This window comes from Cryptomeria japonica, chromosome 6 (assembly GCF_030272615.1).
Source record: "Cryptomeria japonica chromosome 6, Sugi_1.0, whole genome shotgun sequence".
Lineage (NCBI taxonomy): Eukaryota > Viridiplantae > Streptophyta > Pinopsida > Cupressales > Cupressaceae > Cryptomeria > Cryptomeria japonica.
Window position 1 is genome coordinate 658245268 of NC_081410.1, and position 72089 is coordinate 658317356.

Here is a 72089-nt window from a genome sequence, read left to right on the forward strand (position 1 = left end):
TTCCATCGCGAAAACCACAATAAAGAATCCTTTTGGCAGAAATTTGGTTATTTGGGGGTATGCTATGTATTTTCAATCCATTCGGTGATATTCTTTTGATCCAATCTAGGGCCAATAAATCTGCAAATAATCGCTAGATCCTTGAGTGATTCGATGTCATCCCCAACCTCTTATGTGACGTCGATTACTTGGAGAAGTTCTTCCTTTGTATTCAAATATGGTTCCTCGTAGGACTTTGTTGCTTCCTTCGCATCCCCGACTCGCCTGCTTTCTTTCGGCTTACTCTGCTTTTGAACCATGACGTAAGCACTACAGGCAAGAAGCCCCACTATTTCCCCAAGGTTCTCCCCAAGGTAAAGCATGCTCCATTGTTAACACGATAGAGACGAATCCGTGGGGTTTGAACCTAGGTTGTAGGCACTACAGGGAAGAAGCCCCACCATTTCACCAAAGGGTCATCCCCTTTCATTTATATTATGAATATAATTTAGATTATAATTAATTAGGTTAATAATATGGATAATATTAAATTATTTATTAAAACCTTAATCTCTATTTTTTTATATTTTAATAATTTAATATGTTTAACTTTACTAATATATTGTTATATATAATTTTATTATTCATTGATTATATATAATTAACATATTTTATTTTAATATCAAAAATATATTTAATCCTAATATAATAATTTTAATTATATTATTGTATATATAGGCTTAAATATATTAATAATATTAAAATTATTTATTTATTTTTTTATCTAATATTTAATTTAATTATATACTATATAGAGAATATATATTAATATATTTATCAAAGATATATTTTTATATTATTAAATTGCAAGAGGAAAATTTAGATATAGATTTTAAATAATTTGAAAAATAAAATAAAACATACTAATTATAATTTTAATGACTTAAAAATTTGGATCCGAAAATTCGGTAATAAGATGCAAATTATTTTAGCCAATTAGATTGAAGAAAAACAATTTCTATAATTTGAAAACAGAAAAATCATGCATCTTTAACTATTTAAAAATGAAAACAAAACATTGAAAAAAAAAATTGATCGATATAATTGGTGGAAAACCAATTGAATATTAACGAATTAATGAAAATTGGGTGCAACCCATTGCAATAGTACTTAACGACAAGTACTAATAATATAAAATTAAAAAATAAAAACAAAAACAAAAACAATAGACTTTTTTAGGGTATAAATTTATAATAATAATTTAAAAACCCTCTCGCTGGACTGTTTTAATTATTCTTAGTCTTATCTAATTAAACGTTGGGAATGATAGGCTAATGTAATTTGCTGTCCGTCCATTGCAAAATGAAAAGAGAGTCCACTGAATAAGTTTGTCTGGCTGAAAAGAGCTTGCACAACATTTGAATTTAACATCCGATGGCAGCTGCTTACGCCTTTGTATCTACCATTTCTTTTCATGCATCTTCGGCCTCGTCAAGGCTGTTGAGTACCAAATGTCTGTATATGTTTGCTTATCTATACTTTTCCCTTTCAAGCAATGGGGGAATTGCCTGATGATGAAGTGTCCTCATCTTTTTTTGCAGGTTGCAAGCAACTCACAAGGGACTGCAAAAACAGAAACACGCAGAGACTTCTTCCCCATATTGTAAGTAAGCCTGAAATCAATGATTTAGTGTTCAAGTTCTATCTGGGCCTAATTGTTTGTAATTTGTATCGATTGATAGCTTGATTTAATGGTAAACTATAACTTAACCAATGCAATAGTTGTACCCATCTTGAAAGAAAGGAACTTTAGGTAATGTAATTGGTTATTCATCATGAGATAAGATATATATTTTTTTTTTGATATAGAGCTGGGGATGCTCTGAGCTCAAATGCTCATTACATCAGGCCAATTTGTAGTATGATTAAAATAAAATAAAATAATGTGTAATGATGTCTGGGATGGAAAGGAATTAACATCCGCCAAACCCTAAGAAAGGGAAATTTTTTACCCAAGAAAACTATTCTATATTCAAAGAAGCACTAAAGCAAATGATACATAAAGACAAAAACAATACAAGGTTTCAAAAGCTAAGAGGAAATTAGAGAGATGTACAAACACAAAAAAAACAAACTGATCTCTAGCAAATACTTGGTTCGATGAGGATTGCAGAGCTGTAAAGAGAGCTCTTGAAGAGCGAGGTAAAGATGATGCACACAGAAATTAGTACAAGCAGGTTGTCAAATGAGAAAGTATTAAGATTAGGTGCCATCTACCATATAAATCATATGTTATTTTACATATTTCTAACATTGTTGGAAAGTGTCTCTAGGTACTTAGGGTGTTATTGAAAATTTGTTTGTAATGTTTAATTCCACCGATTGTTTGTAATAGACCCATAAGGAAGGATGGGTCTATTGGCAGTGGTTAAGATGACTCGTGAATGTTTGGGAAAAAGTAGATGACTTTTGAGTTTCTCTCTCTCTCTATATATATAGAGAGAGAGAGAGAGAGAGAGATGGGCTTGGCAGTGGTTAAGATGACTCGTGAATGTTTGGGAAAAAGTAGATGACTTTTGAGTTCCTCTCTCCTCTATATAGAGAGAGAGAGAGAGAGATGGGCTTGGCAGTGGTTAAGATGACTCGTGAATGTTTGGGAAAAAGTAGATGACTTTTGAGTTCCTCTCTCCTCTCTCTCTCTCTCTATATATATATAGAGAGAGAGAGAGAGAGAGAGAGAGAGAGAGAGAGGCTCTTGGAAGTTGGGTGCTTGGGAGACTGAGAACAAGACTATTGGGATGTATTTGTGATGACTTTTCACACTTTAGGAGGTAATCCAAAGGTTGGAAATGGGACAAAGCATTTTGAGTTCAATCTTTGGTCTTGGCTCTATAAATTGGAGCTTTGGATAGTGATACTAAGAGAGCCAAAAAAAAGAGGAATACAATAAATAGGTTGTGTTGGAGTTGATAGTGCAATCCACAACTCATAGAAATTACTTGTAACAAAAACCCCTTTCATAAATTGAGAGAAAAAGCAGTAGATTTGCCATGCAACCTGAGAATTGTTTTGATCATGAATAGTTTGAATGAATGATTACAAATCAGTGAATTCTTATGAAAAAAAGACAACCCTAGATCAAACCCTAGTTGAGGATGTCATTAGATTATGACAAGTATTCTTATCCTATATTATGAGACAAAAAAAAAGCACAATTTAATGACAAAAAAAAAGCACAATTTAATAATAAAAAAACATTTCTGAAGTTTAGCTTAAGTGTATAGAGTAAAAGGGGCCTAGTAATTAATTAATGATAATTAATTACTAGGGGATTTTCCTAATTACTGTAATGCCCCCCCTTAAGTACAACTTAGGCAGAAGCTAAAAACTAATGATGAATGTAATTATGGATATAGAATGGGTCTTGGCTACAAAGCTTAATGAGGTACCTGTGTACAAACTAACAAATCTCTCAAAATCAAAGAAAATGAGAAAATCTCATGGGTAAAAATTCCTCTCCAAAAGAGAGAAGAAAGAAATAAATGCAGACATGTGACAAAAGAAAGTAGGGCTCAACATGTCCCCCAAGTACTGCTCTAGTCACATAAGTACAACCAAGACCCCCCTATAGGAGAGAAAATAAGAGATGATGAATCCCCCCCACAAGGAAGTAGCTTCTCTGCCAAAAGTGAATGTTGAAGAAACATTGTTCCTCCCCTTGGGAAGAAACAAATTCAATGGTGAATATAGAAGAAACTCCCTTAGAAGAAAAAGTCTCAAGATGAGTGCCTTGAAAAAATGCTCAAGTGTCCACATGTCTGAATCAAACAATGCCAAATCAGATGAAGAAAATCTAAACAATTGTGAAGGTCCCTATAGAACAACCTTCACAAGCAATGATGAAGTGATGATAGGTGGGCTGTAGCTATCATCAAAGAGGAAGTGAATATCCTCAATCATGTCTCCAATATCTACAATGTGACTCAACAAATAACGCTGCAGTATCTGGCAAGAAGTCATCCTAGAAAGCTGAAACTGAAAGACAATTAATATCCTGCTGAACTGAAGTGATCTCTAAAGATGCAGGACATGGAAGAGGTGGAAGCTCGGGACAAGTCGCATGAACCAAGATGGATGATGAAAGTACACATATGTTCAAGTGGTCGAACTTCTCCTCAGATATCTCATCCACTCTAGATCGTGAGCGTAAACCAGTCAATGGTACTACAAAATCATTAGGAGAGAAGTGTGAGAAGGCATACAATCAAGATGTATGATCAACTATCCCAATTGCAATAATCTTTTTACTCTGCAAATCTGTTATAAGCACTAAATCAGGTGTGAACTAAATAGTCTTCCTTATCTCATTGTGTGTAATCTAATAGATGGAAAGGAGATTGGAGGATAGTGAAGGAACACAAAGTACATATTGAAATTTGCCATCATCAATAACAATGGATCATTTCCCACCAACACTCATATAAGTGTTGTTCTCCATCAGTATGTATGGTAATGTGCAAGGCTCATATGAAGAGAACATACTCAGAGATGAAGCCATGTGATGTGAGGATCTTGAATAAAGAAGCCACCAGCTTGACTGAGTATTTGTGGATGCAAAGAGTGCATGAATTTTCATCTTGTCTACTTCGATTGCCATGCTTGTTGACCTTGAGTGTGTAGGCGTTGATGTGGAAGAAGAGAATGTACCAAATGACATAGATGAAGGCAATTGAATCTGATTCTTTTGTAGAAGGTTTTTCAACTTATCAATTCGTTTTTCATAATATTGACACTCTTCATGTCTTGACTTTTTGCAATATGTACATTTCCTTAGAAGAGGAAGTGGAATTAGAGTTATCTTGTGAATGCGATTCCTTTGTGTGCTCGTTGTGCTTGGAATCCTTGTGTTTTTGTTTCTTTCCTTTGCTATTTGAAACCTTCTAGTCTTTGGTGCGTTGTGTGGCAATACGAGCTTGTGATTTGGAAGACTTGAATGTGCCCATGTGTACCAATTTTGCTTGCTCCCTAGTGAGTGATGTAGCAAAATCATCAAGGTAAAGCATAGTAAATCTAGTACTAAGTGCATCTCTACTAGCATAGAAGGTAGAAACAAATATGGAATAGTCAGGACCAAGCTTGGCAAGGATGGAAAGAATCAACTGAGAGTCTTGTTTTCCAATACCACACTATAAAGTATAAAGAAGATGGTCCTTCCCATGGTCAACATAGTAATAAAGTATTCACTTTATAGGAGATTAATGAAGGTATTAAGAAGGTGGGTTCAAGAAAGGCTTGTGACATGGTAGAGCTACAAGTCGGATACCTAAAATGGGGGATGAAAGTTCTTGCACGTCACGTTAAGAAAATACTCAACAACATCATTCAACATGGGTTTCCAAGAAATTGGACAACCAACTTAGTGATACTTCTTTTTAAGAGTGGAGATGTTAATAATTCTTTCAACCATAGGACCATTATAATCAATCCTTTGTTTGCAAAGTTGATTGGTAACATGGTTGAACACAAAATCGGCAAGTAGTTAGAAGGAAGAGATAAGAGGGCAAGAGAGCAAGCAAGTTTCAAACCAAAGCATTCAACTATAGGTTATGAAATTACTTTGAGACATATCATTGAAAATATTTGGGACAAAAACAAGCTTTTTTTTGTCGAATTTAAGAAGTCTTTTGACATGGTTTCTAGTTATAAGTTGTGGTGTAGAATGAAGCATCTTGGTGTCCACAAGCTCTATTAAGAAGTTTGAGTGAAAAACCTGAACTCAAACAAACTTTTCAAAAAGTTTTAGGAGTGACATTGGAGTTAACAAGGATGCCCATTATCTCATTGATAAACTTGAAGAATGCCTTAATTTGCAAGGTGGGGATGGTCTCTTGGGAGAGTATTTTGTGAGGCTTCTGACAACATCTCATTTGGATTGCTAGGTTTGCTCAAGGATTATTAGAGCACTTATATGCCCTTGGTACATTTCCTATTGAAGCCATTGCTATGGTGCATCTCTTGGGATATTTGAAAAAAAATGAATAGATGAAGGTAAATAAATGGCCCAAGGTTGTTCATCAAAGAAGTCTTGGATTAAACAAAACATTAAGTGGATGAGAAAATGGAACATCCACTTAAATGCTTGTCCTAATAATATTAAAGAAATAAAGACATTTGTTATAGATAAATTTTACATGTCTATGTGGGAAAGGGTGTTAGGAGGAAGAAGAAATATTACCTTGATGAATTTAACCCCATTTATGATCATTGAAAAAGGGCTATATAGGGGCAAATATTATTGTGGAGGGCAAAGAGTCTCGTAACTCAAATAAGTACTAACTTACATTTTCTTTGGTGTGAAATTGATGGTTGGAAGAGCCCAAAAGAAGAAAGGGAGAGAGTTTTTACCTTTTGCATAGTTGGGGCAGTTAAATCTAAAAACATTTTATTTTAGAGTGTAAAGTGTAAAATGGCATTTGGGCCTTTCACAAAACAACACAAAACAAAACAATGTGTAAGGATACACATCTCTTCAAATTTGGAGTGTAAACTCCTTGACATTTAAACTAAACCTAAATACTAAGCTAAATTGACCCTAAACATCAAATTATAGACAAGATAATAGATATATCAACATTATTTAGTATCTTCTTGGGGGTTTTGCATTAATGAAATGACTACTTGCCTTGTTTTTCCCTCAGATGCAAACAAAAAATTGGTAACAATTGTGTCTTATAATCGAGATATTATAGATTTATCATTTTATGAATGAAAACAATCTAATCTAAAGCAAAAACAACATCAACACTTTCTTTTTGGGTAAAATTAGAGACTAGCATTTTTGTGCATGCAATATTTGGAAATAACAACATAGATTATATTAATTCCAAAAATCAAACAATAAAGTTGTATGGAAAGTCACAAACTAGGTAGACAAATAAGCTCCTTACAAAGCTCGATGGCAAAATCTACTTTCATTTCAATTAATGAATTTATAAACACATTTTTAGCTATATTTTTTTGGATTTGACCATGTATATTTTTTATGCCAATGTTTTGGGTCAAGCTCCATGATCCATCATCAGGGTTTGAAAGCATGAGAAGGGAGAAGTGAGGATTTTAGCAATAAAAATATACATGACCAAATCCAGAAAAATATAGCTAAAAAATCATTATGGTCTGTGGACATTTCATGATTTTAATTATAAAATTGTTTTCAAGAATAGGAATAACAATTTGGGCAGCATAAATGTAGTGTCAATCATCATTCCTAGTTTATGTGCTCTACATCATTCCTAGCTTATGTGCCCCAAGCTCTTATTTATAGCTAACAAGGAATATAGATTTTAAGGATTTAAAATAATAACAAGTATCCTTAAAAATCTTTGTTTTAAAGTGTAGACACTTAAAGCTGCAAAAGAAAGGAAAGAAATAACTTTAAAACAAAACTGGTCTAAACAACTAATAAAACAAAGCAGCCAAAAATAGTCCTTCAACTCTTTTCTTGGAAATAGAACACAACTAGAATAGAAATCACCATGTATATCCTATCTTATTGGATCTGCCTACAGACCAGATGGATCCGAGTTTGATTCAAACCAGATTTGTGATTCAGTCCGATTTGCTTGTGACTTTGGACAAGATCCTTGCAATGTTGTTGGGTTCAATTGGGAAGAACTTGGGCCAATTTGTAACGAATTTAGGGAATTTGGGTGAATACGTTTGTCTTTGTGCCATTTTAATATATTTTTTGCTTTTACTTTGACTTGTGTGAAATCAGATTTGTGATCCAGTCTGGTTTGGTTGCGGATTTGGATTGGATACTTGGCAATGTTGTTGGGTTCAGTTGGGGCAAACTTGGGATGAATTGGAGGGAACTTGGGTGAATTTGTTTGTCCTTGCGCCATTTTTTAAAATTTTTTTTGCGTTGACTTTGACATGGGAACCCTAAAATGGATTTTAAACCCTAAAAGTAATTTCTAAAACATATCAAACACAAAAATAAGTTCACTTTAGTTCATTTTTATTGCAAAAAAAATACCATTCCTAGAGGCTGAACATTCATTTTTTCTTGTTGAATCAACTAAGAGGGTTGAAGATTTATCTTTGAAGGTTCTACAACAATTGCATTGTCATTCCTATTTATTTACAAGTGTCCATTGGATTCCAAGAAAATCATAGAAGAATATTTTTGCAAAGAGGTAAGTTTTTTTTATTTTTTTCCCTCCATTTTTGTTTTACAAACATGAAACAAACTCTTTTCTTTGTTTTTCTAAGTTTATTTTCTTCTTCTATGAATGTATCAAAAGAGCTAGGTTGCATATATCAATTTTTTGTTTTTAACTTTTTTCTGTTTTGAATGTGCTGTTTATAAAATTTCTTGCCATAGGAATCACATTGACAGCTAGTTCTAGCTCCATAGCTTGACCTAAATTCAAAACAAATCCGTGTTCTCCTCTATGGAAGTATGTTGATATGATGCAATTGATTCAAGTGGCGAGGGTTGTATTTGGGTTTGCCAGAGATGTGATGTTAGATATTTAAGTTCATATAGATGGGTGAAAGCCCATTTGTGTGTAATAGCTAGAAAAGGTATCAAAACTTGCCTTGGAAAGAATGGTGTACTTCTGCCATTGGAGTAAGTGATAGCATAAATCATGGAGCAAGAGCAAGCAGATGAACTAGCAAGTTGTAGATCAAATCACACTTAGTAGAAAGAAGATCAAATGGAATGAAGCCCCCAATGTCCCCATCTAATCCCAATGTTTTGGTAGAGCTCTTGAAAGTGAAGAACTCTCTATAAACAAAATACCTAAGGGATTTGTTGTGACCTAATCACACATCACCCCATTCAGAATGGGGACCCCCTGCTTTTTAGGCCATCTCGGTCTTTTGGTTTTCGTTTTTGGGGTCTTTTGCGACAATCTTGTCGGTCTCTCTGAGTTTGCAAGTGAGTGGGGTCATTTTGATCAAGCTTGCAGCTCGTTTGAGCAATTTTGGTTAAGTCTAGGGCTCGTTTTGTTAGTTTTACGGTTTTATCTTTAGTCCTAGATTTTAGGGGTTTCCTTTTAGGGTTTTCGAAAACTAAAAGTTGCAATGGAGTCAGGACCCTCTAAGGATCCGACACGTGAAATTTGAGCGAATTCTGAGCAACTTTCTATTTGTAGAAAGTTCCTATTTTTTAGGGATTTCACTACCTCTTGAAATGTCTTCATTTCACCAAAAATCAAACTTACTATTTTTAGTAATTTCTATGTTTAGTAAGTGTCTTTGTGTCCTATTTTGGTTCTAACTCTGAAAATTGAAGCACTTTTTATTTTTGGAAAGTCTATTTGTGGTAGGTTCCTCGCAGGCAGACACTGAAGACTGAGCTTTCACGAATATTTCTAAATCTGGAAAGTCAAGAAGCAGGCTACATGGATCAAAAAATGGCTGTGTGTGGGAATCATTCCAGGAATGGAAAACGTCGGGAAATCATCCAAGTCTGGAAAATCTAGTTCAATTCCTAAAATGGCATCCTAAATCTGGAAACGTCAAAATTCATTAAGTTTGGAAATGAACAAATGGTCAAATTCCATCACCAAGTCAGTTCAACACCCAAATGGAGTAGCAGGGCGCTAGATGAGAGAGGTCAAGGAAAATTCAAAAATGGTGGAATTCCTCCACCAAAGGCATTTAGCGCCCAGGTCTTGAGTGGGGCGCTAAATCAAGGCCTCCATGGAAAATGAAAAAAGTGTGAAATTCCCTCCCTTAGGCAAAACAATGCCCATGAATGAGCTAGGGTGCCACAATGAGGTCTTCATGGAAAAAGTAAAAAGGCTGAAATCCATGCCCTGGTAAAAAATGCGCCCATGAGGAGTGAAGGGCGCTAAAATGGTGTCTTCAAGGATAATTCTCAAATGGTAAAATTCCACCATGAAGTTTTTCTAGTGCCAAATCCATGTGGTTGTGGAAAGATGAAAATGAGCAAAATCCTTCATGAAGTGAAATTGGCGCCTAGGAGTCAGGTAGAGTGCTAAAATGATGTTTCCATGGAAAATGTGGAAAATGTTGAATTCCTTCATTAGCATGAAACAACACCCAACACGGATGAAGGGCACCAAAATAAGGCAGGCATGGAAAATGTTAAAGTCGTCAAATTCCTTGACCAAGGTAAATCAATGCCCATGCACAGGGAAGGGCGCCAAAATGAATTAGCTGTGGAAAACTCCAAAAACTTAAAATTCCATCATGAAGTGAAAATGCAGCCCATGTTGAAAGGAGGGCGCTAAAAGGAGGTTGTCATGGAAAATCCAAAACAAGTCAAATTTCCTCCTTGATAGTGATCTAGCGCCCATGCACAAGGAGAAAGTGGCTAAAATGGTTAGGGCATGGAGAATTGAAGAAAAATCAATTTCCTCCATCAAGGTCAAAATTCCACGCCCAATTCAGAAATTCAAGAAATTTTCCAAGGCAAAGGGCAAATTGAGGGTCAGGAATGGAATGAAAAAACAGAAAACCCCCTTGGAAAAAAATTAAAAAAATCCATTTTTAGACACCAAATCTTGTCCGAATTTCAAAATTTTTGCAGATTTGGATTCGTGAGAGAATTCTCTCTCCTGGACCTGAGACCTAAATTTTAGGAAAGTTCCTAAAAATTAGGATATGGTGGAAAATTGTTGAAAATCTCCTCCAGAGCAAGGAAAGTTGAATAAACTTCAAGAAAAGTCTTCCCGAATCAAAGATTCCTTACCCTGAAGTTTTTCTCTCTCCTAGGGTTTTGCGCCAAGTGTATGGATAAGAAAGGAAATCAAGTCAAACTTTCAAAAATCCCTCCAAAATTCAAAAAATGGAAGGTTGGTGAGTTGGCGAGAGAATATTCCAAGTCATGATGCACAACTCAATGCATTTAAAGAAAATTCCATTTTGAACTCAACTGCAAGGATGTGACCCGTTTGCATGGCGCCTTGGAAAGGAATGTATGACGCATAATTAAAACAACTGCCTAAATTGACCTTCACCAACTTAGTAGCATATTGGAAGAATTCTATATAAACGTATGAGTACAATTCATTCTTCATGTGCAAATTTGGAGAAAGAAAAGTTGGAGAGAAGGAGAAAAAAGTCAAACTTAGAAAATATTTTATTCTTTTTAGGAGGCTTTGTTCGCAGAAAGTGCTGACTCATTCCTGAAATGGCTAAATCAAGCAAGGCGACAACTGTTACCAGGAAGGCACAGATAAAGGCTGAGATGAAGGGATTCCTTCTGAAATCCAAGGTGGTGTCCAGATGGAAGGAGATCAGTGATACAAACCTGGGAACATTCAACATGGCTGCCTTCAAAATCAGGTTGTTTGGGACAGCAGGGCATAGTCCATCTCCTACCACTATCAAGATTGTCAGAAGTGGAATTGTTGTGGTAGCTGGTTTTCCTTCCTCTATCCAATGTCCAGCCTTGATCCTGGAATGTACAAAACACTATAATCCGGAGAGAAGAACAATTTCAACATCATGTGGTAAGCTCTTGGCCACCTTGACTTCGGAAACTATCGGGGAAGCCTTCAAAATTCCCTCTGATAATTCCATGACTTACAAGACCATGAATGGAGATAAGGCAGTGTATGAGGCGACTCCTGACATTATTACAAGAGTTGGCTGCAGAAACCTAGACCACACATCTCCAAAATGCTTAAGACGCTCATCATTTTCGAATTCAAGCAGGAGTATGTGGACTTGATAATGATGTTGAGTAGGATAATGGGGTGTTCACATGTCGTAAATTTCGATCCATGGATGTTTTTCTACATTGGCGAAGTCATGAATGCCAATGGTTGGTGGACTGGGCCAGATTAATCAGCCACTACATGCATGAGCAGCTGAAGGATTTGAAGGAAAAGAAGTCCCAATCCTTCTACATGAGCTCCTATGTAATTTATATGCTTGCAAGGATGGGTGGCTTCGATGGTTTGCTGGGAAAAGGAGTCATGGGTTGCGGGCTAGCACAGTTGAAAGTCCACGAATGTTATCCTCAGTTGCACCTCTACAATACTAATTTTTTCAAACTGGCGAATGACACTTTTACCATGTACCTCACCATACTTGTGTAGAATGAGCTCCACACAAGAGTGTCACCACAGGCTAGGGCTTTGGTTCAGAAATTTGGGGCCACATTCCTGGAGTTTCCAAAGTTCACCTATATTAGGACGCAGGGATTCTCGTACTAGTTGTATAAATTGCCAAGGTATCCATTCGACAAACTGGTGCTGTTGGAACTCATGAGACAGTTGACGGCCTATGATCAAATGCAGAAAAAGAAAAGAAAGCTGTCCATTGAATTCCTTGTCGTTCTAGGTGATTATGTGGAAGTGTGACCGAACCTAGCAGCAGTTGAGAAGGTAGTAGAGGAGTTGGCATACTATCGCTTGACATTTTGCACATATAGAGCTCATTACGATCCCTATCGTAAAATCAGGAAGGTTGCCAAATTAAAATTTGGGCACAAGTTTCACATAGAAGACTATTGGGTAGGTGCCAAGGATGACCTTGAAGTCAGGAAGAAAATGTATTCTAGGCTGCCCCTTGACACCATCAAGATAGGTGAAATAATCCAAGTACCGGATCAGGTGAAAGAGGATTCGGATTTAACACAACCAGAATTTGAAAAGGTGAGGGAACAACCCATTCAACTTCCAGATTGGTCAGAACCTGAAATTGATGATCTGGACATTTTGGCCAGACCTGTTTTGAAATTACCAGATATTGGGTTGATAGGCATGTCAAAAAATTGAAGGGAGGAAATGTCCGCCTGAGTTACCAGTTAATGGGAAATCTGGGTTCCCATAGGGAAGCCATTGAAGGATCTTCACAAGCCCAGGCTAAAGAGGGAGAAGTTCGACAGAAAAGAGTTGAGCTTGATAAAGGAAAGAGTGCTCCAAAGAGGTCGAGAACAACAAAGAAGAAGGAAGTCCTGTAGGAAGCTGTTGTGACCATTTCACACATCGCCCCATTTAAATGGGGACCCCCTCTTTTTGCTCATTTTTGCTCGCCTTTCGCTTTGCTTTTTAGGGTTTTGGTTTAGTTTGTTAGTTGTCTGGACCAGGGTCAAGCGTTAGGGTTTCTGTTACTGTGTTTTCAGGCCAGAGTCCAGTCCAATTTTGAGCTTTTGAGCTTCCTCTCGTAGGATGCAATTTTGAATAAAGGAAATTCGCCAGAGGCTAAGTGAGTTGGTCTAGTTTCAATTGGAATTTTGAATGCAGAGTCCAAATTTGTCTAAGTGTGAATGATGAGATTTTGATTTTTGTCCGATTGAGTAATTTTGACCAAATTTTGAAAATTTTGATAATCGATCCCGGGCATTAGAAATGACTTGTTTTTGCCTTGTGAAGTGATTAAACTCCCAAAATCTTGATATTTTGGCCTGTAGGAGCAAAATCGCTCCTGTCCCTCAGTGAAGGACCGGAGCTCGTTTCTCAAAATCTTACTGTCCTTGCACGATCCAAACGAATTTCAGAGTAGAAGTGGTAAAGGGAGGCATGATCTTTCCATTGAATATAATTTGAAGAATTTCGCAAAGACAAAAATGTGCCAGGAGTAAAAATCGCTCCTGTCCCTCAGTGGAGGACCAGAGCTCAAAATCAAACATTGCCTTGTCCTTGCAGGATTTAAACAATTTGGCGATTTGAGGAGAACCAAGGAGATATGTTTCATCAATTGAATATAAGTTGAAAGCGCAAACATGAGGAAAACATGACTTTGAAGCTAAATCGCTCCTGTCCCTCAGCCAGGGACCAGGGCGAAAATCAGTGGTAGCTCCCGTCCCTCTCCCAGGGACCAGAGCGAAATTCCTCATAAGGCAAAATTTGAGCAAAGATCAAGTGAACATTAATTTTGAAGCAAGAAAAGAGGATGAAATGAACCCGTTGAAGACAAATTGAAGATTACAAGACATCAATAGGAGACTCAAATTGGCCTAGGCGCTCCTGTCCCTCAGTCAGGGACTAGAGCGATTTTTGCCTTAGGTCAATGTCTCGCCAAGTTTGAACAAACTCCAAGGCAAAGATGAATGAAAGGGGGTACTACAAGACCATTGAAGATAATTCTGGAAGTTAGCGAAGTGTGATGGAGCCTACAAGTGAAAATTCGCTCCTGTCCCTCAGCCAGGGACCAGGGCGAAATGTTAGTTATCTTGCCTTCCACTCAAGTTTAAATCACTCCAAGTTAGGATACAGGGTGGTAAGGACGTTTTGAGATGTCTCGACGAAGAACGAAGTTGCAAGGACCACCAAGGATGAAGGATTTACACTCAAATACCCAAATTCGCTCCTGTCCCTCTCCAAGGGACCAGAGCGAAAATGTTCAAATGAGGCCAAATTTGGGTTTGCCATTAACATTTCAAGTGTTTGAAAGGAAGTAAGGAACATCATTTTGCGCCTTGAAGACAATTCCAAGTCAATGTGATGAAGATTTTGCACTAAATGCCAAAGTTCGCTCCTGTCCCTCAGTCAAGGACCAGAGCGAAATTTCTATGGAGGCTTAAGTTTTGAATGATAATCACATTTCCTACGTTCAGGAGGGATCAAATGACCTCATTCTACATTATGAAGGCAATTGCAAGTTGATAAGAACAGAGATGAGCCCAGGATACCAAGAATCGCTCCTGTCCTTCAGGCAAGGACCAGGGCGATATTCACTATACTAGCCAGTTCATTCAAAAATCATGCTAAGTCAAGGGCGTACAAGGTTGCAAAAGGTTAAAGTGTCCGTAAGAGGATGATGTGCAAAGAAACCAAACGTCAAATGATGATCAAGTTGAGTCAAGAAGCTAAATCGCTCCTGTCCTTCAGGCAAGGACCAGGGCAATTTTCATTAAATCTATCATTTTCCTTCGAAGATCAAGTCAAAGCCAGCGTACATAAGATCGAGCACGTCATTTGGAAGGCGATGAACAAGAAGCCAAGGTGTAAAACCGACAAATTTAGGCTAGAGCACAAAGTTCGCTCCTGTCCCTCACCAAGGGACCAGGGCGAAAATCCTTAAAGCATCAAAATGCCTTGTTAAGGACGAATAAGGTAAACTTGGAACGAAGGGATAACGTCATTGCTTGCCACATGATGAAGATTGGTGATCGAAGAAACAAAGAATCAAGGCTAAAATGCAAGTTCGCTCCTGTCCCTCAGTCAGGGACCAGAGCGATATGGTTTGCATCTTTCCACCCCTCCAAGTTTTGGCGCTAAAACATTTTTGAATTTTATTAAATGCTAAAAATCGATAAATTCAATTAAAAGTTAGCATTTAAAATTTGCGCGTGAGCATTTAATTAATTATTTCTTGCCTTTAAAAAATCGAAAAATTAATTGCAAAGGCATTAATTAATTAATTATTAATTTAAATAAAATCGAATTTGAGCGCTTGGATTTAAATTCTTACAAAGTCGGCCTTTAAATTTATTTTAAATTTGTTTTTAATTACCAAGTCGGCCTTGAGGTAGTTATAAGGGTAAGCGCATATAAAGGGAGGGTGATAATTTCGTTTTCAAATCATCATTTCACCTTCATTCATATGCGATTTTGAGAGGACAAAGAGGAGCAAATTTCATAAAGGGGAAGTGCAAGTTTCTATTCAAAGTGGTGTGAATATCATCAAAGGGGAATACGAACTTTGATTGGAGGTGAGGTGAATTTGCTATCATCAAGACATTGAAGACCCCTTCCAAAGGTGGCGAATTACTAAAGGGGACGTTCATTTGAAGAGAGATCACGTGGGAAAGCTTCAAATTAATTTTTTTGCCTAGGCGATTTTCTTCATTTTGCATTTAGAGTTAGCTCTCGAGCAAGGTATGGCGAAATCTTCCTTTCTCTCTTGTTTTGAATTTTGGTCGTCATAGCCTTAAGTTTTGAATTTTGAAATTTTGAATTTCAATAGCTCAATCGTTTTTTGGGAAATGATAACTCAAGGACTTATCATGAAGTTTCCTAAAATTAATCTAATCTATGTTATACATTGCAAAATCTAGTTTCTTATTATGAAATGTTGTGTAGGTATGGCGACCCCGAAGGCGGGAGCATCCACCAGTCGTCCAGCTCTCATGAAGGAAGATCAAAAGACCGAAGAAGTGGAGACCAAGATCGTGTCTAAGTGGAGCAACATTGGAGATACCAACTTGGGTAACTTCAGTACGAAGAAGTTTCGAGAGGTCCCTTACATTGGCAAGCCATCACCTGTCGCCAGGAGGATAATTGAAAGTGGCATCATTAAGGCGGCCGACTTCCCTCCAGCAGTACAGTGCCATGAGTTGATGATCGAGTGTGCTCGTCATTATGATCCTCAGTCCAGAACGATCGTGTCCAAGGAAGGAAACACTTTGGTGTATCTTTCAGAGGAAGCTATAAGTAAGGCTTTCCATCTTCCAGAGCACAGAGATATGGTCTACAAGAGCATAGAAGGAGCCAGGTCCATGTACGAAGATGATCCAGATGCTTGCTTAAGCATCATCAACAAGAACTGGTTACTCAAGAGTCGTCCTTGCCTGAGCAAGATCCCGAACACACCACATAGGATCGATTTCCAGGAGGAGTACAGAGATTTGATTACAATGCTCAACCGAGTCACGGGAGCTCCTCAAGCCTTCTACTTTGAGAGGTGGATGTTCTACTTTATCCAGGTGATAGTTCAGGGAAAAGGAACAATTCATTGGGCTAGAATGATTAGCCATTGCTTGGACGTACAGTTAAGGAGACTCAAGGCTACCAAGTCCTTCCACATGAGTTCATACGTCATCTATGCCTTGATTAGGAGCTTCGAGTACGCAGGACTACCTTACAGAGGAGTGATTGGAAGAGGACCCGGCGAGGTCAGGGTTTGTGATTCCTATGTCCACTTGCATCATCCGCCAAGAAGTAACTACAAGTTAGTTAATGATACCTTCACAATGAACATCACGAGGACGTTGCAAGGCGGGATTCACAACAGATTATCTCAGGATGCATAGGAATTAGTAAAGAGGTACGGTGCTTGGTTTATCCAATTTCCGAAGTTTACTTATATCAGAGTTCATGGATGTCCTTCACCTCCACACATGTTGCCAAGATATCCAACAGACAGAATAGTGTTACTTGAGGTAACGAGACAGTTGGCAGCTTATGCGAAGGCATTCAGACACAGACATGGAAATGGAGTTCCTGTACCTATCATCTTAGGCAATTCAGTTGAGGTATGTCCTAATGCTTTAGCCATGGATGACGCAGAGAAGGAGTTAGCTTTGTATTCTTTTTCATTCTTTGCTTTGAGAGAAAGCTTTGATCCACATGGATATATAGAGGAGACAGTCGGTAGGAAGTTTAAGCATGAATTTCAGATAGAAGATTTTATGATGAATCTCCTAGACGATCTTGAAGTGAAAAGAAAGATGCATTCTAGATTGCCTTTGGATCTCATCAGGAAATGCAAAATTTACAGAGTGGCCGACCAAGCTCAGGACAGTGGCAGACATCTCCAGTCATCCTATGACCGAGAAAGCAAATCAGTAAGGTTAGACTGGAATGAGCCCGAGGTCGTGGATCTAGATGCTTTGATGGCTCCAGTCTTGTCTTGCACTCGCAGATGGGTTGATGTGCAGCATCAGAAGTTGAGAGAGCAAGGCATAGCTATGACTTTCACTTTGGAAGAGAAACCAGCCGAAGGTGGAGCTAGTGTAAGCGAAGGTAATCCTAATCCCAGAAATGCAAGTGAAGGCAACCTTCGAAGTGCAAGTGAAGGCGATCTCCATCCAAGAGGCTCGAAGAGAAAAGAGAGACCCGAGAAGAAAGAATCTTCCAAGAAGAAGCAAGGGGCCAACCGAGATCGTTCATCCGGCACATCTTCTCGACAAGAGAAGAGGACACTTGAAATGGAAGATTCTATGGAGTCAATGGTACAGAATGATAAAGAAGGACAGGCACCAGGTGGATCTCTTCAAGACAATGAGTTGCATGAAGATGGGGAAGATAATGAAGTAACATCTCCTCCCAGAGAAGAAGAATTGCTCAAGGAAATACAGGTTAAAGAGACAAGATCTGCCATCCCAGATTGGTTGAAGGAAAGATTAACTAGGGTGATCGTGATTGAGGACGAAGACAATGTAATTGATTTGGAGAGCCTTGTCGGACATTCCCAGGAAGTGACAGAAAAGAGGAAGGCTACCAAGATGTCCAAGATGATTAGAGATGAGACTGGATCCAGAAAGTTGCAGATAGCTACGCCGACAGTGGACAAATATGAAGGTGAGATCTTAGCAGAGGAGTATGATATAGAGACATTTGAGCTAGGTCCATCCACAGCCGAGCAGACACTTGATGATGCCACCGATTCATTTGAGGCCTTGAAAGACAAGCTTAGGGAAGAAATGGAGAAGAATAGGAAGCTTGAGAGAGAGGTTGGTGCATGGAGAACATATTTCAGTCATATCAATCAACCTTTAGGACGTCAGGATCCAGCAAGATCACCCATACAGGCACTTCCCCTTCAATCAATTGGTGAGGCAGAGAGATTCAGGAGTATGGTCCAGCGTATGAGTACCTGGATGGACAAATCTCATACAGTTGCCGTAGAATTTACAACAAGGATGATGAAGACTATTCATAGGGCTATCCAGGTTCTTGAGATTATCCACAACTTGATGATAACAGTAGCTGCTTTTGCTCATACCAAAGAGGTTATCATTCCTGTCTTGCGAGTAATCAGACAAACATCGAGGAAGGTCTTAGCACAGGAAAAGATCATGGATGGAGGACCTCACAGTTTACTTCAGTGGTCAACCTTACTCCAGATGAAGGAAGTTCTCTTCGAGGACATCAGTACTAGATGTAGCCATGTTGAGGAGGTTATCAACCCGATCCAGGACAGAATATTTGAGGTACTACGTACTATTCTTGGCAGGAGGATCGAAGTTGAGACAGATGTGGATTTGCAGGAATTGGAGGATAGAATCAAGGTTATCTTTTGCAAGGACGCTAATATCACAGATGAGCAACAGGACCAGATGTTTGCTACCATGCTCCTGATTGAGAAAACTAAGGAACTTGAACCTGAATGGGACACTACTCTTCTCGAGGCATTTGATCAGGTCATCCACTTGGAAGAAAGAATGAAGAATCTTCCCGAGATTCCAATTGCTGAAATCGAAGGAATCGTGTCTAGATTCATTGCATATGCTAAAAAGGAGCATTGGAAAGGGAATAAGATTCTAGATGAGAGGTTATTATAGATGACATGGCACCTTAGTTGTCATTGGTTTATGTCTCCTAGATTTTCGTGCCAAATTTAATAATTGGCTATGCATTTAATGTTGTGCAATAAAAGGGGAACTTTTGTAATAAAACCCTAATTAGGGTTTAGGTGTCATAATCTTGGCCATTGATCTGCTTTTTGATCTGGACCGTTCATTGTAATTGAGGATGCTATTTATACCCTCATTTCATTTCATTTTGTCATTAGAAAAGAAAGAAAAACTAGAAGTTAGAGAGAAGTTAGAAATTATTGAGAGATTAGAGTTTAGAAGCAATTTACTTTTGTAGCAAGATTGAGTTTTGAAGAAAGAATTCAAACAATTGTTGTATATGATGGCTTTGAGATCAATGAAATATTGAAGTTATGGTGTTTTGTTGCAATTCTCTTGGTTATCTTCATGGTTGTTCATTTTTTCTTGAATCATTCTCAATCGAAGTAGTGTGTTAATTCGAAGGACAAAGTGTTGGACTTGATCTTTGGTAGGATTCGTTTTCCAAACCACTAGCTTCTTGCTGATTGTAGGAACGCCTTGCGTGGTCGACTGGAGATATTTGAATCGTTTAAACCTTCAATCATTGTTGTATCTTGGATATGTACCTTCGTGGTAGTGTCCTTGGTCTTTGATGTATTGAAAAATCATTTGTTACCTTAGAAGATCGCATCAATTTCAATTGAGTTGTTAATTTATGGCAATATTGAAATTGGTAGAATCTCACCAAGTCTTGTCCACATTGAGTCATTCTTAGGGTTAGACTAGATTAGACCTCTTGCAAACCCTATCCTTTTGATATTTTTGAAAAGCTTGTTTAGTTTAGCAAAATCTTCGGCAACGTAAGGCCCCTTGATGACACAGCAATCACAACGACCACTGGTGCTTATCCACACGTAGAGACCCTACTAAAAAGAACATTGGAGTCATCCTAACTGATCCTTCTTGCGAAATCTTCAGCAGTTAGCGACTTTATTCAAGAGAGGATAAGATGCCTTTGGGTATTTTATTCTGTGTATGATTGTGTACAAAATACACGTCAACAGAAGCCCAATAGGAAATCCAGTAGGAAGTTCAGTAGGAAGAACCACTACAGAAAAGTGTAAATGTATTGTAATTTCCAATTTAATGGGCAAGTTATATGCAGGATGATGTATTTTAATTTTGATATTATGACTATGACACTAATATTGCTATCTTTCTTTTACTGCAGATAAGGAGGATGAACATGTATCGATTTCAATGTCATCTCCTTTGATTTGAATGATGTATAAGTAGTAGGATGGCCACGATCAAGTGGCACCTTGATCGGACAGGTCTTTTAGACATGTCCGACCAAGATGTCACTTGGTCGTGACCCTTACTAACATCAACCGATCCATAACTAATTGGTGCTACAAACATACCCGTTAATGTATTGGTATCATTGTTAATGATAATAGTGCTTATAGACATACCCGATAATGAATCGGTATCATTGTTAATGGTAACAGTGCTTATGAACATACCCGATAATGAATCGGTATCATTGTTAATGATAACAGTGCTTATAAACATATCCGATCATGAATCGGTATTTGTTAATTGTTACAGATATAAAACATACCCGATAATGAATCGGTATCAAAGCATATAATAATGGATCAATATAAAGTAAACAATAACAATAACGGTTAGCATTATATGCTATTAGATTAATACCCCGATAGCATATTAATGCCGATTCATATATGAATCGACATTAATATGCTATCGGGTTAATAGCCCGATAGCATTTAGATTGACGCTTAACATAGTTAAGTAGGTCGTCAATCTAATCCATCATTATCCAATATCAATATCATAATTATGATCAATGTTATAGTTTGATAAACATAAAGCATGAATGAGTAAACTAATAACAGAGTAGAGTGTTAGGAGAGTCTTATCTTGCAGAAGCTACTAATGCATTAACAAAAAGAGCAAGGGTGGAAAGGATGCAGTCACTAGCTGGCTCTTCCAATGTGCGGGAGGTGGAAATGTTTATATAGGAAAATCCAACAAATCCACCTCAAGGCAACATTCCCAATAATACTCCAACGCAAGATGTTCTCAGTGTCAGCGCTCCACACATGCCCAATCAGCCAAGAGTTCAAGATCAACAACTTTCTCTCCATCTAGAAGAGCCACGCCATGATAGTTTCGTAGAGGCCATCCTTGGGGAGATGGAAGAAGTTTCACAGGAGCTGTAACATACATAAAAACTCAAACATATAACAACTAGTTTTATAGAAAGAACATTAAATAACAGGAAAGCAAGTAATGGCTAGTTTAACCCTTTATTTCGAAGAAAATAATGAACATGAAAGCTGATGCAAATATTCTTCATTGAACAAAATAAACATTAGTTCTATGGAAACATGAATAGAAAATACGTTTGCAACTAAATTCTATATAAAGGAATAGATGAAGGGTTTAGAATGTACTTTTCAATCATTTTCTGGCAGACTTGCTCATCTTTAAATTCTTTCTAAATCTTGGAGGGGAAAAAGATATCACCAGGGCGTTTATCCACCCATCCTTAGATCGTTTTCGATCCCGCTTGCTTACTTCGAACTGAAGTGGCCTGACCCTCCGCAAGGGTTAAGGAGAATGGTTACGTCAAGTCATGCTTGAACTGGTGTAAGACCCTACAGTCGTAATCAATTACACCCTATAGCTGCCTGCTAACTGGTATAATTTCCTGACTAGGACTGTACCTGGATTCTTAGCGCTGACAAGCACTACATGCAGCTAGTGCACCTTGGCCAAGGATTTGTCTACATGTTTTATGAGACCCAGTTCCACCCTATCCGACTTGCTCGCTTGATTAATTAGCAAAAATAAGAAAACAGGAAATTCACCAGAATTTTTCTTATGGTACTTGTGAGGTTAATACTTTTATCTCACACTTACAGGTTAATCTTCTTCTGACTGGGTGTATTAGAATATTTAATTATATTTTAGTCACCTATATTTAGTTCCTTGTTTAATGGTCATTTAGCTTTTTAGTTAATTAGCTTTTAAGCTTTATTTAGCATTTAGCTTTTTCTTTTTAATTAATTAGCTTTTAAGCTTTATTTAGCATTTAGCTTTTAGCTCTTTAATCTTTTACTTTAACGTTATGTTCTAATTATAGAACATCCTCTTGTAACCTCTATATATATGTGTGTATATCGTTCAATGTAATCATCCGATTATTGAATCATTCATTCAATTTATTTTTCATGGTATCAGAGCATGGAAATTAAAAATTTCAAAAATTTTTGCTATTAAAATTTTTCGAAGTTTTTATTGAAGAGATTTTTTTTAAAACTGTTTTTTTTTTTGCAGGTTGAAATTTTTTCTAAGGTTTTTGCAATTTTCGACTAGGGTTTTGACCCTTTTGTTCAAGTCGAAATTTTATTTTGGTTGCAGATTCTTGGTGGGATTTTCGAGAGCTCAATTGGGTCGTCGTCAGATTTTTCTGGGTGCATCGTTTTCTGTGCCTCGATTTTTGAGCCGTTGGATCTGCATTTTGTTTTCAGATTCTTGGTGGGTTTTTCGAGAGATTTTCTGGGTGCCTCATTTTCTACACCTCGAATTTTGTGCCAGCAAATTTGCGTTGGAATTTAAAAACAGTTCACCATTTATGCTATTTAAGTGTGCAGAAAATTTTAATTTTTGGGTTTCTTCCAAACCTCGAAATTCGTGCCAGAATTTTCCTATAGGGTTTCAGTTTTTTCAGCAGCTGTTTCTATTATGATTTAAAAAAAAATCAGATTCTTCTGTCTCTTGCTTTCACTTAGTTGACCTCGATCAACCTCGATTTCCGTGATGGCATCATTAACCAACATCATGTTGGAACACAGTCAGAAGTTCAACGGCCGCAACTACAACACCTGGAAACAACGTATGCTTACCATCTTTGAGTATCGTTGCCTTGATCAACTTGTTTTGGGCAAGGAATCTCGTCCTACAACAGCAGGTGATGATCAAGACAAACATGATGTGAAGAATCGAGAAGCTGTTATGCTTATCAAACTCTCCGTCATAGATGATCAACTCCCACAGGTGCCTTCAGGTAAAACAACAAAAGAGATTTGGGATCTTTTGAAGGATCTTCATGAAACGTCCGACAAGAGCCGAGCTTTCTTTCTGAAGAATATGTTGTTTTCTATCATGATGGATGAGAAGTCATCTATCCAGGCACATCTTACGAAGATCAAGGACATCCGTGATCAGTTAGAAGCTATAAGCCGAACCATGGTGGAAGAGGATATGGTAGTGATCACGTTGAAAAGCCTTCCCAGATCCTACGAGCATTTCATTGGTACGCTCAATATCTCCTCTACGAGTGTTGATTTGAAGTTTCTTGATATTTGCAACAAGCTGCTACAACAAGATCAATGGAAGCATCAATTTGGAAGCAGCGCTAGTTCATCCACTGAACAGGCTTTCACAGCCTCAGCTTCGCATAAGTACAAGGGTAAAGCTCCGTCCTTCCAGCAGAAAGGACAAGGTCAAGGTCAACCTCAACAGTCTTCCAAAAAGAAGAGCTTACAGTGTTCCTACTGTCATATATATGGCCATTTGGTGAAAGATTGCCGGAAATTGATAGCATCCCAACAATCCAAACAGGGAGGGTCCAAGTAGAAAGCCAATTCTGCCACGCATTTTGATAAGAAGGAATCTGCCTTCTATGCGTTCATGGCCCAAACCTCCTCTGATGATATTCAATCATCAGCCTGGTACATTGACTCTGGAGCCTCTCGACATTTCACACATCGTCGGGATTGGTTTACAGAGTACATGCCTTTCACTGATTCAGTGATCTTTGGTGGAGGCGAAGAGTATACTGTTGTCGGCAAGGGCAACTTTCAGATTTCATCTGGTGGGAGGGATTTAATATTCCTCAATGTATACTTTGTACCTGGTATGAAGCTCAATCTATTGTCAGTTAGTCAGATTATGCAACATTCACCATAGCTGGATGTCGTCTTCGGGTTGCACAAGTGCAGCATTGTTGACAGGGAGACTCGCACTACAGTTGCAGTTGGTATTGAGGATCGTGGTCTTTATAGACTTGTTGATTCTACTGGTTCTCAGGAGCTCGCCATGGCAGCTAGGAGTACTTCCATTAGCACTCTTTGGCATCAGCGATATGGGCATCTCAATGTCCACTATCTCTCTCAGTTGGTTCGAGAGGATCTAGTCGTAGGATTACCTGAGATTAAAACTTAGAATCATGGAGTTTGCGGAGTGTGTCAAGTTGGAAAGTAGCATAGGACTCCGTTTTCAGATGGAGACGCTTGGAGAACATCCAAGGTCTTGCAACTCGTTCATGCAGACATCTGTGGTCATTCATCAGTCACTGGATGCAGGTATTTTCTATTATTTGTTGATGATTTCAGCAGACGCATGTGGGTTTATTTTCTTAAGCAGAAATCGGAGGTGTTCACCATGTTTCAAACGTTTAAGGCCTTAGTGGAAAAAGAGTCTAGCTGTTAGATAGTCACTCTTCGGTCCGACAATGGAGGGGAATTTTGTTCTACAGAGTTCACCAACTTTTGTGCATCACATGGCATTAAGCATCAGCTTACCACACCTTACACCTGTTGACGTGTATTTTGTACACTATCAAACACAGAATAAAATACCTAAAGGTACCTTATCCTCTCTTGAGTAAAGCCTCTGATTGCTGAAGATGTCGCGAAAAGGATCAATCAGGATGACTCCAAGGTTCTTGTATGTAGGGTCTCTACGTGTGGATAAGCTCTCTGTGGTATGATGTGATTTGCTGGAATCACAAGGGGACTTACATTTGATGATTGAACGTCTGATCTGCTTTGAATATTGCTGGAACACAGGCTCTTACTAGCTTTGAAAAAAAAGGAAAAAAAGAGGAGGGTGAGGAAAGGATCTAATCCTAACACTAAGAATGTAAGAAAAATGAATGATCTTTGATGAAATTCTAACTAAGTCTTGTTTTGACATCACAGGAACATCTCCACAAGGTTAGTGCGATCTTCGAAGGAAAGCTTTATGATGTTCAAATCATCACTGCAGGTATAGACACCATCAGGTTGATGCATATCAATGAAGAAGCGACAATTGAAGTTAGGCTTAAGCTGAACGATTCCAGTTGACTACGCAAGGCAAGTCTGCAATCAACAAACTGCTAGTAGTATGGATATACGAATTTCACCATCAATCAAGCACATTTCTTCCACTCATCTAATAACATGAAATCAAATATGAGAAGTATAAAGACCATGCAAATTGTCGAATCGACCCATAAATTTCACCATTTCTTCAATGAAGTTACAAGTCTTTTACAACAACATCTTGGCAACAATCTTTGCCTTCTCTCTCTACTCTATTCTAATTACTATTCTAATCACCTTCTAACTACTCTCTATTCACTAACTCCTTTCTAACTGCTTTCAACTCTCTCTAACTGCCTTTACAAAATGAAATGCCAGGGCTTATATAGTGCCCTCAATACAATTCGATGGCTTAGATCAATTCGAGATCAATGGCCAAGATTCAACAATGAAAACCCTAATTAGGGTTTGTTACAACCATTACATAACATTTAATGCCTGACCAATGATAAAATTGTATTGCTTGGACACATGTCCTCTCTAGAAAATTCCACCAATGGATAGCTGGGGTAGGTACATCGGAGTTTGTGCCACCTTCCATGAGTTAGGTACATTGAATCTGGAAATGCTGAGGTGGACCACACTGACTGGAGAAGTGATGACTAGGATGCCACCTCGTCTGACACTTGTAACTTGGTAGATATTCAACTTGATTTTGTTGAGAAGCTAGCTTTAATTAATTCATCTGGAACCATCTGCTTCTTCAACGAACCCTTTGCTCTAACTTCTTGTGTCCTTGATGTGCAGGATGATTGTTGTACCTCGCCCTGGAATACTGGATTGGAGAAGTCGCCCTTGATGACGTTAGTCCAAAGAAGGCCGTCCTTGTCGATGCTAGGCTAGAGGAGGTCGCCCTTGTCCTTGCTTGATCGTCCTTGGAGGAGACCGTCCTTGATCTTTGATTGATCGTCCTTGGAGGAGACCGTCCTTGATCTGGCTTGATTTTACAACTCCGGGATCTCCATTTGATGCCTACACAAAATATTAAAGTTAGTCTTTTGACCATCAAACCTCAAAGCATGAAATTTAAGACCTTTCAACGGTAAAACTTAAGATATTAATTTGAAAAAAGTCATGATAAATCAAGAACTACACATTTTCAAATTAATAATGAATGGAATTTGGATCTTCAAGACTTAGACTTTACAAAATTGCAATGGGATCATAATAAGTCTTGAATAAGAACTTCAAAAAATGATTCTTCATACCTTCCCCTTTGATTGTTTAACTTACAAAACCTTGGCAAAAGAAGGAAGAGGACCGGATTTTGTTGGGCAAGATTTATAGCCATCCCTTGGATGAAGTACGCCTCCTTTAGCTTGGAAAAGAACTCCACCTTCCTCTTCAAAAATCTGGAAATTCGCCTTCACATACCTTCAAAACATCTGGAATTTATCCTCCAATCTAGCAAGAAATACGCCTCTCCAATAGCCTTCAAGATGAATTTCGCCTTCCTTAGTCTCCACACTTGGTAGAAATTCGCTCCACTCCTCTGGATTTCGCACTTCCTTCCTTGCTTCTCCAAATCACACTTGAAAGGATGATTGAATGATTTGAATAATGAAAAACACACCCCAAATATATAGAGCGCTCACCATTTCACCTCCCCATAGGCCGACTTGATGAAAATATGCCCAAAAATAAATAAAACTAAAAAGGAAGAGGCCGACTTAATTAAGCAATAAAAAATGATACCTCAAGCGCTCTTCTTTTTAAATTTTAATTTAATAATAATTAATTTCGAAATGCCTCAATTAATAATAAAAAAAAACGATTTTCCAAGGCTCAAAATTAATTATTAAATGCTATGCGCTTTTATTAAATGTCAATTTGATTTTTAAAATATTTTGGAGTTTTAGCGAAATTGGCATTTAATGTGATTTGAAGGACATTAGCGTTTAGGCATAGTAAAAATATCAATTTGTTAATAACCTCGCTCTGGTCCTTGGGAGAGGGACAGGAGCGCCTTTCCATTTTTGGCCTTGTATTTCTTGCTTTTCACGTTCAAAGTCCCTTCCTGGACGTCCAAAATAGCATTCTTATTGGGAACCTTGAGTTTAATTCATGTGATCTTTGGAAGGAGCTTGCTTTAAGGCATTTTCGCCCTGGTCCCTTGGTGAGGGACAGGAGCGACTTTTGGTTCATTGCACAAACTCTTGATCATATCAACCTCGAATTACTTTCTAGACGTAGAACATCACTCCCCACTTCATCTTGAGTCCTGGCAACAAGAAATAGCATTTCAAAATGTTAGGCACTTAGGCATTTTGAAGATTTCGCTCTAGTCCCTTGGTGAGGGACAGGAGCACCCTAGCCCATTTTCTTTGAATTTTGCGGTCCTTGCAACTTCATTCCATCTTGAAGCACTTTAAATATCATTCCAAACTTGTGCCTTGGCCTAGACTCGTCCCAATTTGGAGAGGAAGGCTGGCTAATGTGTTTTTCGCCCTGGTCCCTTGGAGAGGGACAGGAGCGATTTTGCAACTATGAGCTTACTTGTGTTTTGCTAGCCTTCGAAATTATCTTCATTGTACCAATCACACCCCTTTTCATTCATTTCAAACATAAAACTTGCTTTGCCTTTGCTCGAAGTTTGTCTTGTGAGAAAATCGCTCTGGTCCTTTGGAGAGGGACAGGAGCGCCTAGTGCAACTTGGGTTGATTCTCTCCTTTGTGGCCTATTCAAGTTATATTCAACGGGCAAAACATACTTCTTTTGACCTCTTCAAATCGCGAAATCACTTAAATCTTGTGAGGATAATGCAAATTCGGAATTCAAGCTCTGGTCCTTCAGTGAGGGACAGGAGCGATTTTTGTCCTCAAGGCCAAATCACTACAATTTTCATCTCAAATTTCCTTTGCTAGGGAAGATTTCACCTTACTTCATGCTATGAATAAAAGTTAATGTCCAAAAAAGGTCTAAAATTGTGCATATAAAGAAAAGCGCTTTGGTCCTTCAGTGAGGGACAGGAGCGAATTTGACCTTCTAGGCAAAAACTTCATCATTTCATTGTCTTGTCTCGATGCTCTATCATGCTCATTTCGTCCTTCACCATGCCTTTGATGTTCCAATTTGACCAAACAAGGTCAGGAATGACTCAAATAAGCCTTTTCGCCTTGGACCCTTGGTGAGGGACCGGAGGGCTTCGCCTTGGTCCCTTGGAGAGGGACATGAGCGAAATTCGCTCTGGATCCTCAGTGAAGGACGGGAGCGAAATTTGACTTTTTGAACTCTCTGTTAGGATAATTTTTATGGAATATAACATTCAAGTATAAGTGACATTTCCTTCTATCTTTCTTCTTTCTTATACTTTAAGTTATATTCCATATATACTTTCAGGATGTTTGAGAGTGGTTTCAGACCTCCAGGAGTTATATTGCAAAATCTAGTTTTTTGAGGTTTTTCAGTTTCCAGACTTAGTCAAATTTCAGGATCAGGACATTCCAGACTTAGCCAACTTTCAGGATCAGGACTTTCAGACTTAGCCAAGTTTTCAGGATCAGGACTTCACTCAAGCCGGACTTGCTATCCTATTGATCTCCCCGACAGCACTCAAAATGTAAAGGCTAACTAACAAAACCCTAAAAGACCAAAAAACAAACCCTAAAAAGCAAAAAAGCAAGGGTCCCCATTTACAATGGGGCGATGTGTGAAAACGTCACAACAACACCCCACAATAGAACGGTGTTGTTGAGCGCAGGAACTGTACAGTCACTGAGATGGCTCGGTCTATGTTGGAGCATAGAAATTTTCCAAAACACTTTTGGGCGGAAGCGGTCTTCACTGCAGTCTACCTTCTGAACCGGTCTCCCACAAAGGCCGTTAAGAAGATGACTCCAGAGGAAGCTTGGTCTGGCAGGAAGCCCAAAATCAGTCATTTGAAAGTTTTTGGCTCTATAGCTTATGTTTGGATTCCAGATGCCACGCGCACCAAACTGGATCCAAAGAGTCAAAAATTGATGTTCATCGGCTACAGTGACAACCACAAGGCATATCGACTGGTTGATATAGACACTAATCACCTCATATTCAGTCGAGATGTTGTATTTGATGAAGAAAGAGGGCCTTTTCAGCCTTCCTCTCCTGATTTGAGCACTGAGGATCACCCTCCAAAGGCTGTAAGTATGGGTGTTCGTCTTCCCTTAGCTCCACTTGATGGGAGGGATTTAGTTGACTCTGAAGTTGTGGGGTCTCCCAGGCATGACATTGCACCCCCTGACTTTCCTTAGAATCTTCTTGATCCACATCTAGAGGAGCTTGCTCCAGATATTCCAGGCACTCTTCATCCTGCAGCAGATGTTGGTACTTCTACTCTCCGGCCTAAGTGGTGGGCCAAGACCATTGGTGATCTTCATGATGATGAGCTCATTGAGGGTAGATCCGTTAGAGGTAAGAGCCAACAACACAGTTAATTTTGCTCTTATGGCCAACGTTCATAGTATTTATGAGCCTCAAACATATACAGAGGCTAAAGGTGTACCTGAATGGGAAAAGGCTATGGCAGCGGAGCAACATAGTCTTCTGAAAAACAACACTTGGGTATTGTCTGATCTTCCTCCAGGAAAGAAGCCCATTGGCTGCAAATGGGTGTTTAACGTCAAGTATAAAGCTGATGGAAGTCTTGATAAGTACAAGGCTCGGTTGGTGGCAAAAGGGTTTTCACAGAAGGAGGGCATCGACTATGAGGAGACATTTGCTCCCATAGCCAAGATGAGTACCATTAGGCTTGTCCTCACTCTCTCAGCTCAATTTGGATGGAAAGTCCATCAAATGGACGTCAAGAGTGCCTTTCTCAATGGTGATTTGCAGGAAGAAGTCTACATGACGCAGTCTCCAGGTTTCAAGGTTGCCGGTAAGGAACACCAGGTATGTAGACTAGTCAAAGCACTCTATGGCCTCAAACAGGCTCCTCGTGCATGGTACATTAAAATTGACAAGTACTTGATTGATCAAGGCTTTCAGAGGAGTCCTTCAGATCCCAATTTGTATGTCAAACATACTAGTGATGATATTCTATTTCTAGTAGTCTATGTTGATGATCTCATCATTACTGGCAATGCAACACATCTGATCATGCAGGTCAAACAGAATTTGTGTCAGCATTTTGATATGACAGATTTGGGACTTCTCCATTATTGTCTCGGTGTAGAAGTTTGGCAGACTGATAGCCACATATTCATTTCTTAGTCAAAGTATGCCAAGAGCCTACTAGATAAGTTTCGAATGCAAGATTGTAAACTTGCATCTACACCTATGGAGATAGGGCTCAAATTATCAACCAAATCAGATTCACCTGTAGTGGATGAGTCTTCATTCAGGCAACTAGTGGGCAGCCTCATCTATCTCACCGCCACTAGACCTAACATCAGTTATGCTGTGAGCTATATTTCTCGCTTCATGTCAGCCCCAAAAGTTGAACATTGGGTTGCAACGAAGCGTGTGCTTAGATATGTGAAGGGCACTCCTGATTTTGGCATTCTGTACAACAGAAGCAAAGATCCTAGGTTGGTTGGTTTTACAGACTCAGATTGGGCAGGTTGTGTTGATGACAGAAAGTCAACTTCTGGGTATGTTTTCAGCTTGGGTACAGGTGCAGTCACATGGACCAGCAAGAAGCAACAAGCAATAGCTCTTTCCTCGACCAAAGCAGAGTATCAGGGAACTGTTAAGGCAGCATGTGAGGCAATTTGGCTACGTAGGATGCTTGCAGACATGTAAATGTCTCAACCAGGACCTACTTCCTTGTTTTGTGATAATCAAGGGGTTCTAAAATTAGCCAAAAATCCAGTCTTCCATGAGCGGACAAAGCATGTGGAGCTTCATTGTCATTTCATCCACCAGCATGTTGAAGATGGATCAGTGATACTGCAGTACATTCCTACAGAAGATCAGACTGCAGATATCCTCACCAAGTCCTTGAGCCCGACAAAGTTTCTCAAATTTAGAGGGTAGCTTGGTGTGACAGATAGCATGACCATTAAGGGAGGGTATTAGAATATTTAATTATATTTTAGTCACCTATATTTAGTTCCTTGTTTAATGGTCATTTAGCTTTTTAGTTAATTAGCTTTTAAGCTTTGTTTAGCATTTGGCTTTTAGCTTTTTCTTTTTAATTAATTAGCTTTTAAGCTTTATTTAGCATTTAGCTTTTAGCTTTTTAATCTTTTACTTTAACGTTAATATTCTAATTATAGAACATTGTCTTGTAACCTCTATATATACGTGTGTATATCGTTCAATGTAATCATCCGATTATTGAATCATTCATTCCATTTATTTTTCAGGGTGTAAGCCCTTATTTTAAATTTACCATTCAGTAATTATATTCTCATTAATTTCTAGCTGAGGCAGAGGTCCCTACTGAACAGTAAATGAATATATAAAGAATGCCAGTACTTGTATTTACAAAAACTCCTTCAGGAACAACAACGCAAAAAATAGGAAGGAAAGAACAAATGGAGAAGCTTTTGTTGAGTTACTAAGGAAAATTATCTAGCTAGATTTCTCAGGAGGATACAACGCTTAAAACTAAAGACCTCTTCGTAGTCTTGAGCTAATGCTTCATTGCAACAGTATATATGCTCTCTACTGAAAAAGAAAGATAGCGGAGAGTCCACGTGCCTGGAATATGAAAAGGATTGAAACAACAAGAGTATTGAACAACGTGACTAATAGAGAAGTCCTGACAACTACGATGGGTGGAGGCACTTCCTTCCACTGCAGAAGAATTAGGAAATACGGTGCCTTCATTCCATCCCGTTAGTTCTCCCGTCCATCGAAAAAAAATGAAAAGAGCTGCCGAAGAAGAAGAGAATAATGAATAAGACCAGAATCGTTCCACTCCCTATATTCTCCGCCACCCTAATGTTTTACGAGGAAGTTCACTATGATTTCACCATCCCCCGTCGTGGCTCTGGGAGGCAGAATCACGTCCGATGAGAAATTAAATTTCAAAAAGCCTCATAGCACCATATAATAATCTATTCGAAAATATAAATATATCCCAATAAGGAGTAAGAAGATAAAACATTTTAACGAGAAGGCACTAATATTTAATAAAATTGGATTTTAAAAGAACATAATAAGGTCCAAGAGAAATTAAAAAGACTAAGTCTTAGAATATATTTTTTATAATAACATTAAATTAACTAATAAAGGTAATAAATATTTCTCTTTCTTTTAAAACAATTAAAATTTAATAACAATATACCTTTATTAGAATTATTCTACAATTGATCAAAGTATATATTTTTTTAACATAAATATATACGGAGTCAACTTTCTCAAGTCGAAAACATGTCTAATAAAGGTATTAATTAAGACAATATTAGAAGATACAAAATAATGATTTCGCAACGCAAGAACAATGGTTCGACAAACGAGCCGGAGCAAGTCGGAGACACTAACGGACATAATTCCCATGGTCCTAATAGGGAAACTAGGTTGACAAGGTCACACTAGTTGACATTAGGTAGTACATACCAGTCTTATATTCCATACAATCATTGACATTTCGCTTCCCTCTTTCCCTGTGATATCTTTTTCCCCTTCTTCTTGGAGGCCAAGTCATTCCTGCATCCACTTGTCCAAACTAGAGTAGTTAGTTCGACATCTTGACAATTCAACCTTAATGTTTATATTCGTTAAATCAAAAGATGAGTTATAACATTACTTTACGCAAATGAAACATCACAACATTTCATATATTTATTGAAAGAAAAATTGTCATTGATGTTGAAGAGGTAAAAACGATATAAAAGATAATCCCGTGCCAATACACTCAGCAGGAACAAAACAGTTTTAGAATCCATCAAGCAAACACATAATATGCAGAGTTATATCTCAATCCTTACGGAGAATGTGGAAATAAAGATAAAATGATGGTGTGGTAGTTTTGAGACCGTAATCTCTATGCACGGCGGAAATCTGTGATAGAAGTTTCTTACGATATTTGCTCAGATATGTATCGTTTAATAGATACGATTTATTTATCCGTAGCGGCAAATACACAAAGGGTGTTTCCAACGTTGAAGACTGAAGATTACATCACAGGCAAATAAAATACGATCCATATCGTAATCCCTTAATATATTATCAAAACCGATAATGAATAAATTTACGGTGATTAATACTTTGACCGATAATTAAAAAAGGTTGCGATATCAAAGTTTTAGACAAGTAAAAGCATCGTGACTTTAGTTACGATAATTATAAAGAAGCTTGTTATAAACTATTGGTGGGATTATTAAAATAAAGCATCTAAATTTATCGGTGGTGTTTTAAATAAAGTTTTTCTTTTTCAGTGGCAATAAAGACTTTAATCAAACATAACCAAAGATATTAATGTCTTTGATAAAGTAAAACAACGACTTAATGAAAAGTCGTGACATTCTATCAGAAGATACAATGGTTCGAAACAATATAAATAAAATAGTGGAGCTATTAAAAAAAAATAGTGCATGTGTATGGAAGGGCAAGGAATATAGTATGTGCGATAGAAAGAATTAATATATCTCCAGATTCAAAGTGTGTGGTGTGTGAATTCTTTAATGCAGATATAATTCTGAAAAATACGAAGGAAGGATATATGTGGGGTGTGAGTTGAGAAGAATAAAAAGAGAAGTGAATGGTGTGAATAGATAGCAGCAGAATAATAATCAGAATTATTGACGCGAATAAAATAATATGAGAAATGATATGTAAATGTTGAAAGAAGTTCAGAAGTACGCAGATGCGTTGACTATAAAAATATAAAGAGAATTATGCAGTGAAAAGAATAACTCTAGATAGAAAGAAGTTGGTGCTTCATTCGTGAAGTTGGTGCTTCATCAATTCAAGAAGGTTGGTGCCTTGTTTCAGAGATAGGGGGTTGGTGCTTCCAGTGGGTTGGTGCTCACAAAATTGTAACAGAGGAAACATAAATATATATAATATTTATTTTTCAGTGGTTTTCTCCCGCATTGGGTTTCCACTTAAAATTTATTGTGTTCATGTGCATAATTATTTTTGGATAATCAATTCTATCATATAATTATTAAATTGAAAAAGTTTCATTATACTGATTCACCCCCCCCCTCTCAGTATAATCGTGTGCTCTTCAATAATATTAAAAAATAAGAAATAAAGCAATTTCGCTAGGGCATCATTTAGGCTAAACCACTGTTTCTAGCATTCAATACCATTTAGGGCATCATTGTTAAACCGAATACCACTGTTAGCAAAACCAAAATCTTGTAGGGCATGAAAATCATTGTTTCAGTAACCAGTATCCATTTAAGGCATCAACACAACTAAGTATCAAAATAAGAGTATATAGGAGGGGATGTGACATATCCTCCCCCTCCTCGATGATTGACGTTTCCAAATTATTTACAACATTTACAACATCAAAATATTGCTAAGCTAAAACAACTGATTATAAGCATTAAACAAGTAAGGAAATTTATGATGTATCTCATCATAGTCTTCCCAGGTAGCACTGTCTTCAGAGTATTGGTCCCACTGGACCTTGCATTGTATAACCTCTTTGTTTCATAAGCGGAGCTTATGTGTCTCGAGCACCCTAACGGGCTCGATCATGACCACTCCTGGGTCCTGCACCTGCAAGGAATTCCAATCAATTATATGGTCAAAATCCATTACATATTTCTTAAGATATGATACATGAAAAACATTATGCTACCAGGCAAGAGCCGGAGTTAGAGCAATCCTGTAAGCGACTTGGTTGACGACTTCCAGAACCTCAAAAGGTCCTACATATCTGGGAGCTAGTTTGGAGGATTTTCCAAAGGTGATGGCACTTTTTGAGGTTTGACTCGGAGGAGCACTTTCTCTCCCACCTCAAAATGTTTGGGCGTTCGTTTTGCATCTGCATAACTTTTCTGTCGATCGTTAGCTTCTGCTAACCTCTGTCGGATCAGTTTAACTTGCCCTTCCATTTCTAAAAGCATCTCTGGACTGAGGACTATCCTATCTTCTAGCTTATCCCAGTTGATAGGAGTTCTGCACCTCCTTCCATACAAAGCTTAGAATGGAGCCATTTTGATAGATGATTGATAAATGTTGTTATAGGCAAATTCTACTAAAGGTAAATAGTCCTCCCACTTGTATTGCTGGTCCATACAGTACATTCAAAGTAGGTCTTCCAATATTTGGTTGACTCGCTCTGTTTGACCATCAGTTTCCTAGATGGTAGGCTGAGCTAATATTCAATTGAGTGCCCAATGCTGCAAAAAGTGTCTGCCAAAATCTGGACGTTATTCTCACATCTCTATCTGATATAATCTTCTCTGGAACTCTATGAAGTCTAAAAAATTTCCTGCACAAACTCGCGGGCTAATGTGGGTGCTCTGTCTGTGAGGTTTCCCAGTATAAAGTGGGCCACTTTTGTAAGTTTATCTACTACCACAAGGATGGTATTATGCTTATTCCGTGACATGGGTAAACCTTGAACAAAGTCCATACTGATCACCCGCCACTTCCATTCTGGTATGGCATGTTGATGGAGTAATCTTGCTGGGTGTAGGTGCTCTGCCTTGACTTTTTGGCATTCGAGATAGCTAGCTACAAATTTGGCTGCATCCCTTTTCATGCCCTTCCAAAAATACAAAGTTCTAACATCTGCTAAAAGCTTGGTAACTCCGAGATGACCCGAATACGGAGCAGTATGTATTTCCTTCTACACTATTTTCCTTAGTTCTGGAGATTCTAGAATATACATTCTGCCATCAAATCATAACAACCCGTCAGGTTCAAATTTAAATCTGTCATACCTATGATCCTGTGGGTTATTTTGGAGAGCTTCCTTTACTTGGAGATATAATTTGTCATTTCCTAAACTTTGAAGGACCTGCTGCCTTAAGCTTGTTTGGATGGAAGTTACAGCCGATATATGGCGTCTAAGACTCAGGGCATCCGCCACATGGTTTTCTTTCCCTTTGATGTAATTGATTTCAAAGTCGTAGTTGGAAATTAATTCCAGCCATCTTCTTTGACGAGCATTAAAATTTGGTTGTGTAAATATATACTTTAATCCTTGATGGTCTGATCGTTACTCAAAGGGCTTTCCCACTAGGCAATGACGCCATCTCTGCAAAGCATGAACTATAGCAGCTAGCTCCAAATCATGGGGTGCGTAGTTCATTTCGTAATTCTTGAGTTTCCGAGACTCATATGCAACTACTTGCCCGTCTTGCATCAACACTCCCCCTAAGCCTTCTCCTGAAGCATCGGTTACTACTGAAAATTGTCCTTCGGGGTCTGGCACCTTCAAGATCGGTGCCGAGGTTAGCTTGTCCTTAAGGAGTTCAAAGGCTTGTTGACACTTTTTTGTCCATTGAAATCATTTTCCTTTTCTTTGGAGGGAAGTGATGGGATGAGTGATTCGAGAAAAATCCAGGACGAACTTTCTGTAGTACCCTAATGTCATAAGTATTTTTCCATACCGGTTAGCCATGCTTCAGCAGCATCCCCGGTCACAGTTCCGTCGAATTGAGGAGGTTTGACCTTCTTCATATCCTCTGATATGATGCCAATTCCAGAATTCTTTTCTGAACTTTTAGTTCCGATATGAGAATATTCCTCCCTGCGCTCACTAAAATGTTCCTGCCTGCTATCTCTCTCCCTAGACTGATTTTCAGTTTCCCTACCCCCAGTTTCATCCAAAAACCGAACTTCCCTATTCAGTTTTGGGTTTCTTGCATCATCGACAAGAGTTTTTCTAACTTTTCTGTTGGAGATCTAGGTATTTCATTAGGGTCACCACTCCTTCTGCCTTCCATTTTGATAAATTTTAGTACCTGTTGGAAAGTTTTGATTTAATTATATATGTTTAAGTACTAGCAATGTAAGGTAAAATATCGATAATTTACAGTAAACAAACATTCAGAAATTGCCAAAATGATTACACACAACAATTTTTTTTATTTTTTATTCATTCCAAAATTATGTTTACATTGGATTTAACTTCCTGAGAGCCCAATTGCATGAATTCTTCTTTGTAGGGTCATTTTCTAAGGAACATTTTGAGAATGTTTCTTTATTTTCCAGCATGATGAAGAAGGCACAAGAAACGATGGTGGAATGGGTGAACTTCTTCTCTAAGAGCGAAGAGGAAATCACCTTGATGAAGTTCGATATTGAAAGTGTGCCAAGTGTCTCTATAGGAGAACCGGAAGCCGTCATTGCCAAATTCATCACTTATGCAATTAATGAGCGAGATGACGGTTGCCCATTCCTGGACAAGAATCTTTTGACCGAGTAGTGGCAGCACACTTATCGCTGGAATATTTTGACTAAGCGGTGGCCCGGTCAATGCATTGTGAATGCATGAAGAATCTTTTGCATGCAACCGCCATATTTATGATTTTATGACAGATTCCTTCCGCATGTCATCGTCGCATGGAGGAATGATGGGCATTTATTTCTGCATGAGGAATATTCATTGTGTTGGGTGAACCTGATGTAAGTGGTGCATTTAATGCACAAGTGGATGCCATTTTGGGCATGTTTGAATTAATTGTATATGGGTTTCATGGGCATTAATTGTTGATTCCCACCTTGTTGCATAATGTGTGGGGAATGTTTTGGGGTGAAACCATAATTAGGATTTGCATGTCCTCATGGTTTGAGGCCTAAAAGGGGTGACCCCCCTCATTTGTAAAGGAGGAGAGATTGATTTATGAGATTGTTGCTATAAGTTTTGAAGTAGTCCACTTAATACATTGTTCAAATTGTTGGTGTAATCTTGTGTTGTTTTAAGACTTGCATGGTCTCACTCTCTTCATTTAGAATAGATTTGCTTTTAAGTATTTAGATGAATGGGATTTGATGAGATTGCTTGTTGTGAAATCTGATCTCATACCTTTTGTCTGTAGCTAATTGTTGTTGACTTTGCAAGGTTAGTCTGAACCTTAATATGTGTAGACTTAATTTCGATCATCGGGTGAATGTTGTTCAAATTGATGGCTTTCATTGGTGATTTGAAAGCCTATTACACATCCCCTGAAGATTGCATCGCCTTCGTGTAGTTGTGCTATGCTGGTGAAGCGAAGCGTCGTTTGATTTCGCACAAGTGATTCTCGTCTCTTTGTTCTTAGAGTTAGATTAGATTTAGCATAGTTCTCTCTACCCTTTCCCATTTACTTTTTGTATATTTCAGCCCCAAAAACCCCCAAAAAAGAGCTTTTATTGCAAAACGTTCGCAAAAGTTGTCCTTGAAGCTACAAATTTGCTAGAATCTTCTTTGAGTATACATAAGGCCCCTTGGATTACCAGTAAAACACATCAGCTAGCTGAGTCATGTCCGTTGCATGAAGGAACCTTGGAGTTAGCCATTTGAACTTTCGCAATCTTAGCACACAGTGTAACCTTGATCAAGAGAGAGTGAAGTGATCGTTGGGAACTTTATTTTGTGTTAGATGCTGTCCTTAAAAACACGTCAACAGGATCTTTGGAAATTGCAGTGCAAAATGACACTTGAGACATTGCCAATCAATACACAACAAGATGTATTATGCAAATGGGTTGGCTTTCAATGTTGTCCACTTGCCATATTGGTGAGAAATGGTGAAAAAAATTAGCAAGGCTCCAAAAAAGTACAAAGGACTTGAGTTATGAGAAGGTGCAGGATTCTTATTGGAAAAAGAGGTCAAGCTTGTTGTAATGTGCTCTTCCCAATTTGCCCTAAGATCACAATTGCAACAAATTAGGGTTAGGGTTACGTCTTACCAAATAAATATCTCTTTAATGATGCAATCTTGGAGTTGAATCCTACAATCACAACATGAACAACATATGCAAATACACACACACACACACGCACACATACACCCACACCCACACCCACGCACACACACACACACACACCCGCACACACACACACCCGCACACACACACACCCGCACACATACACACACAAATGTATATATATATATTGTAATATCCCCTAATAATTTCTAAGTCAAAGTCACATTAATTCTTTTATATTAGTTTCCAATTCACTAATATAAATTAATTAATTAATTAATAAATGATTATTGTAATATTAATTATTTTATATTAATCACTCGTCTGTTAATATAAAATAATTAATAAAAGCTTAAACTTTTCGATGCTTATGATTAATAAAGAGAATTGGTTCAATTCAGTTGGGGAACCACCCCAGGAACGGATTTAAGGAGGCGGCGATTTGGCAAATGGGGGGAAGATTGGTCATCTGTGTGATAGGATACTTACTAAATCAAATCTCCTTTCGTCAGTTATTGACTGACCTATTGGACGTAAGTTTTGGAGTGGAATCGTGTTTTATAGAAGCGTTGGAGTGACTTAATGGTGTGAGTCTCAGATTTGTATATAGATGTGTGTGTTTCCTTATGCACGTGACGGGAATAAGACCTCCGGACGCAGGTGAAAGACGACACATCTAACTCATTCTTACTTCCGTGGCCCTGTAACCCGATATTGGGTTGTAGTGTATGGTCCGTTTCTACCATAGCGAGAGATCGCAGTCATCGCGCAACGGAAATTGGAAGGGTTACTAAACACGTAGTACACCGTGATGATATCGCAACCCAGACCTGTTCATGTAAATTGATTTTTCCATGGAATTAAGTTCGGGGGAATTGTTTGCGGTTGTGGATGTTTCTTTCTACATTGTCTTCGGTGAATATATGAAGACTCTTCAGGTGGCACATAGCAACGAGTTTGGCATCAACAGTCACTGCGTAATTAACAGGTGCATCATGAAAGAAATTCTTTAACCCATTTCCTGGTGAAACATTTAATCATTTGATAATGATTGTTGAATAATAATTGTTCTGTTCTCTGTTGATAAATGCTATGTTTATCATTAAGCATGAAAGTAAAATGGAGACTGTGTGTATTGAACAATAATACTGTCAAACGATATTCATTGGCATGCCAATAATCCATTGGTTGTGTTGAATAATACGTTTCTGTTTTAATCTGGATATATACATCTTTTGCAATCAGTTCTTAGTTAAGTAATTTTACATATATATATATAATTCTTAGGGTTAGGCACTTACATCATATTCATAGATTTTCAATGATGCAATCATATTAGGGTTTGGGAGAAGGGACATGATGGGTCCTATTGTGATGTTTTCATACATCGCCCCATTGAAAATGGGGACCCCCACTTTTTGCTTGGCAGTCGTGTCTTTAGCTGTTGACCTCTTGCGTGAGAGGGGATACTGTGCAATCTCTATGTCAGGACAGAATGAATCTTAAGTGTGTTAGGCAGTCAAGCAAGCATGTCAGATTCCTTAGGATAGAGTCAAGGAAGGAAACTTCCTTCATACCCTCAAATTCATGGCCTAGGGGAAATTTTCCTTAGCATGCTAAGCTTGTTTGGAGCAAATTGTAGGATGGGTAGCCCCATATTGAAGGTGAAGTCAAATGATCAGCTAGGGGCTTGAAGGCAACAAGGTTGGTGAAGGAGGTGGAGAAGAAACATTGCTCATTCACATCTTTATGAAGATCAAGCGAAGGAAAGTTTGATGAAGGGTGGAAGGATGTTTACCCTCTCGGGTGAATAACTTAAGGCACACAGATAAAACACATAATGCAGAATAATAACGCCATAGATACCAGATGCAATATATCAGATGTTATTCCATTCATAAGTGTCCTTTTACAAGTTACATTCCGAAGTATATAAAGATGCCGAGGGGGTGCGAGCGCCAACCGTCGCACCACAACTGCCACCCCTTGGTACCAACACAATTACAACTTAATTAACTAGTTTTATTTCCGTGTACAATATTGCCGCCAACATCATCCCCCCCAAAAGAAAAGAAGTCGTCTCCGGACGACTTAACACAAAATAGAGATGACATTAAACAGAATTGCTGACGCCAGTCGAGCCCAGAACTTATACACTAGCTGCCTCCTCGCCTGAAAACCCTTTTCTGCTACCATCCAATGCTCAAGTGCCTCTTTGATATCACAGTTCTCCTGTGCCTAAACCAAACTTGTCTGCAAAACACGCTTTTCAGTCTCAGCCTCCACCAACTGCTACTCAAATGATACTGTCTCTCTAGCTAATTTGTCCTCGATAGCCACCCGCGTTGCCCTCTCGGCATCCAACTCCTGGGTACGCTGAGCTAAGTCTCACGCTAGTACTGCCTCCAACCTGGTGGTCAGCTCCTCCCAAGCCCTCTCTGCATCCACCAAGGCAACCTCATGTCCAGCCGAGACCTACTCCAAGTTCCTCAAAGCGTACCATTCCTGCCTGGAGGTGGCCACAACCCGCTGACACAAAGGCTAGGAGACACCTCAAATCCTCCATCACACTCCCCAAAGGCTAAAAATTGAATTGAATAACTCCCTGGTGTCATACAACTGTGCAGACCTACAATGCCTTCCCTCAAACTCTGTTTGTTCGCAACCTCCAAATCCGTCTCCCTCTACGGCTTATGGCTTCCCCGCCAATGCGTAGCTGCAGGCTTCTTTCTCACAGTACGGACAACCACAACACTTCCCGTGGTATTCTGTAGCTCAAAAATAAACTGGGGGTCTGGGGGCAGCGCCCCCGTGGGGTCTGGGGCAGCGCCCCAACGAGGTCGAGGGGCAGCGCCCCTCGCGGGGTCCGGGGGTAGCGCCCCAGGTGTGCTCCCTGTCGCAGTACAGGGCAGGGTCAAGGGGCAGTGCCCCCGCCGCCAACACCAATTTACAACCTTCAGAACCCCACAAAAGTCCATGGCGCGCATCATTTCTGTGATATTTTATGATGTCAAAACCCTTCTTCTACACTCCAATATTTTCAGTGTCCAGGCTCTAGATGTCATCGAATCATTTTTCAATCCGTCGTCGTCGTTTTTTTTTTTTACAACCTCCCTGTACGGTCAACAACAACACTGACACCTCCAATCGTGCGACCACCTTCCCGTGCGGTCGACACCCTCCTCACCGTACGGACACACGACAACATGCTCAACTGTGCACATTGTACGGTCCTCCTTCCGCACGCCCAACGCAGTTCAACTATACAGTGACCACTGACGACGAAGCGGTTGCGTGTGTGTTTGTGCAGCTGCGTGGCTGTGCGGCTTCGGGTTGCGCGCTGTGCGGCTGCGGCTGCGGGCTGTTCGGCGCGTGAGTGTGCGGGCGGGTGAGTTGCGGGTGCCACTACACGACGGTGGTTACCACCGCACGGTGGTCGCCGTCGGTGTTACCACCGCCGGTGGCCCACCGCACAGTGGTCACCGTCGGTGTTACCACCGCACGGTGGTCCGTTCCAAATTTTTTTATTTTAAAATTTTTTTTTTGACCGTACGGTTGCCTGTCGTATGGCCGTATGGTTTTTTTTTCTCATCTCCTAATTTAGTTGTCTAGAGAGTCGTCTGCTCGGGTCCCTTGTCTCTGGGATTGCCCGAGAGTTGCCTGCTGTGGTCCTGTGCCTCTTGAGTCGCCTGCCTAGCCTCTCGAGTCCCCTTCCATCCTTTCGGGTCCCCCTTCAGGCTCTCGAGTGTCCGTTTGGCCTCTTGGGTCCCCTGCGCGCTTCGCGTGGTAGGGTTTCAATTTGGGCCCGTTGGTGGCCAATCTATTTTCAATGGCCATCCGAAGACCTGGAACCACAAATTCTACAGGGACCACGGTCTCCTTCTCGTACATAAGAAGAAGAAGAATAATAACTATTTTGAAGGCTGCGGCCTTCCACACAAGGTTCCAATTGTTGCCGACACAATTGATCTTCGGATTATCTACGTCACCGAGGTTTGGGGCGTCTCCCTTCCAATATTCTATGTATTCTGGCAGGTACGCCTCCTCTGTTACTTGCTCTGGTTCCTCTACTTCGAGCCTATAGCTCTGGAACATTTCATAATCCTCTATTTGCCAATGGAAGAGCCCGTTCAATGACCCTGTCTCATCCTCGGAGCACCCTCCTAGTTTGAGAATCCCTTCGTCGTTGGGCTTCCTGCAGCCCCGTCCTTCGTCCCTCGGGTAGCCTTTCCCTTCACCCTCCGATTTCGAAGATGATGTCAGTTCCTCGTCAACAACCTGGGTCCTCAGATCAATGGTGTACTTCCACCCCCCTTTCTCCATAGAAAGGGTGTTGTTTTTCCAGTCGTGGTTCACCTTTGCTGTAACCAGCCACCCTCTGCCTAAGATGGCGTTGTACCCCTTCTTCTTGAGTGGGATTACCACAAAATCTAGTATGAAAGGTTGCGTGCCGATGGTGACCGGCTGGGCCATCAGGGTGCCGAGTGGCTTGATGCCGTGCTGGTCTGCACCTACCAAGTTGAACGTGGGTGGCCATAGTGTTGGCTTCCCTAGCTTCTTCCATGTATCCTCTGGCAGTACATTCACCCCCGAACCTCCGTCCACGATGGTGTCTTTGAGGATAGCCCCGAGAATTCCCATCTCTACTACAACAGGATGCCGACCACTATTTAAGGCCAACAACATTAGGTCAATCGAGGGGCTGATCGGAACTTCCGCCCGTGTGGCACGCAAAGGTGCCTGCGCAGTGGTTTGTATGGAATTAAAAATGGCGGTTCTTAACTGTGGCATTGTTTCTAGAAGGTCCTTTACCCTTATAGGTACTTCCATCTGCAGTACTTGCCCAATGATGTTATTTTTCGCTTCCATATGGGATGATGTACTCGCCACCTCGTTGTCTTGTCGTTCGACCGTCATCTCACGTTCAATATTGGCCTTTGCCTCCCGTAATCTCTCCTTCTCCGTACGGGGGTCGGGATAAGTGGTTTTTTTCGTTTGGGCGCGGGTGATCGCCGGTACTTCTTTCTCACCAGTCTTCTCAGCCTTCTCAAGGTTGAGGAGATTAACCCCTGCCTGTGGGCAATTTGTGTCCTCATGGTTGCCTGGCCCACACCATCGGCAGAGGTGCTGAGGGGTGGCTTCCTTCGTGCAACCACGGGCGAAGTGCCCCCACTGATTACAGCCCCTACATTGGATAATTGGCCGACCCTTGGCGTCATACTGGATACGGCTTCCGTTATTGTTATTGTTGCTATTCCTTCCGCCACCGCGTCTGTTGTCCCGGTAACCTCTAGATGATGCCGTTGTGTTGGTTTGCGAAGTTCCGACGGCTGGCTGCTCTTGCGTGAAAAGAACTTGTTGGCTCCTGGTTTTCATATTGTAGGGACATTCCTTTGTCAAATGTCCCGTAATCTGACAAATGTCGCAGAAAGCCTTCTTGGGACAGGACCCCTTGGTGTGTCCGTCACTCCTACAGTCGGTACACCACACGTCATTTTCTTCCGTCTTACTTGTACTCCCTTTCATGGCTTTGAATTCTTTCAGCATTCGTTCCATGTCCTTTTGGAGAGCGTGTACCTTTTTACTCGATTCGCCACCGCTACTACTTTCCCCGTCAGAATCTTCATCATCGTCAGATGAATATTTATTACTTTTCTTCTTCCTTGATGTTTTGTATTTGCTCTCTAGTTCCATCGCCCTATTATAGGCATCGTCATATGACATCGGGGGTACAATTTTCATTTTTTTCCGTAGGGAGGATTTCAATCCTTCAACGAACCATCGTTTTTTCAAGCCCTCAGCCGGTTGGCTTTCCATTTTACCCAACAATTCCTTCAGTCTCCTGCTGTATGCTCGTACTGTCTCCTTGGTACCTTGTTTGGTACTGTATATCTCTGTTACAATTTCGTTGTCATCACGGAGCAACCGAAACTCTTCCGTGAATTCCTTCTGTAGGTTGGCCCACGTGGCCACTTTTTGCTTATCTACATCGGAGTACCAATCTATGGCAACTCCACGTAACGTGGCTGGGAACTGTTGTACCCAGTCATTCTGGTCTGTCACTCCATTGGCAGACCAAATGGTTTCACATGTACGGCAATGCCGTAAGGGGTCTTCCTTGCCGTCCCCTATGAACTTTGGTAATTTTTGTTTACTCGCCATCCCGGGTCGTCTTCCTGGGGGCGGTTGTGCCTGTGTCTGTGACCCTGCGCTACTTCCTCCGGTGGCGCCGGTGGTGTGTCCTACGTGGGTGACTGGAGGTACGGTGTTTTGCCTGTCGTGTGTGGCACCTACACCCGTATGGTTGCCCTCCCCTTCGCTCCCACCCGCACCCACTCCTGGTTCCCGTTGGTGATCTTCACTTCGTGGTGTAAGGGATAAGTTTCTAAACTGATCCCGAGTCTCTTCGACTAGATCTCTCCTTAACCTTGTTTCCGCCAGAAACTCTTCGTGGCTCTGCGCCCTACGGTGTTCTGGCGACGCGTAGAAACTTCCCTCGGCTTTTGCACCCTCCGTGACACCTCCGTGGTTCCCTTCGGGCCACCCTTTGGCAGGTCGTCCTTTGGCAAGTTGCCTCAGCCTCCGTCTCCGTTCTACTTGCTGCTCCAGAATCAAGGCCCTCTGCGCGGCCTCCCACTCGTCCGTTTCTACTTTCTTATTTTTGTCTTTATTTAATATATTTGGCATAAATCACCTCCGTACATAGCAAGCACACACCATGTACACAATTCTTTTATTTTTTATTTTTCCCTTTCAACCATAATTTATATTAACATTGTGCCGGGATTATTACAAGGTTCAATTTCCCCTTCGCCTCTTGTTCCGTGTGCGCGTCGTCGGTCTTTGGGTTCATCTCACCGACGGGTAGGCCCATCGTGTCCGTGCGCCATCCGCGTCTTCCGTTCCCGAGTACGTCTAGGCAACGACGCCAAATGTTTACCCTCTCGGGTGAATAACTTAAGGCACACAGATAAAACACATAATGCAGAATAATAACGCCATAGATACCAGCTGCAATATATCAGATGTTATTCCATTCATAAGTGTCCTTTTACAAGTTACATTCCGAAGTATATAAAGATGCCAAGGGGGTGCGAGCACCAACCGTCGCACCACAACTGCCACCCCTCAGTACCAACACAATTACAACTTAATTAACTAGTTTTATTTCCGTGTACAATATTGCCGCCAACAAAGGATTCGTAAGATCAATAACTTGGAGAAGTTATCCTCACTTCCACTTCATGCTGAAATCCCTGGAATTCCACTTGCTGATGAAATCCACGACCTACTTGAACCCACTTCCAATGAGCCTCCAAAACCCCGGCCAGCCTTAGTGACTTCCACTTGACCCTCATAAATCCAGACATCCTTCACTTCCAGATTGTGACCAAAAGCCTGGCCCAAGGAGGGGGATCAATGATGAACGAAAGTGCTGCTGTCTCAATGCATCAAGGGAGATATGGTTGCCTTAATGAAGAGGGTAAGAATGATTTCAACGTTCAATCAGGCAAAGTACTGATGTGATGAAGAAATAAAAAAGTGATTCAGATCAGTAAAGATCAGCACTTCCACTTAGGGACTAAAAGTCTGGCCAGCTGCACATGATTTCCATTTACCTATAAAAGATCTGGACTTCTTTGCTCATTTCTACTTCAGGCCTAAAACCCCAACCTGCCTTCACATCAACTTCCTGTGGCACCCAAAAGGCCCGGGCTGTCTCGGACTACTGCCACTTGGCTATCAAAATTTCGGCTAGGATGTACATGCCCTTCATTTTGTTGAGATCTAAGCTTGATGAAGTTGAACACTAAGTGTTTTTTAAAGGAAGATGTTGATTAAGGCTTGTAAAATCTACCAAGCAGGAATGAAGATGCCTTGAATGATTCATTGAGCAAGTAATGTTGATGCCTTGAAGCACTTCCATTGCCTCCCTAAAAGTTCCTTAGCATATTTCCAGTACACGCTTGAATCCATGATCAGCTGATGACCACTTCCACTTGGGGTCCAAATCCACGACCAGCATATAACATTTCTAGTGTGGCCCCAAAAGCCCAGCCAAACATGTTCTACTGCTAGTATCTATCAAGAAGCCTGACCAAGCATATAGCATTTCCAGTGGGCTACCAAAACCATGGCCTACTCATCATCACTTCCAGTAGGGGGTAAAAAACCCGACCACTTTGGGTATCAGTTCCTATGACCCCTTGAATCCATGGCAAAGGGCAAACAGTTAAGAATCAGGCTTATAAAGTTAAGATCAAACCTTAAAAATAAAAAAATCAGAAATCAGAAACCAGTCCTCATATCACTGCCATTTCTAGATTAAGCGCCTGATTATTTAGGTGTTTCTTTTGATGTTTGATACAAGATATTGTGACTAGTCTTTCAGGTTTGATACAAGGAGCTCAAGAAGAGGTGAAATCTCAGACTGAGAGCAAGGAATTAAATCAGACCAGGGAAGGATGAGATAAAAAATCAGAGCTCAAAGGGCATTGTTCTCAAAGATTGAAGTCTTAATTAATTTATCTTTGCTTTTCAGGTTCAAGGTTGGATGTGACTCAACATCACAAGGAGCTAGTCCATGTAAGGGGCAAAGATCAGAACAAAGGTCTTCATAAGGCAAAGGTGGATCAGCATTCAATAAATATACAACATCAAGACAGGGAACACACTGCAAAGAAGGAGAAAAGAGCAAACACAAGTGAAGGAATCATGTTTCAAGGATGAATAATCAACACCTTCAAAGATGCCATTGAATGAAGGATGAAAAGATAACAATGGGCATGCGAGATCAAGAGCTAAGATATTCAAAGACATCATATTGATGATGAGGAAGATGTTAAGGCAATCTTGAATATCCTCCGAAAATCCAAGAATCATTGCCAGTATAGCAAAAGAGTAATCCAAGATGGAGGCTTCAAGTGAAGGTGATCAAGTCAGAGAGATGATGCAATTTGGGAATATCTCCCACTATCACCTCAATCAATGCAAGCACTGGGAAATGTTGAGTATCAAGAGATATTGTCTGAATCACAAACTCTTGTGATGAATTACAAGGAGCAAGTAGCTGAGGTGGTGCGTAGTCATCACCTATTCATTCGTATCATTCCAAGTCAGGGCATCTAGATGCAATGCACTTGACTCATCCAACGAGGAGGATTACTACCATGTGAAGGCATGAAGTCCGATGTACCTAACCTCACCATTCATTGGTCAAATTTTCAAGGAAGGACATGTGTCCCATAAAATGCAATTTTATCATTGGTTAAGTTTTAAATGCTATGTAATGAGTATAACAAACCCTAATTAGGGTTTCTGTCTTTCAATCTTGGCCATTGATGTGAATTTAATCTTGGCCATCCAATTGTAATGAGAGCACTATAAAAGGCTCCACTCTCATTTAAAAAGGTTAATAGTTAATAGTTTAGTAAGCAGGTAGCGAGTAGTTAGCAGTTAGGAGTAGAGTAGAAGGCATAAATTGTTGCCAAGCTTGTAAATAAACATCCTTTTCATTGAATTTGTGGTGGAATGTGTTGTTTCTTCTACACATTGCATGGTTTCTTGTAGTATCCTTATGTTAGACGGTGTTGATTTGTTGGATGCAAGCTATTATGGATGATTAATGGTGAAATTCATATGTTCATACCACTAGTATTTTGCTGATTGTAAAGTACCTTGCGTGGTCAACTGAACTCTCTACATGAGCTTAACTTCGATTGCTACTCATCGATATGCATTACATTAATGGTGTCTATGCTGTTGGTAGTAATTTGAACATCATTTTGCTCTCCTTAGAAGATTGCACCAACTTTGCCCAATTGTTGCCTTGCATGGCAAAGCAAAGTCTAGTAGAATTTCATTAATTCATTCATAGTTTCTTACATTCCTAGGATTAGACTAGCTTCCTAAACCCTACCTCTTTTACCTTTTGTTTTAAAGTCAAGTTAGTTTCCACGTTCCAGCTGCATTCAAGCAAACGTAAATCCCCCTTGTGATTCTAGCAAATCACATCACAATCACTGAGTCTATCCATGTATAAGGTCAAGACTCGACTATCGGAACCTTGGAGTTGTCTTGTTTGATCACATTGTTAGCATCCGAGAGGTCTTTTTTCAAGAGAGGATAAGATACTTAGTATTTTATTCAGTATTTGAAGGTGTCATAAAAAACACATCAACAGGTCCACTTGATGCCATTTCTACACCAAGCCTAAGATTTGATGTCTACCACAGCTCTCTTGCTTGGCGTCTTGTATCTGCTTTCCCCATCAAAGTCTCATCCCTCAAAAAACACTTGCCATCTTATGGAATTGGGTGGGGGTTGTAAGTAGGTTACTTGGCTCTCTACATAAGTGCCCTCTGGTCCTAGGAGCCATTGCGGTCAACTCTAGAACAGCCTACTTACTTAGCCTTGTATACCCCCTTTGCTTACACCCCAGGCCCTTCCTACAAGGTGGGTTTCAGTCAATCAAGCACATCTCATATTCTATCACAATGACATATACTTAAACATTCATTATTACGCATAAACATTTATACATATATAAGACAATATCAACTATACCACTGAATATATATCTGATAATAATAATCTGAATTGATTAGAGTTCTGCTGTGATGAATTGGACTGGATTCCCTTGTGATTGCTGCTCTCTAGCTTATGGGAAATGATTCTTCTTTCTGTTTGATGTCTGATGATTGATTGAATGATTTCCCTTGATTGTATGATTTGAGGTATTGGTGAGTGATAATGTAATGAAGTCTGATTTGATAGAATGATTTGCTGATTGATTGTTTGCTTGATTTGAATGATTGGAATGATGATTGCTAAGCGATCATTGAATGATTGGAATGATCTCTTTATACTTCATTGGTGAAAGGGACACCACCTCTCATAAGACTTGGGTCACCACCCTTCATTAGATTGAGTCACCACCCTTCATTGCTACCTTTTAGAATAATATATTCTTTCCCAATTGTTCTCTCTTTTCCCTTCTCAAATGAGACCTTCTTTCCTTTATATCTTCCATTGTGAGGGAGAAGTCACACCCCTTCAGCATGCCTTCCCTTTGCAAGGGTCACAACCTTTCACAATTACCACCCTTTCGAAGGGTCACAACCTTTCATCATTTCTGTCCTTAAAAGTCACTTGCTTTTTTTTCTGCCCTTTCCTTTCTTCTTCCATTAACCCTTCCTTAATCCCCTTGCTTCATTCTTTCTTACTCTCATCATTCTATTCCTTGATTGATGCCTGCACCCTTCTGTATTAAGAATTTCTATTCCCCTCCCTTCAGCTTAATTGCTTACTCCCTTTATACCTTCATCTTTCATTGAGGAGACACATCTCTTTGGAAAGAGATATCCCTTTAAAGGGTCATGTCTCCTCATTGCTGTCTTATTATTTAATTCAGATCTGCACTTTTGATGTAGATTAAAATTCCCCCCCTCCAACTGAAGTTCTCCCCTTCCCTTTATACCTCTTGTTTGAGGGAGTCGCAACTTTTCACTTCATGCCTTTTGACCATTCATTAACCTTAACTAAATTTTAATTATTTCAAATTCATTCTTTTATATTTTATTCTAATTTTATTCTTTTATATTGTAATTTTATTACTAATATTTATTATTAAATCCTATTTCAAAATGGGGACATTAAACTTGTAGAAGATTCATTGGAGCCCATGAGGTTGAGATAGGGGTGTCCATTGTTTCCAATGGGTGGAAAGATGCTAAAAGTCGACCATTGATCAATGTCATAGTAGCGTCCCTTAAATGGGCAATGTTTTTGAGAGCTGTGGATTGTGAGGGGTAGGTGAAAGATGGCCAATTTATTGGTGACATTTTCAGTGCAGCCATTGAGGAAGTGGGATCCTGCAACATTGTTCAAATCCTAATGGAAGAATTGTAGAGTTGTTGGTTGAGGAACACTCTTCACACATTTTTTGGACACCTTGTGCAACCCACTCTCTCAATCTAATGCTACAAAAGATTGGTAATAAAATTGATTGGATCAAAGAGTTGTATGAAGAGGTTGAGGACATCCAAATGTTCATCATCAACCACCACATGTCACAAGGCATTCTTAAATCATTTTCAAAATTGAAGCTATTGAAGGTAAATGAAATAGTATAAAATTTTACATTTTCATAATTTGATTGTGTATTCTAATTCTTTTTAAAGTTTGTTTTTAATAATTTTATTTTAATTTTTGAATAGGTTGTTGAGATTTGTTTTTTCTACTAACACAATTGTCTTGAGATGACTTGTGAAAGTTTGAGAGGCACTTTCTAGCATGGTGAAGAGACAAAATTGGTTTGTATGGAGGCAAAACAACATTAAGAGGGCAACAAATATTAAGTAGATGATCCTAGATGACTCTTTGTGGGATTGTGTGGAGTATCTCCTTAGTTTCTCTAAGTTTGTTTTGAGCATGATTCGTTATATTGACATATACAGGCCTTTCTTGGGAGAGATATATGATGGGATTGACTCAATGATTGAGAAGATGAAGAGCATCACAAAGACGAAAGAGCAAGATGCTGAAGAAACTTTCTTCAAATAAGTGCACACAATTATTGAAGAAAGATGGAACACAATGACTGCCCTCGCTACATTTTCTTGCCTTTGCATTGAGTCCAACATAGTATAGTGCTGAGATTCTTTTTGTGCGAACAAGGGATATTGATTTTGAAGTCGTTCAAGGGTACAAGGTAACATTTCGTAGACTCTTCCATGATCCTGATTTGCAAGATGTTGTCTTGAGTGAGTTCATTGATTTTGTATGCTCAAATAGTCAATGTATTGAGGCTCTTTGTGATAAGTTTAAGAAGGATGCTCACAGTCGAGGGTAATTTCATGACCAACAATTCCAACACCTACAAACCCTCACAATCAAAGCTTTATCACAAGTAAGTTTAATAAATTTTTATATTTTAGTCTTTAAAGTTTAAACTTTCATTTATAGTTTTTTTTGGTTTGTTTTTATAATGTATAACTCTCTCTCTTTACTTTATCTTCGTAGGTTGCTAGTTCATTTGCATCCGAAAGGAATTGGAGCCCATATGCTTTCATCCAATTAGTAAAGCACAATAGATTGCACTTAAAAAGAGTGCACACTTAGTATATATGCATTCCAACTTGTATCTCCTTTCACACAAACAACATGGCTACAAGGAATGAAATATAAAGTTATGGGATATAGAACTAGACCACATTGATTTAGATGCTTCCACTTCCGAATATATTGCATTCGAGGAGTTCGAAGGCTAGCACACTTTTAGTGCAAGTGGCAGTGGCATTGCTTCTGGTTATGTTCTTACATCGTCTAATGTAATGATGATGATGATTAAAACTTATTTTTGAACTTGATGCTATTATTTTAATATTGAACTTCAAGTTTGAATGATGAATATTTTATAATATTTATCATTTATGTTTTAAATGACATAGTTTATGGTGGTTTTGTTGTTTAAATGATGCTATGTGATACTCTAATCTTATGCTTTGAAACTTGATGCATTCATCTAACTAGTATTGGAAACCCTAACAACCATGAATCTCCTTGATCCAATCTGAATGACTTGAACCAAATTTATTCAATGGTGTTGATTAAATTGAAGAATGCAGATGAAAACCCTAGAACAAAGATATGGCAAACCCCACCAACATGGTATTACAACTGATGGTAAAGTTGAAAGGAAAATTGCCAGCTATAACATAATGAAATCCAAACTACACATTGCCTTGCAAACTTTGCCTTAATCAGCAGACAGTTGAATGGGCATGATTTTCACTTAAATGCTGACTTACTCACCCTTGCTTGTATGATTGATAGTCTTAGGCCAACTTTAACCTGTTTGTCGTGCAATTTTGTGATCTTTGCTGATGTTTATTGGCTCGTTTGCATGGATTAGTGATGTTTGTCAGCATTTTACCTTTTGTCGGATGAATGGAAGACTTTTTTTGGTGTTTATTATCCAAATCTTTCAATTTAGAGGTTCTTGTCTCTTAAAATCACTTGATCGCACATTGTATGTTTATTTGCCACTTAAATATTTTAAGATTGTGTATTTTGACTTGTCTTGCCTTTGTTTTGCTTCTTTATTTTCCACTGGGGTTTATTCACACTTATTTAATAGCTGATGTGTTTTGATTCCATTTACCAGCATCCCACTTCTAGTTGCACAAAAAAGAAGTCATTGTTACTTATTCTATACCACCATCATGCTATTCCAAAATCTTTGCCATTTTTCTATTTGTGTGACTGCACATTTTAGATGTTTGTGCCACTTAAGATTGCCCTCCTATTTGTGTGTTTTAGTAGGCATTTCTACTGAAAAAAAGTCCGCTTACCCCATTTCACTCATTCTCCAAACTTGTTGGTTGTGTGTTTTATTATATTAGTATTTTCCAATTACTAAATTAATTAAACACTTCTCCATCACCTACACTCCTCATTCTTTTCTTTGGATGTTGCTCCTGCCCTTGTATGCTACTTGTGGAATGAGATGGAGGATGATAGCGAGTTTTAACCTCTTTAATACATAAATAATGTTTTAATAGTATTATAGATTGGCCCTAAACAACAAATAAAACCTGTTATCCTTAGAAACCAATAGGGGTATTGGTTTTGTTTGGGGACCATGGAACATACTTGGGCCATAGGAGAACCTTAATATCTTTAGTTAAAATATAAGAGTTAAGCCTATTTCTAACACCTAAACAAACAACTAACTTAGCCTAAACAAAAAACAATTACCAAAGCAAACACACCATGGAACAATGAAACACATACAACAAGATGGACTCAGAAAAATATATCACCTACCTATAGATAGACACCGGGAAGAAAATTGGCTAAACAAAACTACTTACCGGTTGAGAAAAGTAATAATTCAACTGTGGTAGCATGTATCCTTGAAACCATTGCAAAATATTCGTTGAGATCCAAGGTTCAATATGATTTGAAATTTGAATGATCATGCAAGGAAATCTCAAGCATGAACTCATCAATGCTATGCAATTAAGGCAAAATCTTCTTCATCTCATTGAAACTTATCTCTATCTGTTGGAGATGCTCTACTTCCTTTTGAAGATAGCTTGCAAAGGCCTCTTGTGTAGCACATCTGGAATTATGACCATCTCATATTCTAAAAAGCAGCTGTAGTGTTTGAAAAAATATCTCAACTACCTCCACTTGACTCTCCAAGTCTACACTTGATGTTGGCTATGAAACTTGCAAGGCAACACTTGTTTAGTTCCATCATCTGCACATAATATAACTTGGTCTAATAAACCTTCAAGGTTTGAATCTTCTTCAAGCATTGGATATCGTAAAAATGAACTTGTTGAAGAATTAGAGAAGCAGAAAAATGGATGGCAGCTATAGTGGCACAAGAGGAGGTGGAAGGTGAAGGCAAGATGTCAGCTGGTACTTCATTGAATGTTGCTGCCCATTATATGCCCAAGGAAGATTTTCCTTTCTCAAACGGAAACCAATACCATCCATTATGAGGACATCTACCCTGCCACTTAGAAGGTTAGATGTTTTACTTGTAGAAACTTTTTCTAAAATTTTAATATGGATTTTTATTTTTTGATCATATGACATTCATGCGCATTAAAGTTCTTTTTTGATCTGTGAATAATTGAAAAACTACTTATCAGTTCTCTAAATTCAGCTTGATGCGTGTTTCTTAAGATTATTTTGTAAAAATATGTTTTTTTAAATGTTTGAAAATTTTACGAAGTCCATCAAGTTTTACCAAGTCATGAGTTGTTAAACTATGGTGTCAACTACCTAAGCTTGAAATATTATGAATTTGTTTTAACCATAGTCTGTAGACTCAAGCTAAGAGAGTACTTGGCAAGCCAAAAATTTCTGTCTTGGAGAGTGCTTAGCAAAAACTCGGAAAATCCTGATTCCTGACAACCTAAAAAGCACTTAAATTTTAGGAAAAAACACAAATTTTATGCAAAAGAAAATTACATGTATCAATAGAGTTTGGTGGGGGTATGGGGGCAGTGGCCCTCATGGGGTCTGAGGGCAGTAGGCCTAGTGTATTCTGTATTGCAATATAGGTTGGGGTTGAGGGATGGAGCCTTCGCCACCAAGCCCAAATGAAGACTTTCAAAACCACATAGACATTCATGGCACACATCATTTTCATAATTTTTTAAAAGGTTAAAAACAATGCTAATAAACTAAAAAGAACTGAGTTTTTGGAGTGTTTATCCCATGTCTTTTTCTGAAGTTTGATGCACGTCTGTGGTGAGTTTTTCGCTCTAACTTGCCAAGTTTTCGATAAGTACTGACCAAAAACTTGGTGTTGAATTATTGTGAGTTAAACCTGCAAGTCCTCACGGAGCAAAAAACTTGAGAGTATTTGGTGACTCGCCAAGTTTGCAATCTATGCTACTTTTAGCCATTTAGTGGAGCTTTTTCCTAAAACATTTATGAATTTCTTGGCATGATAGTGTAAACTGTTTAGTAGAATCATTTTTTATAGATAGTGTCAAGTCCTAGAATCAGTAATAAAGGGATTCATCCCTTGATTTGATTGTTATAAAACCAAAACTATATATTTGCAGTACAGCTATTTTGGCAAGCACATATGAGGGTATTATGACACAAGAAGCAGCCTATGGATCTTACAATGGGTCAGGAAAAGATCTTTGACCTCAAAATTTTGTTTTGATTTTGAGCTGGTGAGGCTTAAGTATACACAAAGAGTGCAACACTAAAATGTTTTCTTGAAGGGTGCAACCAATGTGAGCACTTCCAAGTTGGCTTATTAATGTGGGGATTGTGGCTTGGTTTGGAATATCTTTCCTATGCTCTTTAGGTTTGGGAATCTCTTGAACTTTGGTATACAGTTGAAACTTGCCAGAAAAAATACCTCTAGTTCACTAGTTTTGTTTGATTTTAATATTTATTACATTTTAGCTATTTTGTTTTGTAAGCATTTTGAGTAGTTGATGGGTAGAATTTTTTGATATTGAGGCATTATTTTAATATAGTAGGTTCAAGTACAATCTCAATACATCTAAGCTTCCATGATTTGCTCATCTTTGGACCCATTTTACAGAGAATAAAAATAGCCATCTGGTGATTATTAAGCATGATTCCTCTCATTTACCTAACCAGAAAAGCCACATTGCATCCAGCCAAAGCACTGATGCAGTTTTGTCATGCTACTAAGGGCATATCCTGCCATATCTTGATTTATGTGAGCAGGAAGATCAGATGTTATACCACAGATTCCATTTGCAGACAAAACAATTTCAGGTAGTGATTGATACTTAGAACATTGAAATTATAAATAGTAAAAATGGTCTACAAGGGTCAATACACAGGCAAGCTTACATAACCAGAACCAGAAATTATTGGAGAAATACATAGCTCCTGGCAATAACTGCATACAACTAGAGTTTTGCAGTCACCCTACATGCTTTCTTTTCTTCCAATTGCAAGGAACATGTTTTGGTTAAAATGAAGAGCAGCTCTTCATGTTGATTCTTCCTTGTAAAGGGTACTTTCATAAAAGTTGCACTCAGCCGAGCTAGGCTTTTTGCTTCAGGATGCTTCAGAAATTACTGACTGATTGATCCATAGCAGCTTCTGAGACTGCAAAGTCAACGTAAGATCATATTCACTAGATAAATGCTATATGTGCCTGTTTGAGTAGGTCAAGCAATACCAAGTTTATGCCTCTGAAGTACAACGTATAAGTACACGTTTATGTAAGTGTGGCTTCTTAACATTGGACCATGAAGGACAATAATTCCAAATTTTTCAGAAGAATGAGTGTACAGAATGATCTGTAGAAATTTCTCCTGTATTCACTTATTGACGTGTGGAAATGTACATTTATCATTATATTTTACAAAAAGTAGAGTCTTTGAGCCTCACTTTTTGTTTGGAAATTTTTTATTGATGTTTTGACACTTGTTGGTGCTGGTATATTATTTTATATTGAAGAATTTTGCCAGCTATTAAAATGCTAAGATTTTCCATTTCTTTCACTGTTAGGCTGTTGCATCCTTCCAAATCCAGTACGAACAGGATCTTTTAAGATCGTTGAATGATTATGGGATCTAACACTATCACTTCTTCCCCAAATCTTGGGAATCTTGTTGCCTGTCTCAAACCTATTGTAGATTCCCGACTGAAAAATCCAATCAGTTTAAATGTTATATATTAAAAAGGAAGCTTAGTATAATTCTGACTGAAAAGTTGATACAATTTAAATGTTATATATTTAAGAAGGAAGCTTAACAATATAAACAGCTTTGGAACCTAAAGAAAAAACACAGAAGAATGCTTTGAAAAAATTGTAAAAGTGTAAACAGTTTTCAATCTATTGATCTATTTTATAATACTAAATATTATCATAATTTTTTGTAGTTTTTTTGGTACATGCCTTTTGTCTATAGAATGTCCTATTGAAATCCTTAAGTCTTTAGACTTGAGAATCTCAAAATTTTGAAAATTGCTGTTTCCACCTGCAACATTCAATGCAATGCTATCCAGGATGGTATAGTGAGATTTTGTTCTAGATGGTAGCTGATCATATAATCTATTTGCATTTGCAGAAGTACTGTGTGAAAAACATACATTTGATCAGAGGTCGGGGACTTGTTTCTAGTTTTTTCAAGGAAACTGGAAAGATAACAGTGATGAACAAGGTAAAAAGGGCTTTATTTCAAAATCTGGTTACTCTGCTGGGAATTAGCGTTGTTCATTCTGGATTATGCTTTTCTGATGTGGCTAGTGCAATCCCTCTTGTTGGAGTGGATGAAATGGTGGGAGGCATCCATGGAATTATGCTTGGTGATTTGGATCCATCAACAGCAAATATCGTGATAAATATATTAAGTCCTGTGTTCTTGGCCTTCAATGTTCTCTTCATTGTTAGGATTATTATGACTTGGTATCCCCAACTTCCTGTGGGAAAGTTTCCATATGTAATAGCCTATGCACCCACAGAGCCGTTTCTTAGTCCTACTCGCAAGGTAATTCCTCCTGTTGCTGGTGTCGATGTCTCCCCTATCGTGTGGTTTGCCATTGTCAGCTTCTTAAATGAAATTCTGCTTGGTCAACAAGGACTTCTTCGTCTTATCTCACAGCAGAATGTTTAGTTCCAAGATTGAACCTATATTTGCCACAGTTCCTACTTGAACAGCTCTTAGCCTTGGACCCTCTACTATCTTGTACCCTTAAACTTGTAATATCACTATGCCAAATTGTTGGAAGCCCAGTAGCTCATACGGAAGAAATTGAAAGTTGAAGGCGAATATTTTCCAAATAAGTAAAATAATTTCAAATGACTCCTAGACAACATTCTCGGTTGTATTTTGAAATTTCTTAAGAAGAGTTTGTACATGATTTCTTCACGGTATGCTATATACATGTGCATCCTTCACAGGCAATGAGAATGGCCTAGCACGAATAGCATGACTCATGATGCGTAGACAAAATGTTTGAACAATTTAGTAATACAAAAGATTCTCGATATTATTGCTAACAAATGCCCAAGAGATACTGCTGTAAACAATTGTGAAGTGAGAAATATTAATATGGCATATCTTAACAAAAACAGATAACTACGCTGCCATCTGGTTGTGACCGTGCTTGCTGTAATTTTGCAGTCGATGCTCAGTTGGAAGCATTACACGATGTAAGTCAAATATTTTTACAAATTTGACTTATTTGAATTTCCTGCCAAAACTGATAGTTGCTAGTGATTATAACTTACAGATTCTTTTGATATTCTTATCTCCAAATCTTGCAGAAGTGAGCACCCTCTTTCCTCTGGTCTAATTGAAAAAAATCTTTTATAATCATAAGTTGAGTCTCTCATTCTGTCTCCGAAGTAATTATAGTTTGATTTTAATTAATCTTTTTATAATCGAAAAACTTTAAGGAGGTAAGTGTAGATAAGACATATCTCATTTATTAGTAGTAATTTTCTAAGGGGTAAATGTTTTTGACTTAGAGCTATGAACCGGTGAGGTCACAAATGGGGACCTCATCCCCAATATAAACACTCAGGAATAACACCCCAGCAGGGTTTGAACCTTGGTGGCAAGAACAACAACATCACAACTTAAACAGCACACCACACCAATATTGGCATTAGAGGTAGTAAAATTAGTGTAATAGGTCAACTCCAAATAATAAGCAACACAGCTAGCAATTCAAATCTTACTGAACTAGTGACTATTATAATGATGACATGAGTTGAAGTCTAGTTGTGTTTTCGCTATATGTTAAAGTGGGTTACTTAGAGATGGGGTTAGGTCCAAGTCCTACATAAATTTATTGTTTAAAAACTTGAAAACATCTTTTCTTTTTTTTGTAAATATTTGATTCTCCAGTGTTTTCTCTTATACTTAACTACTTCTGTTCAATTGAGATGATCAAAATTATCGGAACAGTGTGATCCATATAATATCAGAAAACAAACACACTTGCCAAACAGTTGTGAATCTAGCAAATTTTGCAGAAAAAGGATGAATTATTTGTACGGTGATAGGATTGCTCCAGTGGTCATCCCTACGTGGAAAGGGGGTTTCATATCTGACATTGGCGCCTATGCATGTGATAGTAGTGGTCTTCAACAAGGATCCGTCATGCATGTAATGATGGTGGTTGTGCATTAGACACCAGTCCTACCCAAATACAAACATAAATAGAAGTGGCCTAGAAAAGACGTTTCTTCTAATTTTTGATAGTAAGAGGTCCTTGGGTATATTAAGGGACACCCCCAATACTTGTACAAGGCATAACCTAAATATAAGAGTGAGTATTGAAATTACCTGTTTGTAAAGGGAATTATAAGACACAACAGTGAGTTGAGAAAATATAAGTGGAAATATAAGAGTGAGTAGTGAAATTGCCTGTTTGTAAAGGAAATTATAAGACATAACAGAGACTTGAGAAAAGTTGTAGCAGTAGTAAAATTGTAAGCACACTCAAGCTCTCTTTGCAATTTTGTCTTGAAGGAAGGAGAGGTGGCAATTAGTTGACACTATTGTAGTCGAAAAATCCTGGACTATTGACATGCTAAAAGATGATGTTGGAAACAAGTAAACAATCAAGGGTTTCTGTAGTTTTAATAACAATTAAGAACCATATTGGGTGTACCACCACACAATCAAAGGGAACTAAGATTTAGTGAAAAAGATAAAGGACAAATTAGGGTTGTTGGACATGGGAATATTATAATTGCAAATCTAATCTAATTGCAATGATGCAATTCAACAAGATAGAAATAGTCCTAAATCAATCTCAAGTTCTAATAATTTACAATAACTAATTTTCAAAACGACAAGAATAATTAGAGAATGTACCTTTCATGATTTCACAATACTCTTATAAACAATACAGAGTGAATACTTAATATGAAAATGAAAAACTTTTGTTTTGATAAATCATGATTGGTCCAAACCCTCAATATGTGAAGATTGTAGTGATGAAATTAATGTCCTTACTCTACTCTTGTAGAGCTTTGTAGGTTTATACCAAAAAGATGTGCAAAGACCCCTACCAATATTCAGGGATTCAATGCTATGCACTAATGTAGGGGAAGGTAGGTTTGTGATCTAAAACAAATGACTAATAAGTCTTCGATGAAGATTGACCTTGATCTAAATTGGATAATAAAATCAGTAAAAATCATCCAAGCCACAATTTCATTCAATTAGCCAAACTGGTTGAGATGTAATTTGTATTGCCTTGTAAGAGAGTTTAAACGATAACCTCAATCAAGAAAAAGTATGAAATATACAAAGTGGTATACAAAGATTGTGGTTGGTTTAAGTGGCCTAGACATCTTGGGATCAAACATAGTTGAAGTAGGGTCTTGAGAGAAATATAGAAAACATGCTTTAGTCCTAACAATGACATAACCACCAATTCTAGCAGGGTGACATTGCAAATCACTAGCATAGTCAATAGTGGATGTGTGTGTGCTTGAGAATTTATAGAACAACCTTAGTGGTGGCACGTCTCATGTTAACTACAAAATTGCCATGGTAATGTCACTCATAGGTGGCAGATTTTATGTATCATATGTGGGTGTTTTGCTAAATATAGATGAATGGTTAGTGTTTTGATTGAAAAAGGTTATCACTTCCAATCTTGTCTTTTGGTTTTCTTGTTTAAAGCCTAATTTTAATGTGATTGATGAAACTTACTTCAAGGGTCATTAAAAGAAATCTAGATCTTTTTTCAACCTACTTTTGTCATTGATTAGTGCAATAGAGGTGTGCATTTGAGCAAGTTTACGTAGGTGTGTTGGTGTTAGGATATTGTGTTGTAAGAGAATGATGCATTTGAAAATCCAAAAAAAGGAAAAAACTTGTAATTGTGTCATAGTTGCAAGAGAAGATAAATTGCATTACATGTATAGAGTTTCTTTCCAAGTAAATCTAGTGTGTCATGCAATGTAGTATGTTGTATTCAGTTTGTTTTCTGGTGTGTCATGCAATGTAGTATGTTATATTCAATTTTTTTTTTTTAATCTTGCTTTCAACAACCTTCATTAATTGAGACAAGATAACTCATTTCAAAGCACTTGTGATTGCTTTCTTGATGACAAATAAGAACATAGAGTTTTTAAACCAAGACTTTATTTGGAGGATCAATTATTGTGTTGGTGAACTAGATTTGGAATATTGAGTATTGATTCTGGATATGATTGCTATTAATGTAGTCATGTCCCTTACTTTATGTTGCAAGTAGTTTTGTAGGTTGATTTTCATTACTAGAGAAAGTTGCATAAGGGGAAAATGTGATGTGGTTCCTTTGTAGCAAGAGAGACCCAATAGAAAGTGGGTAGAGAATTACGAAGCATGGTAAATGAAGAACAATTGACACCTTGAGATGAGGAAGTAAGATTTTGTTGCCTAAATTTTCCTCCCTTGTTAAAATTTTAGTTTTTTTTTCCCTCTTGTTGGTCTGGATATGATAATTCAAGTCTTGGCATGTACACAATTTCATTTACATCATCTTAGTTTCAACACTTAGTCGTTTTTGAAGTGTGTTGTGGTTTTACTTTGGTTAAAAACCTTTGTCAAAGTCCGACAAGCTTTTTTTTACTTGTCTAAACCTTTGCTTTCCCTCCTTGTAAATGTTTTTAACGTTGGTGGCGTCTATCTTGAGTTTTAAAAGTCACGCCAAACCTTGACATAGTTTCCTATCCATGTTGGAGCTCGACCATTTAAACGATTTCTAACATGTGTTCCAATACTTAACCTTGGGGCTTGAGGTTTTCAAAAGTTTAAGGTTTAAATGTCTTGTTGACACTCGATGCCCAAAGTCAAACTTAACTATTTTTTTTCCCTTGCGTTCAAGTTTTATGTCATAGCTACCAATCCTTCAGTTCTAAAACCAACGTTGGAGTCCAACACGATTTCCAAACTGCGTCGAGGTCTAACCATCTAAGTCATACACAAGGAGAAGAAACAAGAAAACTAAAGTAACACATTGAAGCTGAAGACAAAGGTGGGTTTGTGGAAAAGTTAGACAACTTCGTCAAGGTCCGACACTACAACTCTAACTAAAGGGAAGCCGATATAAATAAAGATGAAGATATTTTGCATAAGGCGAAAGTGGTATGAAGTTTTAAAACCCTTGGTGGAGTTCGACACCCATTCCTAATTGAAATAAGTAGCGATAAAGCAAAAGAGAACAACTATCATTAGGCACAAACAATATGAAGTTTTAAAACTTGTGGTGGAACCCGACAAGTTGTCCTAACCAATTTGAAGCCGAAGTGGTGATGTAGCTACCAATAAGTATTGAGCATATATTACCAGGACTTGAGTGGGTAGGCATTGAATGCGTCACTGAATTAAAACTATTAATTCCCCTTGTCTTCATTCTAAAGCTTCATTCGAAAGACTCATTGGGTGTTAAAGAGGGAAGCAAGCAAAAGTACAAAAGTAGTCTATGAAGCTAACATCACTGCCATTATTGGAGAGGAGGTAAGCTATTTTGAAGCAATCACATAACTCATTCTCCCCATAAAACTAGGGTTTTAAGGGTTGGAAATTGAAGAACTGTTGTGACAAAGGGGACTCTGCCCAATTTTTTTAAAAATTTTAAAACATAAAATTTAAATAATTGGGGTACAAACATCTAAATGGGCTTGAAAGCTCACTGTTTGAAGTCAAAGATACCAAACTGGGGTATGTAGACTTGAAGGAATTTTGGAAGAGTGTAGAAAATCCCAATAGACACCCCATCACTCCGAAAGTGGGTTATTTGAAGTGGCGGCTTTCCCGGTGGCAATACAATGTATGAACTTGGTGTTGGAGTGTGTCAATAGGTATAACCCAAATACTATGGAAATTAAAACCCTTGATGATAGGGTTCTCATAAACCTTGATCGTGCCACTATTCAAAATTGTTTCCGACCTCCCAATAAAGAAGTTTACTCTCATTGGGATTTCACATTGTCACAATGTGAGTTCAATGCAAAGAAGGGTGTTTATAGAAATGTCATTGCCAAGGAGTGGTTTCCAACACCGTGGAGGGGACAATTGCATTTACCCAAAACCTCATATTTGAAGGGAGAGATTGTTGACATAATTGTCTTGTTGCACAAGTTAAGAGTGGATGAAGATGCTTTCAATTTAGATGAATAGATGTTTTCCTTTGTACGGGTTGTATGTGTTGGACACTCATACATGGACTAGGCTAGTTTGATTAGTGATTGACTTCACTCCATGATCACTCGTTTTCATTTCAACAGGTCAATTTATATGTCTTTTTTTTTTTTTAATGTTTTAGCTTGCACCATAATTTGGGATGGTTTGAGTCATGTGGATGAATATGACAACGACGTATAAACCTATGATTTCTACCATGATATGCAATTACAAAGGAGTTATACTAATTTTAGGAGGGTAAATGATACAATCACCATGAGGTTAGTAAGTGAGTTACAAGGCTATTTGGAGAGAAGAATTTTACAAGAAGCCACCCAATTGATTACTAAATATGGAAGTTATTTTTTACAATTTCCAATGTTTACCTACATCAGGCTAGGGGGTTATGATGTCTTTCCCAACAAATTGCCCAGGTATTTGGAAGATAAACTTGTCTGATTGATTTGTGTAGGCAAATTTGTGACGTCAACAAAATATGTACTAAAAGAAACAAGGTTGGTATCCAATTTCCTATTAGCCTGGGGCTGTATACTTGCAAGTCATGGTTTGATGCATTAAATATTGGAAAATATATGTCTTTGTATAATATAGAAACTTATGATGATCGCATGTTGCATTTTGACAACAAAAGTTTCGGTAGAAACAATCTGCATATTGGTCCTTCATGTCATCGTACACCTCGCCTAGAAGACTATTGGGAGGACTATACTAATGAATATGAAGTAAGAAGGCGAGATTGGATGAGACTAAGCCTAGAACAAATTGTTACTTATCAGTTAGGTTGGGATGTTGAAGGCATTGCAGATGATAAGTTTGATTTGGTAGACCCAACCTACACTTCTACTATTCAATTGCAATCTTCAGATCACGTTGATTGGAATCAACTTTGAACAAGAAAATTTGGAGTTGAGAAAAGATGGAGTTTTGAAATGAACTTGGATTTTGTTGGCAAATAAGAAGGCCAAGACTTCAAAGTTATCTCCAAAGAAGTAAAAAGGGTCTACAAGACATGACAATACAAGAATGTGAGCACTTCTTCTTCTGCCCCAATCATACATACAATTCTATTAGATAGCCTATGTGGTGAAGGAGGTGATGAGGAGCCACCACATAAAGATAAGTTGCCAGAGAAAACATGTTGGGAAGGCCCCTTGCCCAATATCAGAGAAGAGATTAGAGACAAGGAGGGTGAAACAAAAAAGCAAGACAGGAATGATGATAAAGGGAAAGGAGTAGCTACAAAATTAGAACAGTTGGGGACTACTAACGAAGCTAATCCCATGAGAGGCTCTATTGTAGGTAAGAGAAAAACATCTTTTCCTTTCAATTTACAATATGTGGATAGAACTCGACCCGCGTAGAGAACCTTATTATTTACTCCCAACTCTATGAAGAGTGCTTTGCAAACCTTGTCTTCCCCTTCTTGGCTAGATGTATCCCTATCCAAAAAGAGGAAGATTGAATCTGCCAAGGTGCCTCTTGAAGATACTGTTGCACGAATATTGCAATCTCCCCCTATGCCTAAGTCTAAGAAGCTCAAGATTGCCTCCCTCATTGTAGAAGATGAAAACCCTAACCATTTATTCTTAGAGATTGCTCAATCCATAACACAAAAAGATCCAAATCAAGCTATGGTAGATGACTTCACTATAAATTGTGTTGATATGGGGCCTATGAGTAGAGATGTAGAGTTACATAATTTTTAAGTGTTGGCCATCAAGTTGATGGAAATATTTGAGATGGATAAATTTGATAAAAAATGATTAAAGGCACTTGTGAATACATTGTCTGATTGTTTGAAGTCCCTATTGGGTCCCTTTTCCCAAGCATCTAGTTCCACTGAAAACATTCTAGATCCCAAATGTGACACCACTAAAGAACTATTGGCACCTTCATTAGCACCTGCAGAAGGGTATCCAGCAACATCATCAATTCACGGGGAGTCCCTATTAACCCAAGCATCCCCAACAACATCAACCCTAGGAAGGACATCCACACCCAAAACAAGAGTAGAGACACTCGCCACAAGGGAACCAGTTGAGGAATGTGGGTGTAGCTGGGACATTCACTTCTATGTAGACAAAAGGGCATCCACCACTTGCAAAACATTGTGCAAAAGGAAGAGGAACAACAATGTGAGAGCCGTTAGCGCCAACAAGGGGTGTGGGGGGGCACGACCTAGCAATATCCACACCTAGAACAAGACTAGTGGCAGACAGAGACCTAGTTAGAGCCTCGTCTGTCAGAGACAACCCAAGCCTAGACGCAAAAGCCGTATGAGCAGGAGCAGGAGCCGTTAGAGCCTTTTCAAAAAGAAGGATATTGGAGTGTTTTATCATTTATTTTTCTACTATGAACATTAATTAAGAGTTTGGGAACTTTATAAAAAATTTACAGTTGTTTTCCTCTATGTTTGAGCTACAAATTTGGGGTATTGTTTGATGAGTTTTGTAGCATAAGTATATTATTGATTCCCAATGTAATAGCAGAAAATATGGTGTAAAATCAATGTCCAAATCAATAATATTAATTCTATATTGATTACATTGAGTTTCAAATCTATTTGGTTGTGTGTTGTTGAACATTTCAGTCTATCCGATTTCACTGTTTTTCCATTCTTGGAAATTGGTAATGGAAGTTTAAATAAGGTTTAAAATAAAGATAAAAATCTGATTTAATATTTTAAAGGGATATTATAGTGGTATTAGAGCCTTGATCTTGCCAACCTGAGGGTTTAATAGAATTTATGTAGCCTAGTGAAAGAGAAAGAAGGTATTTACAATGAGAGATGAATAAAGGGCTTTTGGATAGCTCTTTAGAAGAAGAAACTGAAATAGTAGCTTCTAAGAAAGTGAGCATGGGTGATATAGAGGAAATGCATAGGAAGTTCCTTGAAGAAATTCAAAGGGGTCAAAGACAAACTACAAAAAGATTGGTGGAAATTAGAGAGGTGATGAGGTTACTCGCAGAGAAGCTACAGGGTTCGACGTCTACACATGAGAAGGGAAGTTTTTCCGAAGTTGCAAAAAATTCAAAGCCATCGTCTTCAAAATTATCACAAATTATTTTCTTAATTGCAAATGAAGCAACTACTCAAAATCCACCTTCCAATCCTATGGAAGAAACTGTAGGAGATTTGGTTGTAATGAGGGCAACCTATAATAATCTAGATGAAGAATTCAGGAGTTCAATTCCTTTTAGAGATTATGTAGGCATGATGAATACCTTGCTGCCTAGGAAGGGCTATAAGAAGGACCAAGATAGTAGTGGGAAAGAGCTCAAGAATAAGTTAAGTCTTAGATTCCTACCTTTGATGGGACACACAAGATTTCAACGAGAGCTTGGCTACAAAAGTTACAAACCTTCTTCACTCTCAACCCCATGAAGGAGAGGGATGTTGTTCAATATCCAACTCTCCACCTTGAAGATGTAGGTTATGATTGGTGGTATCATGGTATGACTACTCAGGGTCATGATCAAGTAAATACTTTTGATGATTTTAGTCAAAGATTGATAGATAGATTTGAACTCAAGGATGAGGATGAGTATTTTAAGGAGTCGGCAAAGTTGAAACAAACTAAACCTGTCAATGAATATGTAGAAGTTTTTTAGAAAGTTTGTGTTATGGTATCTGACATGTCGGAAAAGAGGATTTTTATCTCTTCCTTGAGGGCCTTGAAGAACCCGTTAGGGGTTTGGTTAAGTCTTTTGACCTTTAACCTTGCAGGAAGTTATCAAAATAAGTTTACAGCTTGAAACTTCAATGCCTAAGAAAACATTGACTAATCAAAATCCCCCTAATTCTTGGCAACATAAGGGGAATTTTCAAAAAAAGACATTGCCACCTCTACCATCAAAGAATGTATGAAGTGCAACAAATAAGAAGGTGGATGATGAGACAACGAGTGGGATATGAAGGAAAAAACTTTGTTTCACTTGTAGAGAACCATGGGCTCCAAGCCATAGATGTTTGGGTAAGGGACAAACTTACAATTTATTAAAGTTGTTTTAGATTTCGATTCAAATGGTAATGAGGAATTTCATGACACCCAAGAAGAAGATGAGTGAGAAAAAGAGAAAGAAATCAATGTAGGAGACACTTTTGTAGCCTTACCAAGAGCTCCAAGGTATCATCCTTTTAGGATTCGGGGAGTGGTAGTTGGACAAAGGATGTATGTTCTACTTGATAGTGGGGCTACCCACAACATTATAGATGAATGATTTGTTGTGAGAAGAGGACTTAAATCAAAGGAATTTGAGGGCTTCAATGTTACTATTGCAGATGGGTTCACTATGTATTGTACTTGAGTGATTAGACAACTCAAGATTACTTTGGGTGATTATGAGTTATGTGATGACTTCTATGTAGTGAGTATTGGAGAAACAAACATTGTTTTAGGTGTCCAATGGCTACACTCTATTGGAGGTTACTACATGAATCATTAAACCATGGAGCTCAAGTTCCAATCTGATGGGAAGAGGTACTATTAAGAGGTTTATTGAATAGAGCACCTTGAGTAGTCACTGCAAAAGAGATGGAGAGGACATTTCAAAGAGGACAAGTAGCCTGGCTAGCGGGAATAACAATTCATCCAACAAGTTCCTCCAACAAGCAAGGTAATTTCCATTTTGAAATTCAGAACATTCTTGATAAACATAGTTTAGTTTTCTAGGATATGCCTCCAGGATTACCCCCAGATAAGGGATTTGAACATGTTATTAAGTTGGAACAGGGTGCCAAACTTGTTATAACTACTCCATACCATCATCCAAGGGGTTACACTGAAGAGATACATAAGACCATTAAGGAACTCCTTGACATGAGATTCATAAGGCCTAGCTCTAGTCCATTTGCTTCCTCAGTTGCACTAGTGAAAAATAAATATGTCATAATGAGAATGCAAATAGACTACAGAGATTTGAACAAGAAGACCATCAAAAATAGATATCCCATACTCAGGATAGATGAACTCATTAATGAGCTACATGGTGCAGTGTACTTCTCTAAGATTGATTTGAGATCGGGGTATCACCAAATCCGCATGAGGAAGGAAGATGTGGAGAAGACTACTTTTTGATGTCACTATGGGCAGTTTGAATTTCTTGTCATGCCATTTGGTCTTATCATTGCTTCAACAACATTCCAATCATGTATGAATAAGGTATTCAATAAACATCTCAAGATATTTGTTTTGGTGTTCTTTGATGATATTTTGATTTATAGTAAAACATGGAAAGAGCACTTAGAACACCTAGTTATTGTTTTGGACATTTTGGAGTAGCAATATTTCTATGCTAAGTTGTCCAAATGTGATTTTGGTTTAACTCATTCTATATTTGGGACATGTGATAAGTTCTAAGGGAGTGCAGGTTGACCAACAGAAGATTCAGGCAATATTAGATTGGCCACCACCAACCAATCTTACTCAGTTGAGAGGGTTCTTTGGTTTGTGAAGTTACTATAGAAGATTTGTCAAAGGTTTTTCTCAACTTACTACCCCTTTGACTGATTTAACTAAGAAAGGAGCTTTTCCTTGGACAAAAGAAGCTTAAAAAACATTTGACAAGTTCAAAGAGGTTATGAGCTCATGCCCGTTGCTTGCAATTGCATATTTTTTCTACCTTTTGTTGTTGAATATGATGCATCTAGAGAAGGTATAGGGGCTGTTCTAACTCATAAAGGGCATCCAATAAATTTTGAGAGCAGAAAATTGAGCCAACTAGAGAGAGGATACTCCATTTATGACAAAGAAATGTTAGCAGTCATGCATGCTCTTGATACGTTTAGGCAATATCTAGTATGTGGAAAGTTTGTTGTTAAAACTGATCACAATAGTCTCAAGTTCTTCTTGAACCAAAGAGATGTGAATGTCCGTGATGCAGAGCCCTTGTGACCACTGAGATAATCCCTTCCACTTGGGATACAAACAAGGACTCCAGCAATCATATCAAGACTCTAAGGGGTAGTTTAGACTGGGTTTCTTTGATTACATACCATTCCTTCTCTTAATCATCTTTGACAATGCTCAAACCCCACACCCTTCTCCAATGATCATCCAAGACTCTTTAGGACCACACCACCCAATAAGAGTTGAGACACTTCCCAAGGTAAATATGACTTCTAGGGCTTTGTTCTACCATCCCCTAAGCCAACAAACCACTATCCAATTATTTGAATTGAGTCACTAACAAAGTTTAGTGCTGCTGCTATAAATGGGACTGTCATGCCTAGTAGCCCTGCCAGTCTGAAAAATTAAGATTTTTCCCTAATTTCCCAAATGACCTCTACAACTGAGAGTGTATTTTGTTTAATTCAAGTGAGTTCCAAAATATTCCAAAAGGGTTTGGGCAGATCCAATGTCTTTTGGTTATAAACCCAATTTCACTCCTAGGCCAAGTAGTTCTAATTAGGCCACCCTAACAAAGGAAGTATGTTAAATACCTGCTGCCCTAGCAAAATAAGAACTGAGACATGTGGGGGACATTGATACAACACCAATTACCAAGTTATAGCCCTTGGTTCCACCGCTGTCCTCAAATTTTGGGTCGGATGCATAATCAGCCTGGGTGGTCACATAGAGATGCCCACCTTTAAAACTTCAAACCCTCACCTTTACCTGTCACTTCCCTACAAAAGGACTTGGAAATATTAAAATACATTGTCTTCACTTGCTGTACCCCAAAGGCCATACAAATCCCATGAGGTATCAGCAAGAAAAACTCATATTTGCTGTCAAAACCTAGGTAGACTGCCAAATCCGGGTTACCTTCACAAAAAACCACTTTTCTCACGGCTCCGGAAGAGTTAGAGGGTCAGACTTGTTGCATTGGAAAGGTAAGACATGTGCCTTTCACATTCAAGAGGTTTTATGCCCCCAAGAAATCCGTACTGTACGGAAAATGTAAAATAGCAGCAAATTGCAGGAAAATCACAGAATTTCTATTGCTTCAAAGATGCCAAATGATTACAAACGACTCAACAACCCCCAAATGGTGGTTGGAATCATTATTTATACCATTCCAATCAGTTATCAACCACTTTTTGAACTGTGGGAACCATTTGGAAAGAAGTTGCACTTTTTAACCAAAAATGGTTATTAGCAACTTTGACAATTGTTTACAACTTTGACATATTTTAACCAAATTTGACACCTATTGAATCCAATGGTTTGTGACTCAATAAAACATGTTAGAAACATCCTATGACACCTATAAACACACAAAAACACATAAAATACTTGCCATGATACCCCTAGGCCCATATGCCCATGGTGGCTTATCATCCTGCCAAATCCATGACATTGGGTAACAAGGTGGGGTTTATTACAAAAGTCAACAAAACAAGCTATCTTATTGTAAATATGGATGAATCAAATCATTATGGATATTTTGAACCTTCATTTCCTTTTTCATTATTGCCTTGGACATGAGGTGCCCCTGCACCAGTCCGTCAACAAAAATGGGTGAGTAAATTGCGAGCTTATGGTTTTGAGATTGAATATATGAAAGGGAAGAAAAATGTAGTCGTTGATGCTCTTTCTAGGAAGCCTACTTTATGTTCTTCGTCTTCCATTTCCGCTAATTGGAAAATCTCTGTCGTTTCAGAATATGCTAAGGATTCTTTTGCCTCTAATGTAGTGGATGAGTTAGTGGAGGATGACAGGTACACAGTTATTGATGGGCTGATCTATCATAAAAATAGAGTATTTTTGGTACCAGGATCCAAGATTAAGGAAAGATATTAAGAGCTTTTCATGATACACCTTTGGCTAGTCATCAAGGGTATTTCAAAACAAATAGGCAGATCCAGGAGAGATTTTCTTGGAAGGGTATGAAGGAGGATGTTCTCAAACATATCAGGGAGTGTGTCACTTGTAAACAAAACAAGAGGGTGCAATTTTTTTTAGTAGGATTACTACAACCACTTCCAATTCCTAGACATAAGTGGGAAAACATCTCCATGGACTTTATCACTGGTTTGCCAAAGGCTCAAGGTAAAGATTGAATATATGTTGTGGTAGATAGATTGACTAAGTATGCACATTTCTTTCCTATCACATTTGATTTTAAGGCATCACAAGTAGCATAGCTATTCTTTAACGAGATTTTCATATTGCATGGCTTACCCAATAATATTATCAGTGATAGAGATAATAGGTTTTTATTAGTTCTTTTTGGAAGGAACTGTTTCATTTGACAGGTATAAAATTGACACATAGCACAAGTTTTCATCCTCAAACAGATGGGAAAACAAAAATAATTAATAAATGGATAGAAGGATAATTGAGGAAT

The 72089-nt window shown here is 38.5% G+C and overlaps 1 protein-coding gene across 2 annotated transcripts; it reads left to right on the plus strand.

Annotated features, from left to right (window-relative positions):
- The first annotated feature begins 1277 nt into the window (after nucleotides 1-1277).
- Nucleotides 1278-58649, plus strand: LOC131033199 (ylmG homolog protein 1-2, chloroplastic). 2 transcript variants are annotated; one of them, XM_057964355.2, is made up of 3 exons: nucleotides 1278-1492; nucleotides 1581-1642; nucleotides 57714-58649. In XM_057964355.2, the coding sequence occupies exons 1-3, from the start codon at nucleotides 1414-1416 to the stop codon at nucleotides 58257-58259; spliced, it is 687 nt and encodes a 228-aa protein (XP_057820338.1). In that variant the 5' UTR covers nucleotides 1278-1413; the 3' UTR covers nucleotides 58260-58649. The 2 variants fall into 2 exon arrangements, with proteins under 2 accessions (XP_057820338.1, XP_057820337.1); XM_057964354.2 differs by having other exon boundaries at nucleotides 1293-1498.
- Nucleotides 58650-72089: the final 13440 nt, after the last annotated feature.

Coding starts and splice junctions, on each gene's coding strand:
- LOC131033199 (XM_057964354.2), top strand. CDS start 1,414: ATGGCAGCTGCTTACGCCTTTGTATCTACCATTTCTTTTCATGCATCT. Junction 1,499..1,580: donor GTTGAGTACCAAATGTCTGT/ATATGTTTGCTT, acceptor CTTTTTTTGCAG/GTTGCAAGCAACTCACAAGG. Junction 1,643..57,713: donor AGAGACTTCTTCCCCATATT/GTAAGTAAGCCT, acceptor TTGCATTTGCAG/AAGTACTGTGTGAAAAACAT.